Source organism: Dreissena polymorpha, chromosome 7 (assembly GCF_020536995.1).
Source record: "Dreissena polymorpha isolate Duluth1 chromosome 7, UMN_Dpol_1.0, whole genome shotgun sequence".
Lineage (NCBI taxonomy): Eukaryota > Metazoa > Mollusca > Bivalvia > Myida > Dreissenidae > Dreissena > Dreissena polymorpha.
Window position 1 is genome coordinate 43,375,537 of NC_068361.1, and position 72,089 is coordinate 43,447,625.

Sequence of the window (72,089 nt, forward strand, 5' to 3'; positions counted from 1 at the left end):
TTGACTTTGTGATATTCAAATCAATTTAGTTCTAAGCAAACATGTGCATTCATAACGTGAATATTCTTCCCTTCAAATGTGGTCGGCATTATATAGTCACTCTCCTTACACCTCCCATTCTGTTGAATACTTAAAGAGTTGTGTATTTATATTTTGCACACTTGATTCGACATATACATATCATTCCAAAGAGTCGTTTTAGTGAATTGAATGTCCACACAAAGAAAAATTAATTGCTAATTAATTATTAGTGTACATGATTGACACTCTCATTTGTATATCAATAAAGTGTACAGCTTGTTCTCTTATCTTTTTTTAGAACTGATTTAATATTGAGTAACTAATTGTAAAAATGTAGAAATAGTATAATGTAAATTTTGCTATTTGATTTTCAAATTTCACTTTGTTAATTTGATAGCTTAAATAGCAATAACCTATTCTATTTGTATACTTGATTCTTTAAAAGCTATTCCTCAACGAGCTTTATTAGTGTAACTGGAAGCTACTACACACAAACGTTATAATAAAATATTTCTCGTTACAACTTCAATACACATCCCTAAAGCGTTTTGGAAGTTTTACCGAAACTAACCATGACATACGGACACTAAAATCATGGTATACTATATATTTTCTTGTTATTGAACTGCTCTCTTACTAATTGTTCATTAGAAAACGGGTTTTGAACATACAGTCATTATAACAAATAAAGCGTTGTATAAAGGTACTTCTTCTTACTGAGATGCGATGCGACGCGTGTATAATTTGGGAATTTTTGAGGGCTTATATTGAGATGATGCCAGCCTTAAAACCGGTTGAAACCCTAAATGGTTTGCATAGACCATTCCAAGTCCATGCCCGGCTGTAATGTGTTTTTGTTTTAAAACAGGTTTAAACCCTCAATAGTTTGCATAGACCATGCCAAGGCGGTGACCCGACCTGTAATGTGTTTTAGTTTTAAAACAGGTTTAAACCCTAAATAGTTTGCATAGACCATTCCAAGGCGGTGATCCCACCTGTAATGTGTTTTAGTTTTAAGACAGGTTTAAACCCTCAATGGTTTGCATAGACCATTCCAAAGCGGTGAACCCACCTGTACTGTGTTTAAGTTTTAAAGCAGGTTTAAACCCTCAATGGTTTGCATAGACAATTCCAATGAGGTTAACCCACCTGTAATGTGTTTTAGTTTTAAAACAGGTTTAAACCCTCAATGGTTTGCATAGACCATTCCAAGGCGGTGAACCCACCTGTAATGTGTTTTAGTTTTAAAACAGGTTTAAACCCTCAATGGTTTGCATAGACCATTCGAAGGCGGTGAACCCACCTGTAATGTGTTTTAGTTTTAAAGCAGGTTTAAACCCTCAATGGTTTGCGCAGACCATTCCATGGCGATGAACACACCTGTAATGTGTTTAAGTTTTAAAGCAGGTTTAAACCCTCCATGGTTTGCAAAGACCGTTCCAATGCGGTGAACCCACCTGTAATGTGTTTTAGTGTTTGCTTTGTGTCTGACCGTTTTGCAATTGGTTCCTTTAATAAAGGACCGACCTGAGCAATAATGTTTATTTTCTGTTTGCGTAGCTGAAGTGTCAGTTATGCGTATTTGTGATAAATGTAGTTTCGTGTATGTTGTTCTGTACTGCAGAATGCTAGCTGTCGGTATCGCGATTTGCTCTTAAAATGAATGTATCTTAAGTTTCATTAAAACTAAATTTGACTTTATGGGAAAGAAATGAGATATGTGTAGATTTAAATACAATACATTGAAGTTTTAGAATTTGTTATAGTATCCAAAAGAATAATATGTCTGCATGTATATGGACACAGTTGCTTTTAAAGAATATGTATACGGTGCACACACATCAAAACTATGTAATCGGACATTAAGTCGATTAATGAGATGCATTACAAAGACCTTGGGTCGTATTCCAGAAGCATCTTAAGTTTAATTTTATTCTGATCCTTAAATTGGGAAAATTTTCCTAAGTGTTTCATTTCATATTGCAATAGATTGGCACCAAAATATACATTTAAATAACATCATTATGCCAATGTTATTTCAGGAATACCAAAAAACATGTGTTTACTTATTAAGTAAGGAAATACAAACATTATAATTTTGAACTTAAGTGGAATTATTTAAGAAATGACTTATGATGTTTCTGGAATACCACCCCTGAAATACGTACTTTTGAGTCACGTCATGGTAAATCTTGGTTAATTCATTTGCGTATGTAAAGTGTTGTCTCGGATGACTTGCCTTAACTAGATATTCGTTAACTGAAAATTCCATAAAACGGATAGTGTCGCCCAAGATAAGCGTGTGTCTTGTTCTGACAAAACTGGGCATAAAGCATGTGCGTAAAGTGCCGTCCCAGATTAGCCTGTGCAGTTCGCACAGGCTAATCAGGGACGACACTTTCCGCTTAAACTTGATTTTCGGTAAGAAGGGACTTCCTTCAAACTAAAAGTACCATAAAAGCGGAAAGTGTCGTCCCTGATTAGCCTGTGCGGACTGCACAGGCTAATCTGGGACGGCTTTTTACGCACAAGCATTAAGCCCAGTTTTCTCAGAACAAGACACAGGGTGTGCGGACTACACATTCAACGCTGAGAAGACACCTTTACGTACGAGCATTAAGTCCAGTTTTCTCAGAACGATGATCTATTGCTCGTATGATACAGGGTTCTGAAATATTGTCAACAATCAGGGATTACGCTGGCTGAAACACTCTTTTCTCTATTTCATCTAGCGATAGAAATTGCAATGTTGCTGGTCAAGTGAATGTTTTTAAACCGTTGAATAACTGATGTTCACTTAATTTGAATTAACATTATTTTTTAACTGTGTCTTCATTTTACAATAGTGTGTTCTGTGATGTATTTAGGGCAATCGCACAGTTCATATCCGGGTAGCTCCTGATCAGACTGGAACGACTCCGGTCGCCTATGGTTTAAAAACCAATCTCGCATAACGCGGGTCATCGAGGTCGTCCACAAATTACAAGTATGCTGTATTGCATATCTTTTAAGTACATGAAGTGCATGGACGACATTGCACAGGTTATATGAAAATACGGTAGTCACGCTGATAAACGTTTTTGGCTTTCAATAGCCAATAAATAATGCCCTATAATTATAATATACAACAAGGACATTTTCTGATTCTTAGAAAACGTAATCGATGATGCTTTAGCAAGATGTTCCGGTTTCGTTTTCTTGCACATTATTTTATCTAGATTGTTTACATCCCACACTTCTACATTGTTTTCCATTAAGCCCAGCAAGTTAATCGATTCTTCCATCTTCATTTTGAACAATAAACACATGAAACTAGGTAATAGGCTCGATCAACATAAACTGACGTTATTATACTCGTTGTGTTTGCTGGTTAAAGGGAGAAATGTACACATGCTTAAGAGTGGTTTTCGACAATTTGTGTATGATGATGTCATAAACATTCTTTCTGTAGCAGGAAGCATATTTAAAATGAATGAGATGAGCGAAATTAAATGAGACGCGTTCTGAGAAAACGGAGCTTAATGTATGTGCGTAAAGTGTCATCCCAGATTAAATAAGTCCGCACAGGCTAATCAGGGACGACACTTTCCGCCGAAATTGGATTTTTGCTAAAAAGATACTTCGTTTAAACGAAAAATGTCATAAAAGCGGAAACTGTCTTCCCTGATTAGCCTGTGCTAATATGGGACGAAACATTACCCACATGCATTATGCCCAGTTTTCTCAGAACGCGACTCTAATATATACTACCTTCTCTAATTCCTTATGAATTCTTCGTGAACTTGTCTTATTATATACGTTTCACGACAATGCTGAAGACGGAAGGTGGTATATTAAGTCAGGCAAATGTACACAAATCTGTCACGTGGCAAAACTGTTTCCACCCCGGGTTGTTTAAATAGTGCTCCGTATTCAGTACATGTATTGAACGTTGTTACGCACTATACGTGAGTATAATTCTACTTACAAAAAAGATATTTCAACTATGACACGTGTTTTGATCGTTGCAATATTCACGTGAAACACTTCACAATAATCCCGTCAGCGTCTATAATGATATCAGAGTTAGTCTGCGTGGCACTTTCAAACAACGATGATAAGCATCACGAGTACTTTTGATGCTCTTTCTGAAAACTATCCACGAGACAAATATCCCACTTTGTTATTCGGTAATTATATTATAGTTCCACTGTAGTAAGTGACGAGAGTAATGATTTTTATCAGCGTGCACTGAGCGTTAAGGATGTAAATATGCTAGATATTTTCCTGCAATCGCACACTTTTCACTACAATGGTGTAGGATAGCTGCATTCTCAACTTCAACCGCATTCGTTGAATAATACCTAAGCCAGAAAGTTATTTTTATGTTTACGTTGCTTTTAAAGCATTTTTTTCACCGATGCAACTTCCTGTCGATATGCATATATTACAACCACAATGTCCGCATTTAATATCCACCGATGAAATATGCGACATAATTGTAGCTGAATAAGTGTCTATCAGCGGTGTCTGGTATAGAATTACATGTAATTATTTTTCGTTTCAATCCATATAGTATCGTTTATAAATCCATGGGAGTGTTTTCCATTATTTGATGTAGCAGTCCTACACGCATGTACCATTAATGAACACTATAGTCAAACCATAAAATATCTCAATATTTCACCTAAATAATATTTCACATTCAAGCGCAGAGTTTTCAAATTTCATCTCTTCTCTCAACTGCATCTTCACGGCTCACGAATATTAATAACGATAAAGCCTTTTAGTCATTACACACATTTTCTTCACTAGATGTGACATGAGGCAGATAAATGGCCTAATGTAATGAGTCGGTTATATTAGCAAATTAAATCCGCCACGTAAATTAACAACAAAAACCCTAGAGTCGCCCCATGCATTAACTGATAACACTCCGTCTTAATATCCTATATAGCCATCCAGTTTAAAATGTCGATTTTCCAATTTACTCTTCACCATTCTGAAATATCATAATAGCATTTGTTGGGCGTAATTTCCCAAATGAAAACAGTAGTTTTGATATCGTCTGCTCAAACGCAGAAACAGCTGGGACAATTCGTGAGATGTTTAGCCGGTGTCTCCTTTCATGGGTATTTTCCGGTCCATTCACCAATCAGACAACAGCGTTTAGGGATTTCGCGACGGCTCGTTTCTATTTATAGATTTTCACCAGTATAGCGTTATTGGTTTTTGTCTGAACGAAAACTTCCCACAGCTGGAACCCGGGCCAATTTTCGACTATCAGCCGTTCATCTAGATTATAATTTTGTGAATCAGTAAATTAACTCATTCTTCAAACATAGAGAACAATTTAATTACATTCACAGGCTTTCTCGATGATAGTTGCAAACGCAGGAGGTCCGCATATATGGTTTATTTAATTTGAATTTAATTAAAAGTAAACTGTTGGGAAAGAAGAGCATCGATTTTGTTGTAATTTCATTCATTGAATCGAATGAGAAACGTATTAAACGGTACAAAGAACTTTGAATAAACATGTTAAATTGGTAAAGTCGGGGAAATTGGATGTATTTTATTTTTCTTATAGCCAACTTCAAAACAGTTTTTTTCTTTACCCATAACACGCAGTACACGAGACTTCGGAGGGAGATACATTAGTAGTGGTAGTAGTAGTAGCAGTAGTAGTAGTAGTTGTAGTAGTAGTAGTAGTAGTAGAAGTAGTAGTAGTAGTAGTAGTAGTAGTAGTAGTAGTAGTAGTAGTAGTAGTAGTAGTAGTAGTAGTAGTAGTAGTAGTAGTAGTAGTAGTAGTAGTAGTAGTAGTAGTAGTAATAGTAGTAGTCGTCGTCGTCGTATGATGATGATGATGATGATGATGATGATGCTGATGCTGATGCTGATGCTGCTGCTGTTGCTGATGATGCTGCTGCTGCTGCTGCTGCTGCTGATGATGATGATGATGATGATGATGATGATGATGATGATGATGATGATGATGATGATGATGATGATGATGATCGAACCAAAGAAAACAAATATGAGGTGAACAGATTGGTTTGTTATTATAAACAAACTTCGTACATGAATAATGTATATAAACAGAAATTTAGCATTATGCGCTGACTCTCAAGGATTTATGTGCTGAACCCAATAAACCCATTGTTACAAACTCGGGGATCTTATTAGTTTACTTTAAATATTAACGTTTATTATGATTAACAACTGGCATCTAATTTACAACAACATCATCGGAACGAATGGCCGTATATTGCGTCCTTCTATCGCGTACCTAGGCAAATAATTTCAATTAACTGTAATAAATTACGGCACAGTACCGTTCCTCTAATTGAAATGCGTTCAACCCGAATATGAATAATTATACACGATTTTTTATGAGTACAGATATTCAATAGCGGGGGAAATTAATAAAATGAATTATGCAATAAAACTGCCTAGGCCGCTTCTTTTACCACAAACTTTGTTGAAATTGGATATTTCCGTTCAATAACTACTTCTCGTTTTCAATTAAATTTTCTGTCGCCAAATTCCAATGAAACTGGATATTAAAGGAACAGTTTAAACTTAATTGGGGTTGTAGTAAACGGGATGTTTGTGGTGAAATTCGCTCAAGTCAATATACTGATCATTGTACATTCTGCCTAAATCAACATATACATAAATTGAAAACATTCTCAAGTGAATGCCAAAAGTTTAAGTCAAGTGCATATGACTTACATTATGTCTGAGTTTAAAGAGAAAAGTCAAGAAAATGATGTAATGCGAACATAGAAGAAGACGATGAGGTTCCGGTTGCTGTTGATGACGATGATGATGATGATGAAGATTGTGTTGCTAATGTTGTTGGTGATTATAAAGAAGAAGAAGAAAAAGAAGAAGATGGTGCTGAAGATGAAGATTAAGAAGTAAACGAAAAAGAAAACAGAGGAAGGGCAAGAAGAGGATTGTGATGATGCTTATGGTGCTATTGATGATGATAAGTATGCTGATGTTGCTGCTGCTACTACTGCTGCTACTGATGATGATGATGACGACGACGACGACGACTACGACGACGACGATGATGATGATGATGATGATGATAATGGTGTGACGTTGATGATGATGATGATGATGATGATGATGATGATGATGATGATGATGATGATGATGATGATGATGATGATGATGATGATGATGATGATGATGACGACGACGACGACGACGACACGACGACGACGACGACAACGACGACGACGACGACGACGACGACGACGACGATGACGATGACGATGATGATAGCGATATTGAATACGTGTCTCATTTGAAACCAATTTAAAATAGCTTTCGTCGGGGAAATTAATATTGCAATAATGTATGATATCGCGACTTACTGTACCATCTTAATGGATTAATTTGGAATATTAAATAAACTCGCTAAGGTCGCGATTATAAATACAACACGTACACGGTATCAACATTAATCCAGACCTTAACTTCGCGGTGCGTTTTTTGCCGCTTTAAAGAACAAGTGTGCGATTTTATTGAAAAAAACTTATCATTGAATTGACTCGAACTTTGGACTGCTTATTGTTATTACTTAACTGTTTGACACTTTAATATTTTTCAATAACAGTTTTTAATTATGCTTATTCGCCACAAGCTTAAAGAAAGACGACTCGAAAACTACATGATGATCATGCACTGGAACAAGTGTAAGTAAATAAAACTCATTTGATTTGAAACAGTATCTTTACAGTTAAATAGGGATGTTAACAGATTTACCATGTATATTAAAGTCAGCTGTTTCTGTAGAATACGCGAATAGTTTGTACAAAGACAAACAAGGAAAAAAATTAGTCTCAAAGAACAATCATCACTCGGAATTTATACAATTGTTTATTACACGAACACAGTCAATACTTTGATCAACGTAAACATAAGTTTATACCTCATAATATTTAAAACACAAAATTTAATGTGGGAGCGTTTATGTTCAGTAATGAATATTTCCAATGCGTTTCGTACAGCGTATGAAAAGTAAGAGCTACTGCAAGCATGTAAATTGCGTTTATTCGATACTTCGTCACCATGACTGCGAAGATTTTAATTAAAGAGAAAACCATATATAAATGCTGTTTTTGTGTTTGTCATATACTGGTCTGCATCCATTCTATTTCATTTGTTTCAGCAAGGATTGGATCGGTCTTGCAATTCTGCCATTTGTGTTAACATCGCAAATCTTGCAATGAAACGGTTGTGTTTTGTTTTTTCGTAGCGTATACGGCATTTTCAGGTATTGTAGAAAACCTTATCAAAACCAAAGGCCGACGATGAATGATGGTTAACGGTTATGTACTGATACAAATTAAGGTATAGTTAGGAGAATTATATTCGATTGGTGATAAACTGTTCAAAGTTTAACTTCCATAGGCTAGGCCACATTCTATCATAAATTGGCTGCAAATTTCATTACTCCAAACATTACCTTTTACTACAAGAAACGACTCAGCTTATTTTTGCAAAGACAAATTAATTAACGGTGTATGAATATACTTGAAGACGCAACACAATAATGAAGAAATCCAATAATTAGTAATATGCCATGTTATTCTTTTAGGCTGACGAAAGAGCAAAAAGCAAATTAACAACAGACCTTCGTGCTAAATTATAAAAAACAACGACGAAATGTTAGAAAATCCACTTCAAAATCTTCCTGTGCAAACAATTCAAGTTCCGCACACAATATTATTATCTTTAGATTTTCATTTACCACATCTTTAAGGTCTTATAACATCACAGAAGCCTTGATTGGCCTACTTACTGCCACGACCATGCCATTAGAAGTCAAGTCAATAAATTACAGCCATTAGCTAATAAGCAGATACTCGTTTAACACGTAATGAGCGTCAACAAGAACTGCGAATGAGGTCGATAACGATGTTCTCAGTCGTTAATGATATCATCGGAAACAACCGACGAACAGTCGTAAGTATTCGTTTTATTCATAATTGAAATCGGTCACATTCGGATGTCTACGCCTTTCTAACGCTATTTGACCATGATATTTTACGGGATAACATGGCCGACACCATCTCGTCAAAGATTTTCTCGTTTTCAAAGCAATACGTTGAGCGATGCATCAACAATAATGTATAATAACACTAAGTACATGTATATTATACACAAGTATTTACATCCTAGTATTCATAATCTGTATATTGACATCCACATAAGGTACATATCTAAATGGTGTAAAAATAAACACATTTTTATGTCTTAGAGTAAATATTTATTTCATTTTTAAAACATTCAAATTCTCAAAACAAAACATAATGTTTATATACAAATTAGACCAAATTATTTGAGACCGAAGTCAAATGATATATGATTAACTCAAGACACGCTAACTAGCTTATAAAAAAGCGATTTGTCACACCCCTGTGTTCAACGTATACCTGAATGTGATCGTTTCCGGCGTGCGTTTGATGTGTGATAAATTCCGTGAAAAGGGTGAGATTCGGCTAGACCGTTGCATTGGTTGTTCAAAGGCGGTAATCCCAGATTTAATTATCGTATATTTATAGTTGATCTTCTGTTGTAAATATAGTGGATTATAACACGAATAGCTCGCCTGACATAATTTTTGGAGTTTGATTGTTGTATTCAAAGATGGTCGATATTGTCCTGTAGTTGTCAGTGTTCTGCATTCAATAAAAAGCGTATGTTCTATAATGACATAATATACTATTAAATGTGTATATGTTTACTTAGCTTCACCGTCAAAAAAATGAGATCAGTTGTGAGGGATGGCACTTCCTTACATTTTATTCAGAATACGTAAATTAATAATAAAATATGGCTAAGACACAATATGATATTGATAAGTCCGTAAGTAACTATGCGTGGTCATGCAGAATCCTGAATCCTTTACCGATAATCACCAAGGCGAGCGAGTCCACGGCGTAATAACAGAAATATAATTATCAGAAACATAACCCAATCACATGCAATGCATTCTTCTCCATACAGATACAGCAAGTTAATCTTTTTTTCTTAACATTTTTGACTTTTAAGTTGATGATTTGTCTTTGACAGATCAATCACATGACGTAGTTTTTGTAAAATGACGTCTTTAATGTAAAATGACGTTACATCTGTGCACAGCACTTGTTATATCATATTTATCTTATTCTTATAATTTTAATTATCATTGAGATGTTAACGATAAACGATAATACTGCACATGAAATATTTAAACGCTTTAATGTGAATCGTTTAAAACACATTATATTGCTGACACTTTACTGTAGGTGCACTTTTCGCTACTCCTACAATTAGGAAGGGTTAGTGAGTGGCTCAATAATCATTTGAAAAGGAGGAGAGTCTGCGAAAGTCGTGGTGGAATATGAGGTCCACGTTGACAGGAGGGACGTGCCATAGGTCGTGTGTAGTGAGACCGCAGAGAGCGCGCGACATTATCTGAATGCATTCATCACCGAAAAGGAAACGCAATACTGTTGCTGAACAAATTTATTGCTGGGTTTATACCATGTCATCACGCCATCAATGCGACTACGTGTTATTGTTAGTGACGTGTGAGTAGCATAGTCTTGTGTTATGTACAAGCTAGCATGTCTGCCTTGATAATTGTTTCTGAAGCTTCAATATTTGCCTTCGCTTTCGATAGGTTCGAACTGCGTTCCTGCATATGTCTCGTCCTTACCATGCAAGGTGTGAGTATATCTAAAACCTCTTTACTCTTTACGCCCTTCATTTAAACTAAAAGCTCACATAAAAGCATCAAGTTTAAAGGATTGCTTGACGTAAAGAACGCAGCAATGACTTGCTCGGTTGAGATGGAACATTTGCTGAACCGTTAAAAGAGCTATACTTTTCTAAAGTTACTCACGTACTTTATTATAAAAACATCCAAACCATTTGAAGATAATTAACACATACATGCACGGGCTAATCGATGATGCTATGTTCACTAACAGAGCAGTGATATTGCATGCATCGCTTCAATGCACTTTTTGAACTCAATTATCTGTTTTCATAAGAATAATGGCATCATTGATTTATTGAACACGCGGTTGATGAAATTCGAATATTAATCAAGTGCTCGCAGGGCCGGTGTACCGCTGAATTAAATGATTATTAATTAATGAGGTGGAGGTGTCGATACAATCTAGGAACTAATTGGTTTCATCCCAACAGCATATGCGTGTCATGTGAGCATATAATTCATTTAGATTGTGTGAGTGCAAAATAATGTAGTGATTCTCTTTTTATGTTATCTTTGATTTCGCTTAATATCACCAAACCATCACTGTATAATTTAAGCAGAATGCAGATTGGTCAACCAGGAATATATTTTACATGCGTCGAAATTTGGTCAAATTAAGCATGCGTGAGACTGGACCTTTTTATATACACACATACACTCGGTATCTTGTCTTGTTTAAACTACTTTGTATTCGATAATAAAATTCTTTGTTCACTTTTCTATGTGAATATATTTTCTTCTTGCCAGCAAATATACAAGAGAGATATTGTTCTTGTGTACACTCTAGAAACTTTAGTTTGGACGAATCTAAATTAAGAATGAGACGAGCTAACGACGTCCTCAAACAATTCCTCTCATCAACATGGTATTTTTCGGCTTAGGTTATGTAAACAACACAACAGCGCAACTCTAAGTTCGTTCTACTTTGGCATGGCTTTATTTGACCAAATTCATACAAGTATTTAGATTTTGATCCGTGAAGTGGTAAAGATAATTTGTCATATCCTGTGCGAATATTTTAACATGCATAAACATAAACTAAACATGATTATAGAGTTTCTATGTGACATGATTCATAAGTCTCGATGTGACAACATATGTTTGTAAGAGACGCCGACAATTTTTGTCTAAAAGATTATACTCATTTTTGTGCAGGTTTTTGTGTTCGTGAAATATCAGGACAAAATCAATGTGTGTGCTTGTTCATAAACTGGTTTTATTACAATGACATGCGAAATTAAAGCTTAAATGTTTGTTGCCGGCATTGACTCGGAACTACTGTGGATAACAATGTTTGTAACAGTGATCCATTGAATATCAATCGATTTGTTGTGTATCTTAATAATGATTGAACAAATCACTCCAACTATTCCTTGATTAATCCTAGACAAAACAGACTGAGAAGTTGCATTCACCGTGACAAGATGTGTGTAAACTTAATATTAAATATTACAACTTTATACTATATGTGTTTACCATTTGTCTTATTTTGGTTGTGATATATTCAAACAACAAATTATAAACAACAACACATATTTGATATTGGTAAAACACACACGGATAGTATCATGTTAACTGACTGTACAAATACAACTTTGCATTTAATGATGTTTACATATAAATAAGCAGGCTGTCAAACACCCCACCATCTTGACATTGTGGTTATTTGTTGGTAACAGATGTCGCGTGAAAGAAATCACAGTTAGTAATATCGATACTTTAAAAAACTTCTGCGTTAAAAAAACTGACACAAATGTAGGTGTATTTTGATATAATTCATAAAATAGGTCAGTAATTGCTAAAATGCATTTAAACCAATGAAAATCTTCATTTAGAAAAAAGTAAATAAAAATTATAAAATGCATTTAAAATCTATATCTTTCATTTGTACAAAAGAAAATACTGTTGAAAATGGAATAACATGTGCATGGATCTTATTATAAAATATATGCAGCTGCTTTGAAATATGCAATTAGTTTTGATATTTGAGCTGACGAAAATTTCCCATCGTCTCGCCATGACTTTGTTTGTCATGTTTTATTGAAATGGTACGCAGTGGTGTAGTTGATATGGTGTACACCTAGCGATCGGAAGGTCATGGTTTCGATCCCCACCGTGGGAGCGTTCTTAAGGTTTCCCCCCATAGACACCCAGTACTGGTTCGAGTCCCAGAAAACGGACTCGAGAGCGTATTCTTTATATGCAATCGAGCGAAAATAAATTGGTTTCAACAACGAAATGATTAATCAACCCATCTCTAGCATATCATGCATTTCATTGAATGCGTTTGTGATTTGCTTTTCCACTTTATTCAGAATGGCAATGTCACATTGTATCGTTGACACCTACGATTTTGAAGAGCAATTTGAAATTAGCGATTTTTATTTCAATAAGTGCTAAATACCTTTTGCACGTATTCTAACTGCAAGTATTGCTCGCAATACAACTACAATTACGAGTAATCACTGTAAATACCCCCTCGTTTCCGTCGCAGTCAAGTCACATTTAAAATCGCTCATTACTTCCCTAAAGATGACAAGATTGTTAACTTAGCACATAATGAGGATGCTTGTCATTTTGTTAATGCTTTGGTTGATTGCAATCCAGATGCTATCGATAACGATGCAACCCGTAATGAGCATAACTGCAATCGACTTTTGTAAACCCAATCAATGTTCCATTATTTTTTGCCGTTCTAGGAATCTATGTAAAGGTTAAACTCTGCCAACCATGCTTAGTTTATAAAATCTGTTTGAATTACGTACAATATTATTTTTATATCAAGCACTCTGTTTCTAATAATCAATTGTGTTTATTGGTAGATTCACAATATGTTAATATATTTTCAGATATGAGGGCCACATGTCAAAGGTCTCGGCACTGATGGTCCGTCGGATATTTTGTCCGTCATGGTGATCAACGGGATGATATGCTTGAAGATCTGTTTAACCATTTTCTTTTTGAAAAACAAAACAACAATTTAAAGTAAGTTTGGTTCGACTAACTTCCGTAAGCACCTGCGTATCTCCACTTGCGCACGTGTTAGTCACAGTCATGGTCAATATTTTCAAATCAAAGAAATTAGGGTACAGTAGTTGATCGGTATTGCAATAAAGTGGATAAAAACATCCTTTCTAAAATGTAAGTGTTGCTTATAAAACGGCAAGATTAAATAAAACACACAAAAATCAAGAGAGTATAAGAAAAATATCGACACCTTGTGAAAACTAAAATAGTATAATAATTAAATGAAAACACTTACACATTTAACGCTGACACAACTATTGCATTTATCTTACCTAGTATAGATTAAATATCACATCTTATTAATCACATATAAATCACTGCAGTCCTAAGAAAATTTTCTTTAAGAACAAATCATAAATAAAATGATACATTGATTGAATTGTAATGCAAAGGATCGCTCATAAAGGCGCGGTCCTTGTTTCCAATAGTGTCATTGCGCAAAAAGTGATAAAAACGTTATGAACACGATCAGAACGGCATTGATATGCTTCGACGAACTTATGACTTAAACTAAGAACAACTTAAGCGAGTATATACGATTTTTAGGTCAACTTTTGGGTTTCTCAATCTCCAATTTAACCATAAAAATAAGCGAGAAATGTAAAATAAGCAATACTATCTTTTATTGGTACAACAAATCTGCGATGGACTTAAAAGTTTATGACGATACTGACACGTTAAGTCGCATTTGTTACAGAATCAAGTGTCTGACATTCTCCACGCAAAATTGTCGTTCCTTGCACGCACATACAATTTGATTCAGTTTTGCTGGTTCCCGTCAAATCTCTGCGCGGAGGTTGAGTGTCTGAGTGTCGAATGGTCACATTTGAATAGAAACGTGTTGGTTACACACCAATTGACATTTCTTTACATTCATCAATGATTCCTGTTTTAAACCAAATCAATAAGATCGTATGTACTTGCTTTACTTGCAAGATAATGATCTTCACAATAAGATCTAAAAAAAAATGCGTTTTACCATCTGCTTTAAATCGATGATGGTTTTATGAGAACATAATTAAGAGAAGTTCCGCGCAAAAAGTTACCTGATGTTCCTGTGTACAAAGATACAATACATAGCATACTCTTTCTTTTTATACAAGACGTGTTTGTGTGTTTTAAACTTGTTTGACCTTCTTCGAAAAATCGTCCAGAAAATTATGTTCTCATAAAACCATCATCGATTTAAATACCGTGCATTGAGTTATATTTGGAGCAAGATTGGGATTTGATCAAGGTTATTGTGCTAAAACAGATAAAACATTTTCGCTCACTAACGTCAGTAAGGATCTAGATTTCTGTGATAGTGTGTGAAGGCAGTTTATATGCTTATCTAGCAAGGGCATTTCGATCCAGAAGGGTCAAGACCGCTGTTACTAAAATATAAAAATAGAAAACGCGTTTACCCTCTTTTACTTTAGTTTGGGGGATATATTTTGCTGCAAGTTTGTTTGTAAATAGATTACATACAGACCTATGTTTGGTTTGCAATTTGGGCCACTTGGGCCAAGGTTATTTGTACTTAAAACAGAACAATTCTCTACTTAAAATGACTTGAGTTTAGATGAAGGTGTTGTGCTGTGAATATGTGTGTAATTAGCTTGCATGCAGGCATTGTTTAAACGTACCTTAATGAAACTAAATGAATGAGTTTTGAATTTTATATCAACTTTTGTATTGTCATATTCCTCGCTTTTATGTTTTACATCAGCTTTAAGTTTACATATCTTCATAACAACCAAAACCTTTACCGTTTTTTATCTTCATTCTTCGTGGACATTACATTAGGTGACTGACTGGAAATGTTAATTATATCATCAAAGCGGAAGAAAAGTCGACCGCGCTGTCTTAGACCAATTCTGAATTATCTGATACGTATTACTGCCCTTCTGTTTGTTAACATCTACGCTTTCATTATTATATTCTGTCATTTACAACGGCGAAACACGCTTTACATTTAAGCGAAATACTTATATAATAGATAAATGCTAGCTTGCCGTACATAACTATGTAAATTACTAAACATAAACATGACTGAATTTTACATCTACCAATTCGCTTTATTTTCCACATTATTGTGCTTACTCGTATCTAGATATTGCTCTTAACTGGGACGTCTTTCACGCGTATTAACTTGGTTTGCAGATAAAAGAACGCCGTCCTTGTCTTTTGACGACGTGAACATTAAAATGCATGCACGCCTATCAAATGACGTGTCAACCAGCGTCCTCGCGATATCACTTACACGATTGGGCAACAACAAGCATATATACTGTAACGTAACTAATGGATATAGTTTGATTTCTTCAGGACATAGAATTATCATGCATGTTTCGAGTATGTCCTACTTTTTATACTTATGTTATGATAATGAGAAGTTTATCCCATATTCAAATTTTAACAATTGTGTAACAAATGTTTTAAAACACACACTAGAATTTTGAAATATTAATATTGTGTTGTTTTTGTTATATTTCCAACGAAGCGTGATAGCTTGTGCATACTGATGGTTTTATTTGAAATGTTTCCGTGTTGTTATAATGAAAAAAATATGTTTACTTAATACGAGAATCTGTGGATCCCTTTAAGTTTAAGATCGCTCATCCGAACACTAGCCGCACAAAAATCCTCACAATAAATTGTTATGCAAGATGTATACTACATACAACTACAACAGCACACATGCAGGTTGGTTAATACTTATAGAAAGCTGTATATGAAACAGGCTATTTTTAGATATCGTTCAGTTAAAATTTTGGATTTAATTACTGTCATTGTACTAATATCTTGGTGACAAAGTCTTCCCCTCGATACACAAATTTAAGATTCTTCTTGAAATGTCTTTGCGTTGGAAATCGTACATTTTTTAATGAAAGAAATGAATATATTTAATTCTGACAACCTTTACTGCTTTGTTCTTGTTTTTTTTTTGGTCAAACATAAATTGACATAGTATTCAATAGAGGAGTACATAGCATACTAGAACACAACGGTTCGCTTATGCTTAAAAGTATGTTGTCGGAAATACTTCGTAATTACTGTGAAATTACAATGCTACATTCATGTATGTACATAATTATATTAACGTGGTCGTATGGCACGTGTTTCAGTCCATGAGATTGTTCTGGGCTTTTCACTTAATTTAGAATCACAATCGCACAAATTAGTACTGCCATAATGTTTAGACAACCATTTGCAATTAACATTTCAATAAATGCATATTACTTTTTTTCATGATATTTAAGTGCGGCTGTTATCACGCTGGCAATACAACTGTAATTACTAGCAAATAACACATCGTTTCCGTTACAGCGAAGCCACAATTACAATTGCTCATTACTTCCTTAAAGATGACAATAATTTAAACCAAGCTCTTAATGAGTGTGCTTGTCGTTCTGTTAACGCTTGAGATGCATACCATCAAAATGGTGTCTGTAATGAGCAGACTTGCAATCAACTATATACACTATATACATCAAATTATTGTTATTATAAGAGTTTGCATTTTCGAAAAAATAGATTAACATTTGATGTTTTCGTAAATACGATCTTCATTCTGTAAAACAAAGTTGTTGTTTTTTCCCAACACGCTATATTTCAGAAATGGAAACATATACATATACACATACATATGCAAGAACATCTGCAGTCATACGTTATCTATATAGTTATAGACGGTAACATACAAAGAAATACATATGCAACACAACTAAAGTCAAACCTTATCTACATAGTTATAGACAGTGATGTAAAAAAGGCATTTAGCATAGAAGGTGGAAAAATTCCCTTAACCATATCTTAACCATACGAGAAAGAATACATACACATAATACACAGAAATTAAATTTAATGCTTAATGTCTTAGTACAAATGTGTTTTTGTTGAAATATTCTACAAAAACATACTCATACTTTTGTTTATCAACAAGATCACTGACAGTATTATATGTGTGTTGGCGCTTACATTACAAATAATTACAAGGGAAAAACGGACAATAAGAGTCTACAAACTGAAAAGAAAGCTGTAACAAGGGTTGTTTGTAAAACAAAGTTAACCAATTTAATCATCATCGTCATCATCTTCTTCTTCTCTTTCTTTATTGTCATAAATATGTTGATAATTTGAGTCTGTATTGTGTAGTTATGGTAAAATCATCTTATTTCAATTTACAACTTTTATGCGCGCTAAATTCGACAAATATCTTACCAATTTGTCGTGGTTAAACAGTAATTGATATTGTAAAATAATACTTGAAAGTGTCAATCTAACAATATATGTAAAAAGTTATCACAGCAATCGCGTAAAACTGTAATATCATCAACAAAACAACAATATATTTTAACTACTTGCGCGTCTTGTCAACAGTTTTGGTCATTTACTGAACGCTATTTTATGTTCAAGAGGTATTGATTTGTTTGGGCTTACATTCCTTCTCGGAAAAGTAAATTCAAAATAAAAAATAATAAATAAAGGATATGTGTTGGATTAGATGGAATATCAATTTTATTTTAGGAGTGATCATATAAAATAATATTTTCAAGAGTGGCGCAGCCACGAGTGAACATAAGTATTTTTTATGATCACGAGTGAATTTAAATCGATATTCCATCGAATTCAACAAATTTTCTTTTTATTTTATTTTTTTACCGTTAATTTACATTGTAATAGAGTTAAACTGGATAATTTCGCTGGATTTATGACGTCATTTCGTCGAAAAAATGACGTCATTTCACAGTAAAATAGTGAAAAATATCGATATTTTTCACTGTTATTTTTCACTGTTTAAAACAGTGAAATACCAGTTTTATTCCACTGATATTTCTCTATAAACCACCGGAAAGCATAAAATAAATACATTGCGTGTTGGGGACCTGTTACCCATACATAATACTTTTGTTCCGTTGCTCCGTCGTATTTATTTGTATTTATTTAACTTAAAACACTGTTGTGTATGGGAAATCAGTATGTTTTCGTCCGCATCTTACGCAATACCGTTAGGGCCATTGTGGTTACACAATAGATGTCAGAGGGCAACAATGCGATAGCGCTATAGAACGATGGCGACAATGCGATAGTACGATGGCGTCAACGCGATAGTACGATGGCGACAATGTGATAGTACGATGGCGACAATGCGACAACGCGATAGTACGATTTCAACAAAGCGATAGTACGATAGCGACAGCGCGACAATACGATGGCAACTGTGCGATAGTACGATGGCGACAATGGACAATTCGATAGTGCGATTATACGATGACGACAGTGCGACAATACGATGGCGACAGTGCGATAGTACGATGGCGACAATGCGATAGTGCGATAATACGATGACGGCAGTTCGACAATACGATGGCGAAAGTGCGATAGTTCGATGGCGACAATACAATAATAAGATGACGACAGTACGACAACGCAATAGTTTGATGTCGACAATACGATAGCACGATGGCGAAAGTACGACATGACTATGACATTATCGCCATCGTACTCTCGCGTTGTCGACATCGTACTATCGCATTGTTGCCATCTTACTATCGCGTTGTCGTACTGTCGTCATCGTTTTATGGCATTGTCGCCATCGTATTATCGCATTGTCGCCTTCGTACTATCGCATTGTCGCCTTCGTACTATCGCATTATCGGATTGTCGCCCTCTGAATTTTAATGTCTAACGTTATTCCGTAGCATTTAAATGAGCAATAATTAGCATGTACAAAAATATCTTACTGGGTTTGAGTTCCGTATAGCATACCTCAAATTAAGTTGACCCGTGTATTATTGTGGCATAGCTATGTGTACGTTAAGGAATCGTTTATCATCCGGATGTGAAAATGTAATTCTTAAGTATAATAATGGCAATACAATTGTAATAACAATAACAATGACTTTTAATAAATACCAAATCTCTTCCTTTGCAGTAATATCACTTCTTTAAACGTGTACAACTTCCCTACAGATAACAAGATGATCGCTGACAGTAATCAAGTACTTTATAATTTTGCTGTTTGTTAACAAGTCAAATTACGTAAAACAACTGTCGATGGAGACGCAATCACAATCAGAACGACTACCGACTACAATCAAATCAGCAAAGTAATCAGTAATCACCAAAGTAATAAGTAATCAGCAAAGGCACAATCATGATGCTCTATTTTAATCTAAGAATATAAGCATATAAAGAATTACCATGGTAAATTTATATCGCTGGTTTTAAGGCGCTTACATGCACTATTGTTATTTACTCTGAACTAGGAAACAAATCTTGTACATAAATATTTTTGAAATGTGTTAAGTAAATTCATCTACGAGACATTTGAAAAAATATACATGTAATTTTGACAATGAACGTTAAATATTAAACAAACGATGTAATGATTTATCAAAAATGTGTCTTAACTAATCCATATCAATAATGCACAATATTCTAGTCTTAACTGATAATCGGCTAAGATTTCCGACGGATTTCAACTGAATATTCATGAGGGCGTTCATATTTTCTATGTACCGGTAAATATTATCCATCCACTTTTAAAATATTAGTTAAAACACCTTTAATATTGTCAATTATTTTAATTTATTAGCATGTATTCCTCGTTGTCTTTATAAAATCGTTATTCATTTTGGTTGTTTTAAGAAAAATAAATACAGTTTATACAGCATAACGATGACATTATTTCGGTATAGCCAATACACAAATGCTTACTTTATGTTACAGTGTCCTTTTCAATGAATAAATCGATCCTTTCACAGTATACTGTTTATACATAAGGTTATACAGTTGGCATAGTTTTGTTTTTAACTTCTTCTCGAGAAGGTAATATATTTTATATGTGAAATTATTATCATCGAATTTAAGTTTACTTGAATTAATAGAAATTGATTAAGGGTATGCTATTTATATCACTTCCAATCTAACATACACAACCAAGCCATGTTATTTGGCCTTTTCCGACTACTTTTGCGACTTCTTCCTAAAACTGCACCACGACGATCTGAATATATATCTATATGATGCAGTGTCTCGAAAACTTTTAGTTATATACGAAGTGAAGTTGAAACTTGTTTTAATTTCATTTATTCCAGCCTGAACAAGAGCTGTCACCATAGGATGACCTACGCCCCCTATAAACGCTTGATAGAAGTTGTGAGCTTTTTTCGAATCCTAAACGCAGATTTCGAAACCTAAACGCGGACCCTAAATTTAAGGTCAAGGTCACAGGGTCAAAATGTGTGTGCTTATGGAAAGGCAGTGTCCATATACACATGCATACCAACTATGAAATTGCTATCTGAAGCTACATAAAAGTTATTAGCATTTTTCGAAACCTAAACGCAAAGTGTGATGGACAGACGGACGGACAGTCCGATCACTATATGCCCTCCTTCGGGGTCATAAAAAGTTATCTGCTCTGTTATCATCTAACCATTGAGTAGGTAAATTATTAAATTAATTGACATGTTATCACTTTTCTGTTATGAGCTTGAATTGTATTTCAAATTAAATATATCGTAAATAACTCTGGCCAAAGTGTGGAGTTTGGAGCTCCTTAAACTGGTCAAAACTCCGTATGCTTTGTATTGTCAGTTCCAATGAGGTGACTCCAGTTTAAATAATTTTACTAAGCTTGTTTCGTCTGTTCGTGTCTTGTATATTACAAGTGCTGTGTGTCATACTGTTTGGTTCCATTTAATGAATAAAAGACCACATGCAAGATTTCTTTACTGCTGATAAAGCGGCAGTTTAAATTTGTATACACAAGGGGAGTTACAATACAACTGACAAGCACTATTTTAATAATTGCTACATACTACAATGTTTAAAGATATGTATACATTTCCATCAAATATAAGAAAGCGCGATTGAAGTCTATTTCATTAACCGACATAACATTATACAAAACAAAATTATTGTAATTATGTATCAATAAATTCAAACAAGGGTAAGTCGTGTGAGAAACACTTTAATAACAAGAGATTTGTACGTCAGAAACACAATGTCCCCTATTGCGCCGCTTTGATTTCTATTTATCATTTGGCAGGTATAGAAATTATCTCCCTTTAAAGCTTATTACTTCCCTTGGATTTTGTCCAATCCAACCAGGGGGGTCTGTAGACAGTCAAAGTCAGACACCACTGACAACCAAGGCCTGTGTTTTATGAAATAGATCATAGCCAGAGTTGATCATGTACCTATAGACATAAGTCCAGAGGTACGTAATGAACCATACCATTCACAAATTAGTATAGTAAAGAAATGATAAGTATATCATTTAAAAAAAACCTATGACAAATCATTCATTTGAGTTATAAATAATCAAAATAAAAAATCTGTACAGTAACTGTGAAAAGAAGTTAAATTCTTGGTATGGAAATATATAATATGAGATTTATAATTATATAAATTACTTCCCTTGAAAATAATTGTCTATAACAGCTAACTATTATTAGCAGCAAATAATGAAAAGCCACTCTCTATTTTTAGTAGCAAATAATTAAAAGTCACTACAGTGACCACCACTCAATGTGCAGCTCCATGAGATACACATGCATGCCAAATATCAAGTTGCTATGTTCAATATTGAATAGTTATCTCCCTTTAAAGCTTATTACTTCCCTTTGATTTGTATTTTCGACCTTAGACCTTGAAGGATGATCTTTACCTTGACATTTTACCACGATTTGTTTGTCAGAAACACGATGCCGCAAACTGCGCCACTTGATTCCATTTAAAGCTAATTACTTACCTTGGATTAGTTTTTTCGATCCCTAGACCTGGAAGGATGATGTTCACCTTGAAATTTTACCACTCAAAATGTGCAGCTCCATGAGATACACATGCATGCCAAATATCAAGCTGCTATCTTCAATATTTAAAAAGTTATGGCCAATGTTAAAGTTTTTTTCCGGATGGACGGACAGACTGACATACTGACGGACAGTTCAACTGCTATATGCCACCCTACCGGGGAAATAAAAAATGATGTCATATCATTATGCAATATTATGTCTTTTTTTAATTAAAAGTTCAAATCCATAAAATTGCCCCTGTGAAACGTTAGTAGCGACCGTATCAAACCCAGCCTTTAAGTCACTGAACGTCATAGTCACACCTTCCATCGAAATAGTGTTTGCCGTTGAAGCGCAAGAGTACCCACATGAACGCCCCGCCATTCGTATTCGTATGGAATATTCGTTCGAAGGATGAAGAATAAGACTTTTATCTAAATTAACTAGTAAATGCTCAACACCGTGTTTATAATGCAGCGTTACTCTCTGAAAATGAATTGGTTTAGTACCTTCCATGAGCTCTAGTACACCAGTCACAGACCCATCGGCTGGCAAAAACATTTCCACTGCAGTAAGTTCACAATTTTTAGACACTGTAAAACTGAGACCATAACGTAGTTTTTTACTCGAAATTCCCCAAGGTTGCTGAACACTTGTACACCTTACAAACAAACATCTTGCCCCTAAATCCAATCGAGGTTTGTTAATAAATTTTGAGGCATAGTTCTTGTTTGTAATACTCCGATAAATGCTGATTAATTCGTCTTTTTTTAGTACGTTTTCAGTAGATACAACGTGCGTGAAATCTTCCGGGGTCATGGTTGGGAACCTGATCAGGCTGATGACCTCATCTCCCAACTCCTGTCTTATATGTTCATCCGTTTCCTGTTTTCCCGCGTCTCTACATCTCTGAGAAGCCCAACGTTTACAACCAACGTACACTTCACACTCGCTGGCGTTAAGAATGTCTAGGTTAAGCACTTCCTGTAATCCTGACTTTGACATTCGAACAAATGCATTTGATTTCAAAACGCTCTCGGATTTTGTGTCCATAATAAATTCCAAACTTTTAACTTTAAGATCTTTATCGTCAAATACTATAGCCTGGTCGAGAATTGTGCAAACGTTTTCGGTGTCCATGTTTTCACTCAGAAATGACTTGCACTGGATTTCCAGCACAGGGATGTCGTATTTCCTAGCGGCGTACAGCAGACTGAGAGCAATCTCAGCGTTTATTTCGACCTTGCCGCTGTACAAATACCTAGAAAAACACGTATTGACGGTGCATTGCAAGAATATATAGTATCAATATATATTGTTTTCAATTTCTAAATTTGACAAGTCCTTTTAAACGAACAACATATAACACTTGAATACACTATGATTAATTTTAATTACGTTCATTTGGTGTTGTTTCATTGCATAAGCTGCACGTTGTGGGTGCCCTCTTATGCATCAAAACATTATACTTCGTGCATACTTGAATTGAGAAAGAATATACTATGCTTATTTGTATGACGTATGTTTTCAGTGAGTAATTAATTGTATGTTATAATCAACACTTTAAAAGAATCGACCAGCTATAAAAATCTTCGCAGTATAATACAAACCGTAATAAATGCCCAAGTGTAGATGGCTCAATATCTGGAACGCAGATAACATCTTTTGATTCAGCAAGTGTACCGCAGAACATTGCATAGAATACTGGACTACGGCTGGCGAGAATGAATTTGTGACATTTTATATTTTTTTGCTCATTTCCGGCTGACAATGTGACGTCAAAGAGATCCTCATTCTCAAACATCTTAAAGTTCGTGTCGGCGAAAGATTCCGAATATTGCCAGTGGGTCGCCATTGCCTAACAAAATATACAATTGTGTATTTCATGTGCCTATTTTACTGTCAAATTACAAAAAGTGTTTTCAAACATAAATGTGTAGAATCTACGTCAGTATGACACTAAAATCTATTCAAGATAGCATTAGTAAAACATTCAAAATTCAGGGTGCAATATATACTATTAAAAACCCGCTGAAGTTATTACTTTGACTGATAACAATTTTGTCAAAATGTTGCATGTGTTCAAATGAAAATGTATATTAACTCTTCATGAGTTTGACACTCTAACTTGTTCGAGATATTGTTAATAAAAACACAAATAAATCTTTACTCACTTTACTATAATTAACACGACTTTTGTAATTTGTTTTTTGTAATTTATAGGTTTAAGTTTGTAATTAAACTGACACCAATGATGTTAACATGTTGGATGTAAGTAATCAATCTGTGTTTAAGCGTATTAACGCATTGTGGTAACATATATGAGAAACTAAATTACGCGGAATAACTCAGTGTTTGTAATCGATGTGCTATCTTGCTTGACGAGAGTACTTAACTAATAATGTTTTACTATGAAGCAGTCAACCTTATATTTTGAAATAATTTCTTCGGCACATGGAAGTTGATGAAGGAAGCAATTGTAAAAATTGAGGCGATAAACATCACTCGTATTTCCGGGACGCACGTTTCCATTGCAAGTATGTGTATGCTTGCAGGCGAATAGGATTATATGTGCATGCATTTTTTTGTATCTTTGCACACATGGATTTGTTTAATTTTGTTTTATATAAATAAAACACAACTTTTTTCTAGGCAGGTGTGCGTTTTTTTTGTTTTTTTTTAATCAAATTAAGTAAAACAACACTTTGCTGGTATTAATAAATATATCAATGTATTTAATAGATTGCGTCCACGCTTTTTGATAAATATATCATCTTTGTTGGAGGTGTATGTCGAACATAGATGTATTAGCGACCATATGTGTATGTTAGCGGGAGAGTAGGATTATGTATGCATGCGTTTTTTGTGTCCTTGCACAAATGGATTTGTTAAATTCTGTTTTATATTAAGACACAATTCATCTTAGACCCGTAGATCTCTTATTTATTTATTTTTTATAAATAGTCACCATTTAAACTGGCATATGTGCACTGTCATATTTTTGTCAATTGTATTGACTTAAATAATAAACTCAATAACGCATCTTTTATAAACAAATAAATTACGCTGATAAACAAATTGTAATGTTAAGACAACAAATATTCTTTACATAATATATACAATGACATGATCGGTACTTTTTTGCAACAAATAACTATCAGATTTTTTTCCTCCCTACTGTGAAGGACAATCATATGGAGCCTAACTCTTTACAGCTATCATTAATTCTATAATCACACAGGCATATTAAAATCTAGTGAAAATGTTGATACATAGCTTATATATAGATTAGTTTGTGTAGTGAATATTTACATACAGAAAAACAGAAAATTATAGGCATTTTAAAATCAAGTGAAAATGTAGATACATAGCTTATACATAGCTTAGTTTTTTTAAGTGTATATTTACATACAGAAAAACTGAAAATCAGAAGAATTGCATGTATATATGTGTGTATGTACGTGTGTATATGTGTAGGTGTATATATATTTGTTAATATATATGAATATACCTTGAACAATATCTCCTTTTTCGGTTTTCAAAGGAGGCATTCTATAAAGGTACTGACATCTTGTTAGAATCTCTCTCTACGATATCTCTTTCCAGGGTTAAGAGAAATCAAGTAAAGCAGATTTTTTTCCACCATTATTTTGTACTAAAACTTTCATTATCCGAAGTTAATATTAGTTTTTCTTTTGTGGTTGTTTCCGGATAGTTGTATGCACTACCATCATACATATAAGCAACAAAGATTACTTAAAATATATGCATATGTATATATATATATGTGTATATATATATGTATATATATATATATATATATATATATATATATATATATATATATATATATATATATATATATATATATATATATATATATATATATATATATATATATATATATATATATATGTGTGTGTGTGTGTATATATATATATATATATATATATATATATATATATATATATATATATATATATATATATATATATGTATATATAATTGCACATTGGATAATTTAATACATATATAAACACTGATTCATGACATCATATGTAAGCGTTTTGTTGTTGTTTTGTTTTACATATTTCTGTTCTCGTCTTAAATACTTTAGCAGTACATTGGAAAAATATATCATTACTTTGTTTAAAAACCCATACCAATACCGTATGTTTTATCCTTTTTTGTTTTTTGTTTTTTGCATCTCTGTGTATCAATAGTTTTTTGTTGTTTTTTAGTTGATTTTGTCCCTTTATATTGTTTTTCTTTGCATTTATTCCACTATATATGTCATGATGAAATGTTTACTATATTTGGACATACACATCACTTTTGCATCGAATACCAAATCATGGAAAAATTCCATTGACCTATATCTTATAACAGAAATCAACTGGACATGTTTTAAAATAGAAACTAACTGGACAAGAACACACAAATTATCAGTAACATCACCCTCCACCTTTTTAAATGATTAAATAATGCACTTTGAATGTAAAAGGGCTAAACAATAAAGATAAACGTATAAAATTCTTCAAATGGTTAGACGAAAAAAAAATATAGCATATGCCTATTACAAGAAAGTCACTTGACACACACTTTAGCACAAACCTTAAAAAATGAATGGGACGGAGACATCTATCTCAGTGGACAACACACTAATAAACAATGCATTGCCTTTCTGATAAAAAATAATATTGGGATGACAGTCGATAACTTTAATGAAATAATAGTTGGCAGACAAGCAAGTATAGATATCAAAATACACGAAACACAATTAACATTAATCAACGTTTACGGCCCTAACATAGATGATTCCTCTTTTTATGAAACATTACAATCCTTCATAATTAATAACCAAGATAAAAACATTATAGTCGGTGGTGATTTCAATACTGTTCTTAACCCATTATTAGATAAAAAGAAGGGAAACCTTTATACTCAAAAATAGAAACTTTTTGAATAACATAATTGATAATTACAATATGTTAGACATCTGGCGTACAATAAATCCAAACGAAAGCAAATTCACCTGGCACTCAAACACAAAACCAACAATATTTTGTAGATTAGACTACTTTTTAATATCTGAGTCACTTTGCAACATAATTGACACATGTAGCATAAAACCAGGATTTATGACTGATCACTCTCTAGTCGATCTTAAACTACACAAAATACAACCTGAGAGAGGCCCAGGATACTTTAAAATTAATAACAGCATCTTATTAGATACACAATATCAAGCGCAAATAAAACAAGAAATATTCAATACAGTTCAAGATAATAAAGATGCAAACCCAAACACCTTATGGGAAGTAATTAAAGGAAATATACGTAACACAACAATCAGATACACATCATTTAAACAAAAAGAAACACACAAACTTGAAGCTGAAACCATCAAAATCATTGAAACACTTGAAAAACAAATGCATGAAAAAATAAACGATACAACCGACATTGAAAATGAAATAACATCCAAAAAACAAGTATTAGAAGGAATTTATCATACACATCTCAATGGAGTAATACTACGAGCACGTGCTCAGCATGTTGAACACAATGAAAAAAATACAAAATACTTCGCAAACATTGAAAAACGTAGAAGTGAACAAAAAACGGTACACAAATAAGTAGTCAACGGCGAAGATATAACAAACAGAACTCAAATACTAGAAGAACAACGTCTATTTTTCGAAACCCTCTATAAACGAAAACATGTTGGAAATAACACCCTTTTTAAAAATACACATCATGCTTTATATCCAGAGGAAAAACTATTGTGTGACGGATTACTCAATGAATATGAATGTGGATTAGCACTAAAAGAAATGCAAAACAACAAAAGTCCAGGATCTGATGGCATTACAATCGAGTTTTATAAAATATTCTGGAATGATATCAAAATATATTTAATTAATTCACTTAACTATTCATTTAACAACGAAAACTTAACAATGCTTCAAAAACAAGGTATAATATCACTCATTCCAAAACCTGGAAAAAACCTAGAATCCTTATCAAACTGGCGCCCGATTAGTTTACTAAACAATGATTATAAAATTGCAACTAAAAGTATATCAAACAGAATTAAAAAAGTATTACCATCAGTCATTTCAAGATCTCAATCTGGTTTTATTAAAGGACGATACATTGGTGAAAATGTACGTCTGATACAAGAATGCATAAATTACTTCAACCAACCAAACAATGCTGGCCTCATCTTCTTTGCAGACTTTGAAAAGGCTTTCGATTCACTAGACCATACGTTCATGTTCTCTTGCTTAGAAAATATGAATTTCGGTGAAAGTCTAATTAAATGGGTAAAACTATTTAATACCGATATTAACAGTATAATAATTAACAATGGCTTCTTCTCAAACAGTTTTAACATCGAACGAGGGGTACGACAAGTTTATAAATTATTTAAAACTAAAGTTCCAAATTGAAAAAGAAATAGCCCTCAACAACGATAAACTTCATATTTTTGAACAAAAATGGAAACGCATAAACTTTCATAACCCAGTCCAGTTGTCTTCTACCTAACTATAGTAATAACACCATACACCACATGCAACCAAAGCAAAACAAAACAGTATATCCTAGCATATCATGTATAATATGTGTTTGACATTATTACTGTTGTATTATACCACTTTTGTTCTTGCTTATGCACATATTTACATTGTATGTTTTATATTGAATAATAAAAAAAAACGTTTCCATTGCATAGGTATCAGGGCTCTCGCAGTGTTTAACTTTTAATTTCGCCACTCATTTTCGCCATCTTAATATTTTGTTCACCACTTTTTAAAAATATGAGCCATTTTGTAATCATTCTTAAATCTTAGTGTTCAATGCGATACAATGCTTTTATTGTGTATTTTATTATTAAAAAACAATATTACTCTAGTCCGAACTTGAATGTATTGTTCAGATATGTTGTCATGATACTAAAAAATACACTGTTGCTCCAATCGGCAAAAATCCTGCGTTGTAAATAAGTTCAATGCACATTATATATTGTCATGTTATGATGTAATTGCGTCATTTTTCAAAACATTCATATCAACTCTTACGTATCAAAAACATACATACCGCTGTTGTGCAATGAAAACATATATAAATCAATTTCTGATAATCCTATATAACAATAAATTCTATTTAAAAAATTTCTTAAAGGAGAAATGGTTTCTGTTCAGCGTTAGATAGACTCTTCACTTGTTTTTTACACCTCATTACAACAGGCCCATCATATTTAATCAGAACAACTCACATATGGCAGTTTCAGTGAAACATTAAAACATACACTTAAATGTTAATGTTGTGTTATTGATGTATTTAACTGAGTTTCATTAATAAATTAAACCCTTGACCTGCTATGTATGTAATAAATGGAAGGCCTCATTACTGCTTAATTAATTACTAAAAAAGAGGCTGAAATGGGTTGTCAATGTCAACGTGTCACAATATATTCAATGTTAATTTCCCGCGACGATATCCGAACATTTACGAGCAAACGCGAGATTGGCTTCGGAAGCACGACGTAGTTCTCCAGGGACAAAAACACTTCTTCGCAAGGGGCCTCTTTTTATTCCCCTTAACCGAAAAGGCCCTTTGTCCTACAGAAATATATTTAAAATCAAGCATTTTTCTCCATATTTCCAATCTACCTCAGTGTTTTTCATTCCCCAAAGCCAGAAAATGGTGTCGTTTTTTCCCCGAAAACAAGGCTGTGGACCTTTCCCCAAAGTTGGTATTTTGGCCCTGTTTTCATGAACTGTCCGACTCCAATTTTAGCGTTCGCTCGATAATTTCCGAATATCGTCCCGGGAAATTCACATGGAGTATATTGTCACACAAAAAAGAAAAACGAGAAATTTGTATCTCGTTAAATCTAAGTTACCAGACTACATCAAGTGTTGACAGTTAGGCTATTGCGATAAAGAGTCACTGATTTTGTATGCGTTAACTTCATTGTTCGAAATATTTTACGAAATATTCGTTGAGTTTAAGTGTAAATGGCTTTAAAACTAATGTAAAACTCTTTACAACAAGTCCTGTCAGAGGACAGCGCGCTCGAATATTCAAGATTTTGACAGTATAACGTAAGCCATCATGGGAAAATGGTTCATATTCAATAAGGTCAAGGTAATATAGTCATTTTCTAAGTGGAAGAGAACCATATTTGAAACATATTGATCGCTTATGTTTTGTAGAAGTTGTACTTAATAGACGATTCTGAGATCAGATATGTTTTCCATAATTTTTTAAACATTTGTTAAGACATAAAACACACTACTAAGATTTTATTTCAAGTTTGATAGCAAAAGCTTTAGTGGGATGGTTGGACGATCCTTCAAAAATAAAGTAAATAAATATTTGTGGATTTTTTTTAACATGTTTAAAAAAAAAATCTGTTAGAGTGTAGGGTGGGCGGGGGTGAAGAGGGGGTATAATGAGGGGATGTGGTCATTTAAAAGATGATCTTTCAAAAATAAAAAAAAGGAAAAATAAATGTTTAGGAGGGAGGGTGGATTCTGGGGTGGGGCGTGGGGAATGGTTTGGGTTGAGTCCATTGTGGTATGGCATGTAAGTGCTGTTATATCAAAGTATGAATCAAATATGATCATAAGTAAAGAAGTTATGGCAATTTAATTTAAAATTTATTAATTTGACATTGAGAGTCAAAGTCATTCAAAGGTCAAGGTCAAATTCAACTTGCCAGGTAAAGTACTCTGATTTTAGTAAGAAAGTATTTGAAGTTGGAAAGCAATAGCCTTGATACTTAAGAAGTAAAGTGGATCGAAACACAAAATTTAACAAAATATTCAAAGTTACTTAGACAAAAAAGGGCAGCAATTCAGTTAAAAGGCCAACCTGATTTATGCAACTTGCCCTGTACAGTCCCCTTACGATAGTTTTCCAAGTCTGAAAGCAATAGCTATGATATTTTTGAAGTAAAATGGACCAAAACACAAAACTTAACCAAATTTTAAATTATCAAAGTATAACAAGGGCCATAATTATGTCAAAATGTCATTTAGAGTTACATAACTTTGCCTGCACAGTCCCCTTTTGATAGTTAGAAAGCGTTGCAAGTATGAAAGTAATAGCTTTGATACTTAACGAATAAATGGACCTTAACACAAAACTTAACCAAATTTTCAATTTTCTAAGTATAAAAAGGGCACATAATTCTGTCAAATTCATGCCAGAGTTATCTAACTCTGCCTGCCCAGGCCCCTCATGATAGTAAGTAAGTGTACATAGTTTGAATGAAATAGCATTGATACCATGAGAAAAGTGGACCTAAACACACAACATAACCGGACGCCGACGCAGACGCCAAGGTGATGAAAATATCTAAAAAAAATCAAAACATAGATGAGCTTATAAAATGAAATATGTGAAAAAGAAATAATTCTTACGCTCAAGTCTTTTATCGCATCTAGCGCTTTGATTTCGCGTCGACTATTTGTGAGTAATCGTACTACTTTCGATTTGAACAGTCATTACACTCTTAAAGATACAATTTTTACCAGTTTACACATAAAAACATTCATATTTTCCAGATTCTTACTGATTAATACTAAGAAGTTCGAAATCACAACATAGTTATACATTTGAAAAGTAAATTAACATTGTGATGAGTAGAGTACATGTGTATTAAAATTCCATTTCGATTTATAAAACCTCCAATAAACCGAGTTTTTTTACAAACGTACGTAATCTACACACCAAATTCAAACTGTCCAATGAACAAACTGTTTCTGTTGTGTGCTGTAGTTTTGTTTCGTGAGTCAATATGAATGTTTATTTCTTGTATATACTTTAGCCGTTTACTTTTTAAAATACAAACACAAGCCGAGTTATCGCCTACCAAACAATAAGCTTTGCATGTGTAAATAGCGGATACTTTGCTTCACGAAACCGGTCTATTATCTGCACATCATGCCCGAAGCAATCTCATAACGATCAATTTACATTCATCTAAAATCACAAAAATAATAACGTTCGCTGTGTATAAAACATATAAACACAGCTAAATGTAATATCAAAGTGCAATGATTGGATAATATTGAAGAGTCAGGAGAATTAATTTGAGATGATTGACATTTGAAAGTGTCAAAATTTACTCAACGTTTTCATTGTTTAGTCTGTTTATCGATATATTTTCAAACTTATTGTTTTGTAAAATACTAATTTTCACCAATTTACACTGTTTTGATTTCTAAGCTATGCTGTGCGATCGCTTTTATATGTTAGAATTTAATTAAAACCTTAATTGTAATATACTCAGAAGCCTTACTGAATGTGTCACCCAACCTATGTGATTGTACTTTGACAGGCGTGTGCTAATAAAATATAACTCGCATATGTCAAGTGCGAGTATGTTATTGTACCTAACCGGCCAAGAATATGCTGTAATGTTTTTGTTTTATTGTATAAAGGACTGCAGCTCACATTTTCCTTTATCCAATCGTAAGAATGGAGTTATTTAAGTGCAGGGTTTATAAAGAAAGCCGTTGAACATGTGGCAGAACTCAGTCAATATATAGTTGTATTAATTGGTTGCAGTGCAAGCAGTAACGATTCAAATTTGTTATGTAATCCAGTTTTGTTATTGGCTTAAACTTCATATTTATAATCTATTTAGTTTTAAAATAATTGAACCATTCCAAGGCTTTGCTCTTTGCAGTGCTTTTCATTGTAGTTGATTTAAACTTCTAAATTTTTGCTTTGTTTCCTTACTTACGAAGAACTAAAGAAACAAACTTGTGTTTCATGTCAAGTGGTATACATGTTTAAAATTCCGGACGAGGCCATGTGCGTAGGCGGCGAGTGTGAACCCCTGTTGGAAGACTCGGATGGAATTTATGTCATTGCGATTTATTAATCTGCTCGTCATTAATTTTAAAAGCCAATTCCATGAATACAAATTTGACAAAAAAATACTATCTAAGGAAAGAGCAGAAGCAAGAACTTGATAGGAAACCATATAATGAAAGAAAGGAACACATTTAAAAAAGACAAATGAAACAACAGCGCGGTAGTAAGAAAATATCACAAAACTTAAGACTTCGGAGCGACCATTGTAAGAAGTTTAGACAACAAATGCTTTTAAAGACTATGAGAGGTCATCCAAGATTTAAGATTGAAGACTTTTAAATGACGTCTAAGTAAAACTTTAGAAACCAATTTATAAGTTACGTAGAAACGCATTTTAGTTGGAAGGTTTTGAAAAAAAAATGTTTTATTAGGGCATTCCGACATATGAGGGAGATACCGACATAATATTTTAATTAATTTGCTTAATCGCAGCAGCAAATGCGTGTCAAAAAGCATATAATTCAAGGGCGGCTATTACGTGAAAGGAAAACAATGTAGTTGGTCCTTTATCGCATGTTATCTATCTTGCCTCTTAAAATGATCACACTACAATTGTATATTTACGTCGATTGCAGATTTGTATAGTCAGTAATACCTTTAACATGCATCGATCACGTGTGGTGAAAGATATCTGATTGTCAAATGTATTATAATAACAGTATCCTGTAGATAGAATATTATCAAGCCATTTTAGTTACATGTACACGATTTTTCTTATGCAAACTACTTAATTATATGACAAATACAAGTGTTTGCAGTAAAACCTGTATTTTAACCTTTTATCTTTTATTTAAACCTTTAATCTTGAAATGTAAATAAATATTATTTTTCTATTTAAGAACCACGTTATCGTTGTTAATAAAAGGCAACGTTTTATCAAAACTAGCAGATTGGATCAGACACCAGGTGACTTTATGGCAATTTTTGTTTTACGACACCTTCTTAACCAATTGTCCCCTTTACATTTGTGTACAAGATTTGGTCTATATCAAAAGCAAAAGTGTGATTCTTTCCCTACGTATGCACAGCTTTTAGGTATATTCTATTCAGAAAAGAAGACCTCTCTATGAATGCAATCAATGATTATATAAATATACTCGTAAAGGCGATCCAACAACTTCAGTAAAAGCAGTTCCCATGGTTTAAACAGGCTTGTTAACATATTTAAGTATCTTTTGAAAATAGTATAATATACCGTTATGTTTATTGAAAGGGGGATTTTCCCTTCATGAGAGCGATGAACTACAGAAATGGTACAAATTAATATATCATTTCGAGATACAAACGATTAATAATTTGTTCGAATTCAACTGATGATTTATCATGAACACAAAATATTTAAAGAATTTTTCTTTTGTTCTTTTGCTTATTTATAAACACTATTTCTTCTATATAAAAAATCTCCGAAAATTGTCGATTTGAAATACTGATAATGTAAGAAGGTCGCTTTAAAAACATGTATGTACACATGCAAATGTTCTACCTTGATGAATTGTTTATTTTATTAAAAGCTACATATTATTTCTCTTAATAACTATCTAGTATATTGTAAATACTATTACATTTAATGATATCAGACTATACTCATGTTATTTTCGTCTTCCCTACAAAAATAATTTAATTTAGAACATAAACAACTGTTACTTAGGGAATCGTGTGTTTTATATATTAAATTAAATAACATCGATTATGTTTTTCTTTAAGAAATATAACATATTCTAGCAACGTGTTGTCAAAACTAGCAAAGCTGAATTAGGTCAATAGATGAAATGTTAAGGGAAGTGTGAATTGTTTTGTAACTTGACAATTAAATAAAATAATAAATCGAAATAAAAGTAAGTGTTTGTAACACAGTTCACCTGTTACTCAACAAAAACGTAGATGGCCAACATAGCGATTTAACTACGTTACAAATTCCGATTGACGGCGTGATGTAATGGTAGCGAGTTAGCTTTTGCTTTCAAAGGTTTCGGGTTTTATCGCTCGGGCAAACTGATGGCTTTATTTAATATGTTAACTTGTTATCATAATAATATAGACGATGTCCACATATTACGATTTTGTAAATAAAATAATATAATGATATTTTACGAAATACGAAAATCTGCGGACTTACCCCTTTAAGTTTATCACACTCAACAATTACAACAGCACAAATACAGGTTTTTAATACTTATAGAAAGCTTTATATAAAACGACCTATAACTAGATATCAGTAAGTTAAGATGGAAGCGTTATTTTGGATTCAATTACTGATATTGTATAAAAAATCTTTGTGACCAAGTCTACATCTCGATACACAAATTGACATTCTTTTTTAAATATCTATGCCTTTAACACTGTACATTTTAAAAAGAAGGAAATGCATATATGTTATTCTTACAACATTAACTGGTGTGTTTGTCGTCAAACATCAGCTGCCATAGTGTCCAATATAATGTTGCATAACATAATACATACAGAATATTACGCTAGTCAATTGTTGCAAGAGTTTGTATCAGTCGATTTGCTTGTATGATGACGTATCACAGGAGAGGCCTCGAGTGTGATTCGAAAAGCACAAGCCACGAGACTGATACAAACTCTTGGAACAATTGGCTAGTGTAATATTCCTTGTATTATATACAACTAACGAAAAAAGTTTACAACGGTATTTTTTTGCTTTAACAAAGCTGACAAAAAAATACTAAAACGGTACGCCATAGTTTATTTGAGACGCGTATGAATATAGTGTATGTAAATTACAGTGTAGACATTTGAACCGGAAAACACAAAAAGGATATCGTTAATTCAATGTTTATAACAGTTATGTTGACAACTTTAATCCACTGTTTATAACAAAAATGTTGAAACGATATGCACTTCCACTTCTATTCGTCCATGTCTTTATCGAAACTTAGTTTAAAACACACTATTTTATTACATTTCTATCGAAATTTTAATTTATGCATGATAAACACACACTCCGAAATACGTTCTGCATTCGTTCAAAGTTTTAAACAAATAGTTAACTTAAATAAAAACACGTCCGACATGTCCTTAAATTCCAGACAGTTTAAATAAAATTATTGTGTTTCGCCACAGAAATGAAGTCACATGATGTACTACGTACAATATTTCGTAATATAAAATAGGGGTTTCCTATTTTCGGTGCGCGTAATGTGACGTCATTAAATGGGTTGAAGAAAGTAGTCCTGCTAGTATGGTAAAACGAAATCGGAAACAGCGAGTAACATAATACGGGATTTATTTAAACGATTGATACAACCTGTATTTTGTTAAAAGCATTAAACAGGTAAATGATAAATATAAAAACAGTAGTTCGCTTATTCTTAAACGTATGTTGCCGAAAATACTTCGTTATAACTTTGAATTACAATGTTACATTGATGTATTTACAGAATTTCATTTATGTGGTAGTATGTCACGCGAGATTGTTCTGGGTTTGCACAAAGTTTAGAATCACAACCGCACAATTTAATATTGTCAGGATTTTAATATAACTAATTGCAATTAACATTTCAATAAATGCTTATTACTTTTGTCGTGATATTTAAGTGCGGCTGTTATAACGCTGGCAATACAATTGTAATTACTAGTAATGGCAGTAAATAATACATGGTTTCTGTTACAGTTAAGTCACAATTACAATTGCCCATTACTTCCCTAAAGATGACAATAATGTTAACCACGCCCTTAATGAGGGTGCTTGTCGTTTTGTTATATATATCATATATGACAGAAACTATTATTAGATATCTTTCAGTTTAGATGGAAGAGTGATTTTGGACTAAATTACTGTTATTGTATTAATATGACCAAGTCTACCAGTCGATACACAAATTGAAGTTTCGTCTTGAAATGTCTATGGTTTGACATCGTAAATTTTAAAAAGAAGAAAATGATTATACAATCTTACAACATCCACTGTTGTGTTTATTTTTTTCTTACAACATCAGTTGTCCTAGTGTTTTATATAGGAGTGTATAACATAAAACAAAACAATGGTTTGCTTATGCTTTTAAAACGTTTGTTGCCGGATATATTTAGTAATAACTTTGAATTACAATGCTACATTGATGTATTTACATGCTTATATTTATGTGGTCGTATGTCACGCCTCTCATATACAATTATTTTGTTTTGGGTCTTGTACTTAATTTAGCATCACAATCGCACAATTTAATACTGCCAAGAGCTTTAGATTACTATTTGCAATTAGCATTTAAATAAATTCTTATTACTTGTGTCATGAGTTTTAACTGCGTTTGTTATCACGCTGGCAATACAATTACAATTACTAGTAATCGCAGTAAAACAACGACTCGTTTCCGTTACAGTAATGTCACAATTACAATCGCTCATTACTTCCCTAAAGATGACAAGAATGTAAACCAAGCTCTTAATGAGGGTGCTCTTCGTTTTGTTAACGCTTGAGATGCATACAATCAAGATGCTGTCGATAACGAAGAACAGCGTATTGGAAGTATTTTATACCACGTCGGTAATGAGAAGATTCGCATTCAACTATATTAACTATATAAATCAAATTATTGTTATATTAAGTGTTTGTATTTTCGAAAAAAATACAGAGTAACATTTGATGTTTTCGTGAATACTATCATCATTCTGTAAAACAACGTTGTTTTTGTTCCCAACACGCTTTATTTCAAAAATGGAAACATATACATATGCAAATACATATGCAAGAACATCTACAGCCATACGTTATCTATATAGTTATAGACAGCAACATACAAAGAACACATATGCAACACATCTAAAGTCAAACCTTATCTACATAGGCATAGACAGTGGTGTAAATAAAATCATTTAGCATAGAAGGTGGAAAAATTCCCTTAACCATATCTTAACCATACGAGAAAGAATACATACACATAATACACAGAACTTAAAGTTAATGCTAAATGTCTAAGTACATATGTGTTTTTTGTTGAAATATTCTACAAAAACATACTCATATGTGTGTTTATAAACAAGATCACTGACAATATTATATGTGTGTTTGCGCTTACATAACAAATAATTACAAGGGAAAAACACAGCTTCCTGTCAACAGACAATAAAAGTTTACAAACTAAAAAGAAAGCTGTAACAAGGGCTGTTTGTAAAACAAAGTTAACCAATTTAATCATCGTCATCATCTTCTTCTTCTCCTTCTTTATTGTCATAAATATGTTGATAATTTGAGTTTGTATTGTGTAGACATGGTAAAATCATCTTATTTCAACTAACAACTTTTATGCGCGCTTAATTCGACAAATATCTTACCAATTTGTCGTGGTTTAACAGTAATTGATATTGTAAAATAATACTTGAAAGTGTAAATCTAACATTATATGTAAAGAATTTTATCCCATCATCAGACGTGCATTGTAGAAATAAACCACTGTGGAATAAATTTTCCTCTATTTCAGCAGTGCTGAAATATAGCTGTCACGCGCGGCGAAGAATGTTCATATTACTCGGAATCAACTATAAAGTTATCATTTTTAGTAAAATCGAATCAGATTCAACAAAACAAACAATTTGATACCAAGATGTAATAAATTTTTAACACATAATGTAACTCAAAAAGCAAATAAACATTATTTACCAATATTAAGTGCGCGTACTCGTGACGTCATTATCAACACGTCATACGACACAATGCATGTTGTTTCACGCTAAAGATGCAGTTGTTTAGTGTCTTTTATTCATTATTCCTTAAAAATCGGGGACGTAGAGGTATAATAAACTGAACAACAGGTTAGTTACTGATCTTTTTGTAATGTATTAGGCTCGACACGATTAAAATAATGAAACAAACTTTGCTTAAAATATCTTTGGGATTTTCCGTCTAGTTCGATTTTCCTATTCTATTCTATTTTTAAAGAAATAATTTACGACTAAGAAAATTGATGGGATAAATCGAATACTAGGTCGGTGCCGAATAAAGCAAAGTTTATCTTGCTCGGCACGAAAATCTGAACCACTCGCCAAGGCTCATGGTTCAGATTTTCTAAGCCTCGCAAAATAAACTTTGCTTTATTCGGCACCGATCTAGTATTCTCTATATCACAGCTATCGCGTAAAACTATACTATCATCAACAAACGAACAATATATTGTAACTACTTGCGCGTCTTGTCAACAGTTTTGGTCATTTACTGGACGCTGTTTTATGTTCAAGAGGTATTGATTTGTTGACCTGTTACCCATACATAATACTTTTGTTCCGTTGCTCCGTCGTATTTATTTGCATTGATTGAACTTAAAACACTGTTGTGTATGGGAAATCAGTATGTTTTCGTCCGCATCTTACGCAATACCGTAAGGGCCATCGTGGTTACACAATATATCCCAAAGGGCAACAATGCGATAGCGCTATAGTACGATGGCGACAATGCGATAGTACGATGGCGTCAACGCGATAGTACGATGGCGACAATTTGATAGTACGATGGCGACAATGCGACAAGGCGATAGTACGATTTCAACAATGCGATAGTACGATAGCGACAGCGCGACAATACGATGGCAACTGTGCGATAGTACGATGGCGACAATGGACTATTCGATAGTGCGATTATACGATGACGACAGTGCGACAATACGATGGCGACAGTGCGATAGTACGATGGCGACAATGCGATAGTGCGATAATACGATGACGGCAGTTCGACAATACCATGGAAACAGTGCGATAGTTCGATGGCGACAATTCAATAATACGATGACGACAGTACGACAACGCGATAGTTTGATGTCGACAATGCGATAGTACGGTGGCGACAGTATGACATGACTATCACATGATCGCCATCGTACTATCGCGTTGTCGACATCGTACTATCGCATTGTTGCCATCTAAGTATCGCGTTGTCGTACTGTGGTCATCGTATTACGGCATTTTCGCCATCATATTATCGCATTGTCGCCTTCGTACTATCGCATTGTCGCCGTCGTACTATCGCATTGTCGCCCTCTGGATTTTAATGTGTAACCATGATGGCCCTAACGGTATTCCGTAGCATTTAAATGAGCAATAATTAGCATGTACAAAAATATCTTACTGGGTTTGAGTTCCGTATAGCATACCTCAAATTAAGTTGACCCGTGTATTATTGTGGCATAGCTATGTGTACGTTAAGGAATCGTTTATAATCCGGATGTGAAAATGTAATTCTTAAGTATAATAATGGCAATACAATTGTAATAACAATAACAATGACTTTTAATAAATACCAAATCTCTTCCTTTGCAGTAATATCACTTCTTTAAACGTGTATAACTTCCCTACAGATTACAAGATGATAGATGACAGTAATCAAGTACTTTATAATGATGTTGTTTGTTAGCAAGTCAAATTACGTAAAACAACTGTCGATGAAGACGCAATCACAATCAGAACGACTACCGACTACAATCAAATCAGCAAAGTAATCAGTAATCACCAAAGTAATAAGTAATCAGCAAAGGCACAATCATGATGCTCTATTTTAATCTAAGAATATAAGCAAATAAAGAATTACCATGGTAAATTTATATCACTGGTTTTAAGGCGCTTACATGCACTATTGTTATTTACTCTGAACTAGGAAACAAATCTTGTACATAAATATTTTTGAAATGTGTTAAGTAAATTCATCTACGAGACATTTGAAAAAATATACATGCAATTTTGTCAATAAACGATACAACTAAAATAAACGATGTAATGATTTATCAAAAATGTGTCTTTACTAATCCATATCAATAATGCACAATATTCTAGTCTTAACTGATAATCGGCTAAGATTTCCGACAAATTTCAACTTAATATTCAGGAGGGCGTTCATATTTTCTATGTACCGGTAAATATTATCCATCCACTGTTAATATATCAGTTATAACACATTTAATATCATTTAATATTGTCAATTATTTTTATTTATTAGCATGTATTCCTCGTTGTCTTTATAAAATCGTTATTAATTATGGTTGTGTTAAGAAAAATAAATACAGTTTATACAGCTTAACGATGACATTATCTCGGTATAGCCAATACACAGATGCTTACTTTATGTAACAGTGTCCTTTTCAATGAATACATCTATCCTTTCACAGTGTACTGTTTATACATAGGGTAAAATAGTTGGCATAGTTTTGTTTTTAACTTCTTCTCGGAAAGGTAATATATTTTATATGTAAAATGATAATCATCGAATTTAAGTTTATTTGAATTACTTGAAATTGATTAAGGATATGCTATTGATATCACTTCCATTTAATATACACAACCAAGCCATGTTATTTGGCCTTTTCCGACCACTATTGCGACTTTTTCCTAAAACTGCACCACGACAATCTGAATATATATCTATATGATGCGGTGTCTTGAAAACTTTTAGGTATATACGAAGTGAAGTTGAAACTTGTTTTAGTTTCATTTATTCCTGCCTGAACAAGAGCTGTCACCATAGGATGACTTACGCCCCCTATAAACGCTTGATAGAAGTTGTGAGCTTTTTTCGAATCCTAAACACAGATTTCGAAACCTAAACGCGGACCCTAAATTCAAGGTCAATGTCACAGGGGTCAAAATGTGTGTGCTTATGGAAAGGCCGTGTTCATATACACATGCATTTCAACTATGAAATTGCTATCTGAAGCTACATAGAAGTTATTAGAATTTTTCGAAACCTAAACGCAAAGTGTGACGGACAGATAGTCCGATCACTATATGCCCTCCTTCGGGGTCATAAAAATTGACAATTCTGTTGCTCTGTTATCATCTAACCATAAGTAGGTAATTATTAAATTAATTGACATGTTATCACTTATCTGCTATGAGCTTGAATTGTATTCCAAATTAAATATATCGTTAATAACTCTGGCCCAAGTGTGGAGTTTGGAGCTCTTTAAACTGGTCAAAACTCCGTATGCTTTGTATTGTCAGTTCCAATGAGGTGACTCCAGTTTCATTAATTTAACTAAGCTTGTTTCGTCTGTTCGTGTCTTGTATATTACTGGTGCTGTGTGTCATACTGTTTGGTTCCATTTAATAAATAAAATACCACATGCAAGATTTCTCTCCTGCTGATAAAGCGGTAGTTTAAATTTGTTTACATAAGGGAAGGTACATTACAACTTACAAGCACTATTTTAATAGTTGCTAAATATTACTATGTTTAAAGATATGTATACATTTCCATCAAATATAAATAAGAAAGCCCGATTGAAGTATTTTTCATTTACCGACATAACATTATACAAAACTAAATTATTGTAATTATGTATCAATAAATTCAAACAAGGGTAAGTCGTGTGAGAAACATTTTAATAACAAGGGATGTGTTCGTCAGAAACACAATGCCTCCTACTGCGCCGCTTTGAAATAAAATTTATATTTATCATTTGGCAGGTATAGAAATCATCTCTCTTTAAAGCTTATTACTTCCCTTGGATTTTGTCCTATCCAACCAGGGGGGTCTGTAGACAGTCAAAATGACCAAGTCAGACATCACTGACAACCAAGGCCTGTAGTTTATCAAAGAAATCATAGCCAGAGTTCATCATGTACCTATAGACATAAGTTCAGAGGTATGTTATGAACCATACCATTCACAAATTAGTACAGTAAAGAAATAATAATTATATCATTTAAAAACACTATGACAAAACATTCATTTGAGTTATACATAATCAAAATAAAAAATCTAAACAGTAACTGTGAAAAGAAGTCAAATTCTTGGTAAGGAAATATATAATATGTGATTCAAAATTATATCAATTACTTTCCTTGAAAATAATTGTCTCTAACAAATATCTATTTTAGTAGCAAATAATGAAAAGCCACTCTCTATGTTTAGTAGCAAATAATAAAAAAACACTACCGTGACTGTAGATTCACCACTCAATGTGCAGCTCCATGAGATACACATGCATGCCAAATATCAAGTTGCTATGTTCAATATTGAATAATTATCTCCATTTAAAGCTTATTACTTCCCTTTGATTTGTTTTTTTGACCTTAGACCTTGAAGGATGACCTTGACATTGACCTTTTACCACGATTTGTTTGTGAGAAACACAATGCCGCCTACTGCACCACTTTGATTTATTTAAAATATATATATTTGGCAGGTCAGATAATTATGTCCATTTACAGCTTATTACTTCCATTGGATTTGTTTTTCGATCTCTAGACCTGGAAGGATGATGTTCACCTTGAAATTTTACCACTCAAAATGTGCCGCTCCATGAGATACTTATGCATGCCAAATATCAAGCTGCTTTCTTCAATATTTAAAACGTTATGGCCAATGTTAAAGATTTTTTTCGGACGGAGGGACAGACTGACATACTGACGGACAGTTCAACTGCAATATGCCACCCTGCCGGGGGCATAAAAATGATGTCATATCATTATGCAATATTTTTTCTTTTTTTAATTAAAAGTTCAAATCCATAAAATTGCCCGTATGAAACGACAGTACCCATCTGATTCAACCCAACTTTTAAGTCACTGAACGTCATAGTCACACCTTCCATCGAAATATTGTTTGCCGTTGAAACGCAAAAAAACCCACTTGCACCCTCCATTCGTATTCGTATGGAATATTCGTTCGAATGATGAAGAATAAGACTTTTATCTAAATAAACTAGTAAATGCTCAACACCTTGTTTGTAATACAACGTTACATTCTGAGAAAGAATTAGTTTAGTACCCTCAATGAGCTCTAGTACACCAGTCACAGACCCTTCAGAGGCTGGCAAAAACATGTCCACTGCAGTAAGTTCACAATTTTTAGACACTGTAAAACTAAGACCATCTTGTCCTTTAATCCCATATCCCCAAGGTTGACCAACACTTGTACACCTTACAAACAAACATCTTGCCCCTAAATCCAATTGAGGTTCGTTAATAAATTTTGAGGCATAGTTCTTGTTTGTAATACTCCGATAAATGCTGATTAATTCGTCTTTTTTTAGTACGTTTTCAGTAGATACAACATGCGTGAAATCTTCCGGGGTCATGGTTGGGAACCTGATCAGGCTGATGACCTCATCTCCCAACTCCTGTCTTATATGTTCATCAGTTTCCTGTTTTCCCGCGTCTCTACATCTCTGAGAAGCCCAACGTTTACAACCAACGTACACTTCACACTCGCTGGCGTTAAGAATGTCTAGGTTAAGCACTTCCTGTAATCCTGACTTTGACATTCGAACAAATGCATTTGATTTCAAAACGCTCTCGGATTTTGTGAGCATAATAAATTCCAAACTTTTATCTTTAAGATCTTTATCGTCAAATACTATAGCCTGGTCGAGAATTGTGCAAACGTTTTCGGTGTCCATGTTTTCACTCAGAAATGACTTGCACTGGATTTCCAGCACAGGGATGTCGTATTTCCTAGCGGCGTACAGCAGACTGAGAGCAATCTCAGCGTTTATTTCGACCTTGCCGCTGTACAAATACCTAGAAAAACACGTATTGACGGTGCATTGCAAGAATATATACTGTAAAACCATTAAATTTCGTGTGGTACTAATTTTCGTGGATTTCGTTGTTCCGCTGAACCACGAATTCAAGTACCAACGATTATTTTTACATTTTTAATCCGAAATTGGTCCTTTCCGAATGTCATTGCCGACATTCTCTTTTGTTTTCGGTTATCTGAGATATTTGATTGAGATATGCTCTAGGTAATACAATATGTTGTTTTCTTGATAAGTGTTTGGGTAATAATACTTTTTAAATCAAACACGGAATTTAAACTGTTCATTAACGATTGTTCTCTTTTACGTGACGTCAAATAAAAAGTTTGCAGATTTATCACATATGTCAATTAGTGCCAATTAAAGTTAAAAGAGACATTATGGTTTTCACACCTGTATTTTGGGGACCTTATTACTCAATTGTTACTACTAGGGGACCGATTGAGCAGAGAAATGCAAATATTGTCAAAACAACATTGATGGCAATTAGCGAGCGGGGACCCACAAGATCGCCGCTTATTCGCTCTTATCGACAATTATCGGCAACATTTTCATGCTTCGGTGCACATTAATCACAAGCCTTGCTGTCAACACACATTAGCAGATTATTCTTCGTTATCACTCTGGTTGTTTTAAGAAAAGTTCAATTATTATGACTGTCAATCTTCCCCGAAAATTCGAAATCCACGAAATTACGTGTCAACGAATTAGTTGTTTTTTATTAAAGCACGAAATTTCATACCGACGAATTTCTATACGTTTACAGTAGTATCAATTTATATTGTTTTCAATTTCTAAATTTGACAAGTCCTTTAAAACGAACAACATATAACACTTGAATACACTATGATTAATTTTAATTACGTTCATTTGGTGTTGTTTCATTGCATAAGCTGCACGTTGTGGGTGCCCTCTTATGCATCAAAACATTATACTTCGTGCATACTTGAATTGAGAAAGAATATACTATGCTTATTTGTATGACGTATGTTTTCAGTGAGTAATTAATTGTATGTAATAATCAAGACTTTAAAAGAATCGACCAGCTATAAAAATCTTCGCAGTATAATACAAACCGTAATAAATGCTCAAGTGTAGATGGCTCAATATCTGGAACGCAGATAACATCTTTTGATTCAGCAAGTGTACCGCAGAACATTGCATAGAATACTGGACTACGGCTGGCGAGAATGAATTTGTGACATTTGATCTGTTTCTTCTCATTTCCGGCCTCTAATGTGACGTCAAAGAGATCCTCATTCTCAAACATCTTAAAGTTCGTGTCGGCGAAAGATTCCGAATATTGCCAGTGGGTCGCCATTGCCTAACAAAATATACAATTGTGTATTTCATGTGCCTATTTTACTGTCAAATTACAAAAAGTGTTTCCAAACATAAATGTGAAAAATCTACGTCAGTATGACACTACAATCTATTCAAGATAGCATTAGTAAAACATTCAAAATTCAGGGTGCAATATATATTATTAAAAAACCCGCTGAAGTTATTACTTTTACTGATTACAACTTTGTCGAAATGTTGCATGTGTTCAATGAACATGATTATTAACTCTGCATGAGTTTGACACTCTAACTTGTTTGAGATATCGTTTCTAAAAAACACAAATAAATCTTTACTCACTTTACTATAATTAACACGACTTTTGTAATTTGTTTGTTTTGTAATATATACGTTTAAGTTTGTAATTAAACTGATACCAATGATGTAAACATGTTGGATGTAAGTAATCAATCTGTGTTTAAGCGTATTAACGCATTATGGTAACACATATGAGAAACTAAATTACGCGGAATAAAATAATTAATGTGCTATCTTGCTTGACGAGAGTACTTAACTAATAATGTTTTACTATGAAGAAGTCAACCTTATATTTTGAAATTATTTCTTCGGCACATGGAAGTTGATGAAGGAAGCAAATGCCAAAATTGAGGCGACAAACATCACTCGTATTTCCGGGACGCACGTTTCTATTGCATAGGTATAAGTGCTCTCGCAGTGTTAAATTTTTAATTTCGCCACTCTTTTTCGCCATCTCAATAATTTGTTCACCACTTTTTAAAAGTATAAGCCATTTTGTAATCATTCTTAAATCTTAGTGTTCAATGCGATACAATGCTTTTATTGTGTGTTTTATTATTAAAAAACAATATTACTAACATTGAATGTCCTGTTTAGATATGTGATCATGATACTATCAACAATACACTGTTGCTCCAATCGGCAAAAAAACTGCGTTGTACAGAAGTTTAATGTACATTATATATTGTCATGTTATGTTGTAATTGCGTCATTTTTCAAAACATTCATATCAACTCTTACGTATCAAAAACATACATACCGCTTTTGTACAATTTAAACATACATAAATAAATTTTTGATAATCCTATATAACAATAAATTCTATTTTAAAAATTTCTTAAAGGAGAAATGGTTTCTGTTCAGTGTTAGATGGACTCTTCACTTGTTTTATACACCTAATTACACCAGGACCATCATCTTTAATCAGAAACAACTCACATATGGCAGTTTGAGTGAAAAATCAAAACATACACTTAAATTTTAATGTTGTGTTATTGATGTATTTAATTGAGTTTCATTAATATATTAAATCTTGACCCTGCTATGTATGTAATACATGGTAAGCCTCATTACTGCTTAATTAATTACTAAAAAAGAGGCTGAAATGGGTTGTCAATGTCAACGTGTCACAATATATTCAATGTGAAATTCCCCAAAGCCAGACAATGGTGTCTTTTTTCCCAGAAGAAAGGCTCTGGACCTTTTCCCAAAGTTGGTGTTTTGGCCCTGTTTTCATGCCCGACTCCAATTTTAGCGTTCGCTCGAAAATTTTCGAATATCGTCCCGGGAAATTCACATGGAGTATATTATCACACACAAAAGAAAAACGAGCATTGTGTATCTCGTAAAATCTATGTTACCAGACTACATCAAGTGTTGACAGTTCGGCTATTGCGACAAGGAGTCACTGATTTTGTATGCGTTAACTTTATTGTTCGAAATATTTTACGAAATATTCGTTGAGTTTAAGTGTGAATGTCTTTAAAACGGATGTAAAAATCTTTACAACAAGTGCTGTCAGAGGACAACGCGCTCGATTATTCGAGTTTTTGACAGCATAACGTAAGCCATCATGGGAAAATTGTTCATATTCAATAAGGTCAAGGTAATATAGTCATATTCTAAGTGGAAGAGAACCATATTTGAAACATATTGATCGCTTATGTTTTGCAGAATGTGTACTTTAAAGACGAGTTCAGGTATATTTTCCATACTTTTTTGAACATTTGTAAAGACATAAAACACACTACTAAGATTTTATTTCAAGTTTGATAGCAATAGGTTGGGAAGGATGGTTGCACGATCCTTCAAAAATAGTAAATCAATATTTGTGATTTTTTTTATCATGTTTCAAAGAAAAAATCTGTTAGAGTGTAGGGTGGGCTGGGGGTGGAGAGGGGATATAATGAGGGAATGTGGTCATTTCAAAGATCTTTTTAAAATAAAAAAGGAAAAATAAAATTTGAGGAGGGGGGGGAGGGTGGATTCTGGGGTGGAGCGTGGGGAATGGTTTGGGTGGAGTCCATTGTGGTATTTCAGGTAAGTGTTGTTATGTCAAAGTATGAATCAAATCTGATCATAAGTAAAGAAGTAATGGCAATTTAATTTAAATTTACTAATTTGACATTGAGAATCAATGTCATTCAAAGGACAAGGTCAAATTCAACTTGCCAGGTACAGTACTCTCATGGTAATAAGAAAGTATTTGAAGTTTGAAAGCAATAGCATTGATACTTAAGAAGCAAAGTGGATCTAAACACAAAATTTAACAAAATATTCAAAGTTACTAAGACGAAAAAGGGCCATAATTCAGTTAAAATGCCAACGAGATTTTTGCAACTTGCCATGTACAGTCCCCTTACGATAGTCAGCGCGTTTTCCAAGTATGAAAGCAATAGCTATGATATTTTTGGAGTAAAATGGACCAAAACACAAAACTTAACCAAATGTTAAATTATCAGTATAACAAAGGCCATTATTCTTACAAAATGCTTGATACAATTGTCTGCTTTTGTTTATAGATTGGGGTCATGATAGTAAAGAAGTATGCAAACTATGAAAGCAATAGGTCAAGGGAAAATATTTGAGGTGGTGCGAAAACTTTAACATAGATTTATCAATAATATGCATATTTTAAGTACAAAAGGGCCATCATTCTTACACAATGCTTGATTCAGTTTTCTGCTATTGTTTATACATTGGGGTCATGTATAGAAGCATGCAAAATATATTAGCAATTTGTCAAGGGACATAGGAAATATTTGAGGTGGTACGCAAACTTAAACATTCCAACGCTCACGGGAACGGGAACGGGAACGCCGACGCCGGGGTGAGTAGGTTAGCTCCACTATATGTATTTCATATATTATAGTCGAGCTCAAAATGACCCTGAGTCACTTTCAAAACAGCTGAATAATGTTAAATTGGTAATATTAAATTGTATTTGTCATAATTTATTTCCCTTTTCATGCATTCTTCTAAAACAATCATTGAGACGATCATACATCTTTCGCATGACAAGGTATGAAAAAGGAGGGTTTTTAATAAAAACTGGTGGTAAATGAGGAGTGTTATAAAAAGTAGAGGTATATCAAGCAAGTAGATAAAATAGGACCCGTTAAAACCCTATGTCAGTGCTGAAATCGAACCAGTTTCTGAGCTCAAGACAGAGTTGAACAAGAGCACCTTGCGGGTGCAGACCGCTCATCTATTTTTCTTTTTAAAGGTAAAGGGACCTATCTCAATACTTCAATCACAAAGGAGGGAGTGGTGTGGTGGAGAATGGTGTATAGTGTGGGGGTGTGGTCATTTTTACATTATCTTCCAAAAATGCAACAAAAAAGGCAAAAAACAAAAATTTTGAGGGGGGGTTCTTGGGTGGGATGGTTGGACGGTATTTCAAAAATAAAAATAAATATTTGTGTTTTTTAACTATGTTCCAAAAAAATTGGGGGGGGGGGGGGGAAGTCGGGGGTATAGTGTTAGGGTGTGGTCATTTATAAGATGATCTTTCAAAAAAAAATTGGGGGTGGGATTCTGGGGTGGAGCGTGGGGGATGGTTTGGGTGGAGTCTATTGTGGTGTGTCAGGTAAAAGTTGTTTTGTCTAAGTATCAATCAAATCTGATCCTAAATATAGAAGTTATGGCAATTTAAGCAAAATTTAACCATTTTACCTTGAGAGTCAAGGTCAGTCAAATGTCAAGGTAAAATTCAACTTGCCAGGTACAGTACCCTCATGATAGCATGAAAGTATTTGAAGTTTGAAAGAAATAGCCTTGATACTTTTGAAGAAAAGTGTATCATAACACAAAATTTAACCATATAGTCAATGTAACTAAGTCAAAAAAGGGCCATAGTTCCGTCAAAATGACAACCGGAGTTATGCAACTTGTCATGTACTGTCCCCTTATGATAGTTTGCGAGTGTTCCAAATATGAAAGCAATAACCATGATAATTTAGGAGTAAAGTGGACCAAAATACAAAACATTATCAAATTTTCAATGTTCTAAGTATAAAAAGGGCACATAATTCTGTCAAAATGCCAGTCAGAGTTACATAACTTTGCCTGCACGGTCCCCTTATGATAGTTAGTAAGTGTTGCAAGTATGAAAGCAATTGCTTTGATACTTAAGGGATGAAATGGACCTTAACACAAAACTTAACCAAATTTTTAATTTTCTAAGTATAAAAAGGGCACAAAATTCTGTCAAAAATGCATGCCAGAGTTATCTTACTTTGCCTGATCAGTCCCCTCATGATAGTTAGTAAGTGTACCAAGTTTGAATGCAATAGCATTGATACGTCATGAGAAAAGTGAACCTAAACGCACAACCTAACCGGACGCCGGCGCAGACTCCGACGCCAAGGTGATGACAATAGCTAATTTTATTTAAAAAAATAGATGGGCTTATAAAATGAAGCAGGTGAAAAAGAAATAAATCTTACGCTCAAGTCTTTTATCGCATCTAGCGCTTTGATTTCGCGTCGATTATTTGCGAGTAATCGTACTACTTTCGATTTGAACAGTCATTAAAATCTTAAAGATACAATGTTCACTAGTTTACACATAAAAACATTCATATTTTCCAGATTTTTACTGATTAATAATAAGAAGTTCGAAATCACAACATAGTTATACATTTGAAAAGTAAATTAACATTGTGATGAGTAGAGTTCATGTGTATCACATTTCACTTTCGATTTATAAAGCCTCCAATAAACCGAGTTTTTTTGTACAAACGTACGTAATCTACATACCATATTCAATAACTGTCCAATTAACACAATGTTTCTGTTGTGTGCTGTATTTTGGTTTCGTGAGTCAATATGAATGTTTATTACTTTATATACTTTAGCCGTTTACGTTTTAAAATACAAATACAAGCCGAGTTTTCGCCCACCAAACAATAATCTTTGCATGTGTAAATAGCGGATACTTTACTGGACGAAACCGGTCTATTATCTGCTATTTACGCCCGAAGCTATCTCAAAACGATAAATTTACATTCATCTTAAATCACAAACATAATAACGTTCGCTGTGTATAAACCATATAAACACAGCTAAATGTAATATCAAAGTGCGATGATTTGATAATATTGAAGAGTCGCGAGTATTAATTTGAGTGGATTGACATTTGGAAGTGTCAAAATGTATTAAACTGTTTCCTTGTTTAGCCCATTTATCGATATATTTTAAAAACTAATTGTTTTATAAAATAATAATTTTCACAAATTTACACTGTTTTGATTTCTTAGCTATCGTGTGCAATCGCTTTTATATGAATTAAATTTAAACCTTTATTGAAATATACTCAGAAGCCTTACTGAATGTGTTACCCAATCTATGCCTAACCGGCCAAGACTATTTTGTAATGTTTTTATTTTATTTTATAAAGGACTGGAGCTCACATATTTTCCTTTATCCACTCGTAAGAATGGAGTTATTTAAAGGCAGGGTTAACAAAGAAAGCCGTTGAACATGTGGCAGAACTCAGTCAAGTTATAGTTGTGTTATTTGGTGGCAGTGCAAGCAGTAACGATTCGAATTTGGTTTAAACACTATTTATTTAGTTCATTGAAAGTACATATAAGCAATACAATACAAACATACATATTATTTTCGAACAACATAGTATGCAGGTAGAATTGCAGTATTGCTTAACATAAGGCTGTAAAATACAATTGGACAGAATTGAGAAGGAAGCCTGAAGCTTATACTATGTCTCTCTTCTGTCTGTTAGAAGCGCTGCTGTAATGGTGTATAAACGTATAGCGTATAACAACTATTAAAAGACATATCAAAATTACGAACAATATATTACAGTGATAGGTAATTGTATACCGTTTAGAAATAGAGAAATATTATAAGTTATAAAAAATACAAATAGTATTACAGAGTAATATAGATAGCATAATAGCTAATAAGTTGAAAAGGAAAGGGAAAGAAGTGGAAGAGAAGAGTTTCAGAATAAGAGAAGTTGCGGTAAGAAAAGAAACAGTTGCGGGACGGGGCATCGTTAGCAGAATATGGTGTGTTCCTGAGATAGAGTTGGGTTGGAATATATGACTATCTCGGATGAAAGACTGAAAATGTTTGAATAGTAATGAGTTTACTTCGTATGCTCCGTCTTTAACACGAAAAGAAGTAGTTGCAAAGTTATGGGTTGGAAACTGGACAGATTGTCAAAAAGGATAACTCTCTTTTCTGTATAAATAGGGCAATGAAGAAAAAGTGATGTGTTTCTTCAATCGCACCACGTTGACAATATGGACTTTGTACAATGTTTTTCGCGTACAAATGTTCATTTAGACTGCTACAATGCATTCGTAAGCGCGCGTGTAGAACCTTAGACGTCCGCTTCCCATCGTAGTAATGCTGGTGAATTCTTTTTTATCTCTACTAAGATTTGCTTTAAATACAGAGAGAGAGAGAGAGAGAGAGAGAGAGAGAGAAGAGCCGTTCTTACCGATTCCGGTAGATTGTTCCATAACTTGATAGTTGATGGTAGGAAAGGTCGTGTAAAAAGTTGTGATTTGCATTGAATGCTGCAAATATTGTTAGAATTGCGAAGGGGAAAGCCGATCTTTCACCAACGCTTGAGGGGATCAGTGTGCACAAATATGGGGGTGATAGTGAATTATACATTTTATAGAAGACGATAAGTTTATGTTTTGTTCTCCTATTTGTTAATGGTTCGAGAGCAGTTTCATTATATAGGTTTTGCAAAGATGCCAAACGTGTCCCCCCGCTGATTATCCTTGTTGCTTCCTGTTGAATCTTTTCAAGTTTTATTTCTTCTTGTGTATTTATGTTATCCAAGGCTATATCAGCGTATTCAATAATTGGTCTAATAAATGTTGTGTATATCGATAGAAGGGACTTTCTATCGAGCGTAAACTTAAATGTTCGCATAAGATTGATTCTAAGCCATGCTTTTTTCTTGATTAATTCAATATGGTCATGCCAGGAACATGTACCAGAAAAAGTTAATCCTAGATGCTTGTGAGACGAAACCTCAGTGATTTGGCAGTCATTGAGAAAAATAGGGGGATGGATTGGGCGAGTGATTTTTCTAGATATAATTAGGATTTGCTTTTGGATGGATTGAAGGTAACCTACCACTTATCAGCCCAGAAATGAATTTTTGCAAGATCAGAGTTAAGATGGTTAGCCGCATCAACAGGGTTGTCGACGATGATATATAGCATGGTGTCGTCTGCAAATAGGCGAATTGGACAGTGAATATCTCGTACAATGTCATATATATATATATATATATATATATATATATATGTATAAAAGAGGAGGGACCCTATTATAGATTATTGAGGGACACCAGCATTAATGGGTTATGGGTCATATTGGCAGCCAGTGATTTCAACACACTGGGTCCTCTCATGTATGTAGTATTTAAACCAAGATAGAAGATTGCCCGAGATACCAGTCCACGTAGTCGGAACTTGTGAATAAGGCCTTCATGCCATACTCTGTCAAAGGCCTTAGAAATATCGCAAAAACGGCTCGAACTTCTTTACCTTCGTCAAGGGCTTTACAAAAGGTGTGATATACAGAGACTTATTGGTTGACAGTGGAATCTTTTGGAATGAAGCCTGGTTGAAATCGGGTTATAGATTCAATAGACCTTAAATGGTTAACCATATATTTGTGGAGATTTCTCACGAGACATTTACTTAAAACACTTAAAAGGGAGATTGGTCTGTAATTTCCAACATCCTGAGGATCAGACTTTTTGTGAAGTGCACAAACAATTGCTTCTTTCCAGCTACGTGGGACCCTACCATTACTGATAGAAAAATTGAAAAGATTTTGTAGTGGACCTGCAATCGCAGATGCAATTTACTTTAGGACTTGACTATTTATTTGGTCTGGACCTGATGCCTTCCCGTTTTCATGACTTTTATGGAATCCAATACATCTTGACGGGAAATAATGAGATCTTCAAAGACGGGGCAATCGGGCTCTTGGGAATGTAGGTTTTCCAAATGCGTACTGGGTGTAGCTAACGTAGATTCGAATTTGTTATGTAATCCAGTTTTGTTATTGGCTTAAACATCATAGTTATAATCTATTTTGTTTAAATATAATTGACCCATTCCAAGGCTTTGCTTTTTGTAGTGCTTTTCATTGTAGTTGATTTAAACTTCTAAAATTTTGCTTTATTTCCTTACTTGCGAAGAACTAAAGAAACAAGCTTGTGTTTCGTGTCACGTGGTATACATTTTTAAAACTCCAGAAGAAGCCATGTGTGTAGACGGCGAATGTGAACGCCTGTTGGAAGACTTTATTTTCGTCATTGCGATTAATTAATATGATCTTCATTAATTTTAAAGCCAATACCATGAATACAAATTTGACAAATAATACTATCTCAGGAAATAGCAGAAGCAAGAACTTGATAGGAAAACATATAAGGAAACCTAAGGAACGCATTTAAAAAAGAAAATGAAACACCAGAGCGATAGCAAGAAAATATCACAAAACTTAAGACTTCGCAGCGACCATTGTAAAACTTCAGTAAACACATGCTTTTAAAAACTATGAGAGGTCATCCAGGTAGGAAACACATTTAAGAGTGAAGACTTTAAAATGGCGTCTATGTAGAAACATTAGAAACCGATTTAGAATTTTCGTGGTAACGCATTTTAGTTGGAAGGTTTTGAAAAAGAAAGTTGTTTTGGGGTATTCCGACATATGAGGGTGATACCGACATAATCTATAAATTAATTTGCTTAATCCCAGCAGCAAATGCGTGTCAAAAGAGCATATAACTCAATGGCGGTTATTATGTGAAAGGAAAACAATGTAGTGGGTCCTTTATTGCAGGTTATCTATCTTGTGTCTTATAATGATCACACTACAATTGTATATTTACGTCGATTGCAGATTTGGCTTGTCAATAATACCTTTAACATGCATCGATCACGTGTGTTGAAAGATATCTGATTGTCAAATGTATTATAATAACAGTTTCCTGTAGATATAATATTTTCAAACCATCTTAGTTACATGCACACGATTTTTCTTATGCTAACTACTTAAAGGGGTCTTTTACGGTTTGGTAAATTGACAAAATTGAAAAAAGTTGTTTCAGATTCGCAAATTTTCGTTTTAGTTACGATATTTGTGAGACAACACTATTACTGAACATTTACCATAGTCAAATATAGCCATTATATGTATCTTTTGACGTTTTGAAAACCTCAAACTTATAAAGCGTTGAAACGCGAAACGATTTAATAATTTGGTGAGTCCTGTTGTTGTCGTTTAAATTTACGAAACTACGAAGATTGTTTATATAAGGTATAAAATACTTAAGTTGTGTATATCCGGCGGAATAGCCGAGAGGGCTAATGCGTTTTTAATTCAGACTAATTCCAGGACTCCGGGGGTCACTGATTCGAGCCCTGGTACCGGCTACTTTTTTTTCCTTTTTTAATTTTATTCTTGATTTTTTTACTGGAGCTTTTAAGATCCAATTTTTACATTTATCAATATAATACATTTAATGACCAACTTCAAAATATGCCAAAATCTGTGAAAAGGCCCCTTTAATTATAGGACAGATACAAGTGTTTGCAGTAAAACCAGTATTTTAACTTTTTATCTTTTATTTAACCTTTAATCTTGAAATGTAAATGAATTATTATTTTTCTATTAAACAGCCACGTTATTGTTGTCAATAAAAAGCAACGTTTTATCAAAACTAGCATATTGGTTCAGACACCAGATGACTTTATGGTATTTTTCGTTTGAAAATGCCTTTTAAACCAATTGTCCCCTCTACATTTTTGTACAAGATTTAGTCTATATAAAAAGCAAAAGTGTGATTCTTTCCCTACGTATGCATAGCTTTTAGGCATATCCTATTCAGAAAAGCAGACATCTATATCAATGCAATCAATGCTTATATAAATATATACGTAAAGGCGATCCAAAACCTTCAGTAAAACAGTTCTCATGGTTTAAAGGGGCTTGTTAACATATTTTGGAATCGTTCGGAAATAGTTTTCAATATACCGTTATGTTAATTAAATGATATATTTTCCCTTTATGAGAGCGATCAATGTCTTGATCACAATTTAGACATAACTACAGAAACGTTACAAATTAATACATCAGTTTCGCGTTACAAACGCTTTTTAATTTGTTCGAATTCAACTGATGATTATGCATGAACAAAATATGTAAAGTATATTTCTTTTGTTCTTTTGCTAATTTATAAACACTATTTCTTCAATATAAAGAATCTCCGAAAAATGTCGATTTAAAATATTGAGAATGTAAGTAGGTCGCTTTAAAACATTTATGTACAAATGAAATTGTTCTTCCGCGATGCAGTGTTTATTTTATGGAAGGCTATATATTCTTTTATTTCTCTGAATAACTATTACTCTGTAATTTTTTAAATGGAAATGTGTCGAGCAAATAATATATTGTGTATGCATCGACGTATGTGTAGACAACTTTATAGTATATTGAATATAGTATTTTATTTCATATCAGACTCAACTCATGTTATTATATTTATATTATATTATATAAACACGACTACGGAACTAATTTAAATTAGGAAATAAACAACTGTTAGCTAGGGAATCGTGTTTTTAAATCTACGATATTAAAATAGCTATATATTCTAGCAACGTGTTGTCAAAACTAGCAAAGCTTAATTCAGTATATAGATGGAATGTAAGGGAAGTGTAAACTGTTTTGTAAATTGACAATTAAAACAAATCTAATAGATTAAAAAAGAACAAATCGAAAAAAGTAAGCGTTTGTAACGCTATTCACCGGTTATTCAATAAAAACGTGTATGGTCGATTTAACTACGTTACGAATTCCGATTGATGGCGTGATGTAATGGTAGCGAGTTAGCTTTTGCTTTTTAGATACCGTTCAGTTAAAATGTGAGAGTGATTTTGGATTAAATTACTGGCATTGTATAAATATCTTGGTGACAAAGTCTACCTCTCGATCCAAAAATTGAAGATTCTTGAAATGTCCTTGCGTTGGACATCGTACATTTGTAAAAGAAAGAAATGAATATATTTAATTCTTACAACCTTTGCTGCTGTGTTCGTGTGTGTTTTTTTTCGTCAAACATCAGTTGACATAGTGTTAAATATAGGAGTACATAACATAATAGAAAACAATGGTACGCAAAGCTGGGTTCCCACTGCCGATCAGATCAACTCGATCAAGCCCGACCAAGCGGTCGGGTACTGGTCTGGTTCGGTCGGCATTAGTGGTCGGGGCGGTCGGGTAGGTCGGCATTGGTCGGGCTTCCAACCCGATATTTTTTGACATGTCAAAAATATCGAGTAGCGGTCGAGTAGGAAATGGACCGAGAAGCGCTCGGGAAGTGGTCGTGTATTTGTCGAGTAGAAGATCGAGTTGATCGTGAAGCAATCGTGTGGCGATCGGATTGACATCTTTTACACGATCTTTACACGATCCGCTCGACCTCTATCCGAGTTCTTTTAGATCGCTTTGTACGACTGTAGTACGACCATCACGATCTGGTCGTGTGAAGATCTGGTGGCGATCGAGCTGAGGTCCACTTGGTCGTAAAGGGCTCGCATATAGGTCGAGATGATCGAGCGGAAATCGGAAAGATGGTCGAGTGGACATCGTGAATGAGTCGTGTGGGGGTCGTGTGTTATCGACAAGGGGTCGAGAAGAAGTCGTGTATACCCTTTTTAGTCGAGCTTGGTCGGGTTTTGTCGGGTAAATTTGGTGATCGGGATGATCGAGTTGATCGGACCGGCAGTGGGAACCCACCTATGCTTAAATGTATGTTGCCAGAAATACTTCGTAATTACTTTGAAATTACAAAGCTACATTCATGTATGTACACAATTATATTTACGTGGTCGTATGTCACGTGTTTTTTTAAGATATCTATCTATTACAATTACTAGTAATCGCAGTAAATAGCGACTCGTTTCCGTTACATTAAAGTCACAATTTCAATTGCCCATTACTTCCCTAAAGATGACAATAATGTTAACCAAGCTCTTAATGAGGGTGCTTGTCGTTTTGTTAACGCTTGAGATGCATTCAATCAAGATTATGTCGATTACGAAGAACAGCGTATTGGAAGTATAAAATACCACCTCGGTAATCAGCAGACTTGCAATCAACTATATAAACTATATAAAAATGAAATCATTGTTATATTAAGTGTTTGTATTTTCGACAAAAATAGAGTAACATTTAATGTTTTCGTAAATACTATCTTCATTCTGTAAAACAAAGTCAACCAATTTAATCATCATCATCATCTTCTGCGTCTTTTTCTTCTTTTTCTTCGGCGTCGTCGTCGTCATCAATATGCTGATATTTAGAGTCTGTTTCTTAGACATGGAAAAAATCATTTATTTCAATTATAAACTTTTATGTGCGCTAAATCCGACGAACATTATAGCAATATATCGTTTTTTAACGCTTTGATATTGTAAGTTAATGCTTTATAATGTCAATATAGCAATATATGTAAAGACTTATCAAGGAAAATTGTATTTACTGTAATATCATCTACAAAAAATCCAGATATTGAAATCAAATGCACGACTTATAAACCGATTTGGTCACTTACTGAACGCTGAATTATTTTGTACGAGATTGTTTTAGGAGGCTAACGTTCTTGCTCGGAAGAGTCTTATCATAATAAAACAAAAGTAATCGATTTTTTCGTTGGTGACATTTTACACATACGTAATACTTTCGTTCCGTTGCTCCGACGTATTTATCTTAATTTACTATTACACAATTTAAATAAATGTTGTTCCGTTGCTCCGGCGTATTTATTTCTATGAACTATTTCACAATTTAACAAACTGTTATGGAAACTCACAATCGAAATGTTTGCGTCCGCATCTAAATGAGCGATAATTAGATGAACATTAAAATAACTAACCGGGTTTTATTTCCGTATTAGCATACCTCAAATTAAGAAGACCCGTGTATGATTGTGGCATAGCTATTTGTACGTTAACGAATTGTTTTAAATCCGGACATGTGCAAATGTGATTCTAAAGAATATTAATGGAAATATAATTGCAATGACAATAACAATTACTTTTTATTAATACCAAATCACTTCATTTGCAGTAATGTCACTTTTATTAACGCCTATTACTTCCCTACAGATGACAAGATGACAGATGACAGCACTCATTTACTTTATGATGCTGCTGTTTGTTATCGAGTCCAACTACGTAAACAACTGTTGATGAATACGCAATCACAATCCGAACGACTACAGACTAAAATCAAATCAGCAAAGTAATATGTAATCAGCAAAGGCACAATCATGCTGCTCTTTTTTTAAATCTAAGAATACAAGCATATAAGGAATCAACATTATATCCTTTCTTTTAAGCATAAATGGTTTTAAAGCATGTAATGCATAAGCTTTATTTACTCTGAACTAGGAAACTTATCTTGCAAATAATTTTTTTTGAAATGTTTTAAGTAAATACCAAAAATAAAACTTACATTTAAACGTTAACCTTGCCATATAGCGTTATGTATTCATACAGTTCATACTTTAACTTGACCGGTACATATTATTATTTCACAATTACATTTCATAATTTAAATGGACCGGTACATACTATTCTTTCACAGTTAAAGTTCATAATTTAAATGGACCGGTACATATTATTCTTTCATAATCAATACATTACTTATTACACAGTTGATAACATCTATAATTGCAATATATGAGAATGTGTTGGTCGTTGTCTTTATACAATCAATATGATTTTGTTTTCTTAGATAATCATAGCAATTTATATATTATAAAGATATATTATAAAGATAATATAATATTGGTATTACCGACAACAAACATTCTGGCTGAGCCCATTACAGCGAATTTATAGAAATTGATTTCACACTTTTAAGGGTATGATATTTATATCACTTAAAATTATCATACACATTAACCAAGCCATGAAATTATGTATTTTTCAATCATCAGTGCGGCTTCTTCCTGACAATTCACCACAACGATATAAATATTTAACTATATTATTCCATTTCTTTAAAGCTGTTTATTCAAATAGAAGATGAAGTTGATACATGTACGTGTTTTAGTTTCATTGTATCGAGCCTGAATAAGAAACAAGTGTATTGCTCTGTTGTCAGTAAATAGTTAAATGGATATTACATAAATAAATAAATTGAAATGTAATCTCTTTTCTTCCCATTAAATGTGATTGTTGATGCGTTGAGCTAGATTGTATATTTCAAATTCAATATATCGTGAATAACTTTGGGCCAAGTGTGAAGTTTGGAGATCCTTAACTTGTTAAAACTTCAAATGCTTTGTATCGACAGATTCTCAGACGATGACTCGAGTTTTATTTAAGAAATAATTCGTGTACGTTATAGTTTGTTGTCGAATAACCCACGGACGGAAGTTGAGATGCTTATGGATTCGCACTCGTGATTTGAAACCACGTTTCTAAACTTCCGGCCGTGTGTTATTCATCAGCAAACTATAACGTACACGAATTATTTCGATTATAACACGGATTTTACTAAACATTTATACTATTCATCTTATTTTTCTTGTGTACTATTTTATGTGAAGTTCTCTAATAAATACGCCTATGGTTTGTTGTCGAATAGCCCACGGCCGGAAGTTTTTCTTTGTTTATATCAAATTTGGCACGTGCCGTGTTCGAATATTTTAGATATGTTTGTTTCGCATGATAGTGTTTTGTAAATTTAAAGGGTTGTGTGTAGTTCTGTTTGGTTAAATTTTATAGTTAAAAGACCACATGCTATTGTAAGATTTCTCTCCTGCTCATGAATCTGAAATGTATTTTTGTATATATTAACGAAGTAACTTTACAACTGACAAACACTGAACGACTGTTAACAAATCCATGTTTTCATCTATTCTCCATATTAAAATGTTTAAAGACATATCATATATTTCACTCAATTATAAGGTAACGCGATTGCAGTTCGTTCCATTAAGAGAACACTATATAAACAACAAAATTGTTTTACTTATGTATCAATACGTTAATGGAAGGTCCAAGCAAATGAGGAATGCTTTTATAAATATAAGTTGATATCATTCTGAAATATTATTTCTTTGTTTTGATTAAAAGTTCAAATCCATAAAACTGCCTATGTGAAACGTTAGTACCGATCTGATTTAACCCAACCTTTAAATCACTGAAAGTCATAGTCACACCTTCCATCGAAATATTGTTTGCCGTTGAAGCACAATAAAACCCACAATAAAACCCACTTTTACCCGTCATTCGTATGGAATATTCGTTCGAAGGATGAAGATTCAGACTTTTATCTAAATTAACTAGCAAATGCTCAACACCTTTTTTGTAATGCAACGTAACAATCTGAGTATGATTTAATTGAGTACCCTCAAAGACCTCTAGTACACCAGTCACAGACACTTCAGAGGCTGGTAAAAACATGTCCACTGAAGTAAGTTCACAATTTTTTGACACTGTAAAACTAAGGCCATATTGTTGCCCATTCGCATATCCCCAACCGTTGCAAACACTTACACACCTTACAAACAAACATCTTGCCACTATACCCAAGCGAAATTTGTTAGTAAATTTTGAGATGTATTTCTTGTTTGCAATGCTGCGATAAATGTTGAGTAATTCGTCTCTGCTTAGTACATTTTCCATAGATACAACATCCGTGAACTCTTCCAATGTCATGGTTGGGAACCTGATCAGGCTAATGAGCTCATCTCCCAACTCCTGTCTGATATGTTCATCCGAGTCCTGTTTTCCCGCGTCTTTAGATTTCTGAGCAGCCCATCGTTTACATCCAACGTACACTGCACACTCAGTTGAATTAAAAGTGTCTAGTTTAAGCACTTCCAGTAATCCTGACTTTGACATTCGAGCAAATGCATCTGATTTCAAAACGCTCTCGGACTTGTCCATAATAAATTCCAAACTTTTACCTTTAAGATCTTGTTCGTCAAATAATATGGCCTGGTCTAGAATTGTGCATACGTTTTCGGTGTCAATGTTTTCATTAAGGAATGACTTGCATTGGGATTCCAGCCCGGGAATGTCGTATTTCTTAGCAGCGTATAGCAGACTGAGAGCTATCTCCGCGTTTATTTAACCTTGTCGCTGTACAAATACCTGGAAGAAAACGTATTGATGGTACATTTCAAAAATACAAGTAGCACTTTATGTTGTTTTGAAATTTCCAAATTATATAAGTCCGTTTAAAGATAAAATATGATACACTAAAATATACTTTAATTAATTTCAATTGCGTTAATTTGTTGTTGTTTCTTTGTATAAGCTGCACGTTGTGGGTGCCTTCCCATGCATCAAAACATCACAATACAAACCGTAATATATAAGCAAGTGTAGATGGCTCAATATCTGGAACGCAGATAACATCTTTTGATTCAGCAAGTGTACCGCAGAACATGGCATAGAATACTGGACTACGGCTGGCGAGAATGAATTTGTGACATTTGATCTGTTTCTGCTTATTTCCGGCTGACAATGTGACATCATAGAGATCCTCGTTCTCAAAGATCTTAAAGTTCGTGTCGGCGAAAGACTCCGCATATTGCCAGTGGGTCGCCATTGCCTGACAAAATATAATTGTGTATTTCGTGTGCCATTTGTACTGCAAAAATTATAAAAGGCGATAACAAACATAAATGTATAAAATCGACATTAGTATGACAATACAATCACTTCAAGATATCATTTGTAAAACATTAACAATTCAGGGGGAGCTATATATTATTTAAAATACCGCTTAAGTTATTATTTTTACTGCAAACAGTTTTGTCGAAATGTTGCATGCGTTCAAATTAAAATCTACATTAGTAAGACACTCTAACTTGTTCGAGATATCGTTAATTTTAACATAAATACATTTTTCCTCACTTTACCGTAATGAACACGACTTGTGTTATTTGTTGATAGGTTAAAGTTTGTTAAAAAAAAATCAAACCAATGGTGTAAACATGCTGTATGTAAGTAATCAATGTGTGTTTAAGCGTATCAATGCCTTATGGTAACTTATATAAGAAATTCAATTAGGCGGAATCATTACGTTCTCGCAAACGATGTGTTATCTCACTTGACGAGGGTACTTAACTGATAATGTATTGCTATGAAGCGGTCAACCTCAAATTTGGCAATTATTTCTTCGGCAACTGGAAGTTTCTGGATGAATCAAGTACCAAAATTGAGATGACAAACATCACTGCTTTTTCCGGGACGGACGTTTCAATTGCATCGTTATCTTCAACTTTATAGTTTCATAGTAATTATCGAATTAAATACATGTAAGCAAAGTGTAAATAACTTTGAGAGTGATCCGCAAATATACCCTTTTCAAGTGTGAATTGTTGACACTTCACTACAGGTAATGACTAAATATCAATTTGGCGTATCAGATAGGTCTACTTTGAGATAAACAACAATTTTTAGAAGCTATCAGAAGAGTGAAAATCTGTAATGCATCTTGCCTTTGAAGAAACCGGAACTTTGACTGAATCGAGTTCGAGATAACGAAGTAAAGCTGCATTTAGAAAGTTGAAATCACTACGGTTTATTTTAATCTGACGTCATCCAATCCTTCGACGGCACAAGATTTGTTTCTATTAACTAAGGTTTTCAAGGGAATGGTAAAATACAAAACATTAAGGCCTGAATAATGGTTTCTTTCAATAAAATATGTTAGCACGAAAGCCTTAGTCAATATGTATGTGGTATTTTCAGTTTGTTAGTTTTTTACTGAGTTTGATCTCCATTCAGCAAGCATCCTCAAACTATTCCAAAAAACTGAAACATACCCGGAAACAGTTTCAATAGCGCCTCAAAAAATCCTTATAAAAATGAAGTCCACATCAGCAATATAAAGAAGTGAAACTCCAGCTGCTGGAGCAGTATTGAATTTTCATTATAAACAATTAGTTGGTCCTTTATTTAAGGCAAGTGACCGATTGCCAAAACAGTACAAAACAGCACAATACAGCACAATACAAACCAACATAAACACAAAATATGAATAAAGCTGGGGTCACCGCCTTGGAACGGTCAATGCAAAGCATTGGGGGTTTAAACCTGGTTATAGAGCGCTCAACCTCACACTTGGCCCAGCAATATTCATAATACATTCAAGTGTAAATAAAATTTAACGTCATAGCATTGTAACTCAAATTAAACAATAATAAAAGGGAATTAAAACGCATTCAATTTAATTACTATTTAATTACTCAATTGCATTGAAGATACAAGAGTAACAGAATTACAACTTTTTGACGAACGATCAAATAAAACTATTAACAATTGTCAACTACATTCCTTCTTTATAGAAAAGATTTGAGAATGTAGAATCATAGAGTTAATATCTCAGATAATCATCGCGCAAATACAGGAAGAAGCAGCAATAATGGGTGTAAAAATTCCATATTACATAGCTTGGTTGTTTATGTGACTGCTAAACAAATTAAAAATAATTAAATCAAACAAGAAACGCCTATCAGAGAGAAAATATCAATAAAATGGAACGTTATAAACCCAATGACCTATGCATGTAGATTACAACTGGGAAAGTCGGTCGTATGACGTCACAAAAATCCATAATGACATAATGACGTGAACAAATTCCAAGGGCAGTACTAAATAAAAATATTAATCGGGCTGTGCTACTAATAAAACAAGTTTACGTGATTTAATATTAAGAAGCAAATGAATACAAATGGTAATTTCATTAAAGCGACATTATTGGAATCAAACAGTATATAGGTGTTTTGACAACTGAAGACAGAAATGATTTGATGTACGATTTGAGTCCAAATGTAGTTTACATGCAGATTTGTTCATACGACACAATGACACAATTTTATTCAACAGTGACTAATGCCTATAATGTAGTATTCATGCAGATTTGTTCATACGACACAATGACACAATTTTATTCAACAGTGAAAAATGCCTATAATATCACTAATGATTCCAAATTTTAAGGGAAGAAAGATATAGTGAATCGAAAACCATCAAACACGTGTTTTTAAGTACATAAGCATCGTATCCTTTTGATAAAAACAAGTTAATTAAATTGAAAAGTTTAATATGAACATTTGGTTTAACATATTTTAATTTGCGGACACGCTTCAAAACATCTCCGTAAAATGATGGATGGGAGATTCCATTATTTAAATGCCATTTTAAAGAAACATTATATTTTGAAATTAAATCACCATACTTAGAGTAAAATCTAGCAAATTTAATTCTTAAGTTATGATACAAAAAGCCTTGTTTTAGCAATTTTTTAGTTAATATTAGATTACGATCATTAAAATCTTTAATACACGAACATGCTCTGGCATAACGTACCAACTGCGAAATGTAAATACCATCTGGAAACGGAGAATTCACAATTTCAAAGTTAAAATCGTCCCGTTTGTCGTATAAACTAGTTTTGATCAAATTATTATTAATAGTTAAATGTAAGTCTAAATACGCAGCGTCTGTATTGGATATACACGATCTATTTAAGACTAGTTCTTTTGGGTAGATTTTGTGAATATATTGTTCAAATAATGGATTATCTAAATTAAGTATGTCATCAATGTACCTACTAGTAAGGTTAAAACAATTAATCAAATCTACTTGCTTAGTTTTAGATAATTCTAACATAAATTCGCTTTCATAACAATATAAAAAAAGGTCAGCTATAAGTGGCGCACAATTAGTACCCATAGGAACGCCAATAATTTGTTTAAATATTTTACCATTAAATTCAACAAACAAGTTATCAAAAAGAAAAGTAAGTGCTGCACAAAAGTCAAGACCAGTCCAAATGATGTAATTATCTAATATCTGATTAGTAAAAAAAGCTGTTTTAGTGTTTAAAGCTAGATACAAACATTTCTCTCTAGCAAAAGTTTTTTCAATCAAAGAAACAAGTTTGGATTTTATTAAAGCGTGAGGAAGCGTTGTATATAGTGTCGAAAAATCATAAGTACTTACCTGCGACACCTTATATTTTTTATTTTCAATTTTATCAATAACTTCTAAGGTGTTTTTTATTGACCAAAATAGGTTAATATTACTATTTTCATAAACTTTATTACAAAATTTAGCTATATGATATCTAATAGCACTCAATGCAGATGTAAGATACACTGATAATTGTTTGGTGGTACGAGACACTGAATTAGCGATAAAACGACTTTTATATGGCGTCTTATGTAATTTAGGTATCCAGTAAAATTACCCGGTATTCAATATTCTTTTTATTAGCATACCCGTCTGTTTAGTTATTCTTAGACTTTGAATACTATCAAGCTTAACTAAACTTAAGCTTGAATGTTTATCAAAAAAACTAAACTGCAATATTAAGATGGTCGTGAATGGTTATGCCTATTTGTTTTATGATGACAAAATACAGATACAAACACATTGTAGTAGTTTGGGAGAATAACATTATTTAGAACTTTTTTAACAATAAATATATGATTAAAATAAAAAGTGCCAGTGTTATCAGTCACATCCAATTTTATTGATTAGGTTTATTTTCCGTTAATGTTTATTGATGTACCTCAGCTAACATCGAACATGCAATTTGCAATAATGATTTTTAATTGATTGTTTAGTGCGCTTTTTTAAGAAAACATACATTTAGAAAGTTTAATGCAGACATGCATAATATATAATTTCAAAAATAAATCTCATAAAAGCAAACCCTGCGACCCAATATTTTTATTTCAGTTAACATATAACATGTGTATGTGTCCTTTACAGACAAAACATCAAAAATAACTACAATTGCTGACAAAAACACTTAAACTATTGCAACACCCTTAACAAAAGTGACCAGACTCACTTTCGAAACAGTGCTGAATCAAGTAAACATAAAACAATGTTAATAATATTAAATCGTATTTGTGATATTATATTTCCCTGTTCATGCATTCTTCTAAAGAAATCATATAGTCGATCATAAATAATGTATTTACCCAAAAGCTCCAGACTTATTGTTTAATACTACACCTTCTTCAGCTATTGTTTTGCTCGCATCCACAAGAGAAGTGACCACTCACCAAGAGGCAAGCCTGTTTATAGTGGCGAACAGAGCGCCACCTAGCCCTCGCAACGCAAAGGCACGATTCAGAAACGTTTCCGAATGCCTTTTGTAATTGACGGAGTTTACCAATCACATATTTCTTAAGTATTAACGTAAATCGTAAATCTTTATGATTTTGCATCAAAAATATTAAATACAACATGGGTGAAGTATCTTGCAATATTAAATATGTTTTACGAGAGTCTTTTCATGGAAATTAAACGAAAATATAGCTTACTTTGTTAGTGGAAGTCGGTTTATCCAAATTATATGGGTTGACAAATTTGCAACTAAGGGAAGTAACCAATAAAGCCTAATACAATTAAAGGACAGTTACTAACCGTTTCTATTACGGCCGATACGACTCGAAAACGGTCGTTACACAGGTAAGAAAGAAAATATTTATGACGGTGAAGTCTTATATCGCATCTAGCGCGTTGATTCCGCGTTTATTATTTGCGAGTAATCGTACTACTTTCGATTTGAAGAGTCATTTAAATCTTAAACATAAAACCATTCATATTTTCCGGATTATTACGGATTGATACTAAGAAGTTGGCCATCACAACATAGGAATACATTTGAAAAGTTAATTAATATTGGGATGAGTATAGTACATGTGTAATTAACATTTCACTTTCGATTTATAAAACCTCCAATAAACCGAGTTTTTTAACAAACGTACATACTCTACATACCATATTCAATACCTGTCCTATAAACAAAATGGTTCTTTTTTGTGCTGTAATTTAGTTTCGTGAGTCAATATTTATATTTATTACTTTTATAAACTTAAGCCGTGAAGGTTTTAAAAATACAAACACAAATCGAGTTATCAACCATCAAACAATAAGCTTGTGTAAAGAGCAAGTAAAGTCAAGTTAAGTCAATTTTATTGGCAAATACATGTGTACATAGCCAAAAGAAAAACATAAATGTACATGTAATGACGGTGTTGAAAAAAAAAGACATAAATACTACAATTATTGTGATAAAGAGTATGGTATATCATGGTTTTGAATTAATACTAAAACGAAAATACGGGAAACAATCGATAATAACTAATAAATTTATGCGTAAAAAACAACAACATTGAATTAGCGAACCACATCTAACATGTTTGCATTAAAAATACATATGGAGAAAAATATAGCAAAAGACAAAGAGAGAATGTGGGAAAATAGAAGCAAAAAAAAACGTTGACGTCTGTTGTTTTCACATCTATGCAGCCTACCCTGAGCGGTTATGTGAAAATATTACATTGTATTAATCTTTCAAAAAGTTGTAGCTCGTTATACACACGAGCTTTGAATGTTGTAATTTGTGTTCCCCTCTTTCCAATCGCCTATTTTAAACGAAATCATAGACGATATCAGGGGAAATAATTACTAACATGAGCAAACATGTACATACGCATGTTATACACAAGTGAGGAACAGTGAAAGACATGTATGTACAAACTTTTTAGAGCTATAAAAATTTTTGTCTTGAAAATACAAAATATGTATACACATATATGTAATATTTCCAATCAGTTATAGCTCGTTATACACACGAGCTTTGAATGTTGTTATTTGTGTTCCCCTCCTTCCAATCGCCTATTCGAAACGAAATCATAGACGATATCAGGGGAAATAATTACTAACATGAGCATACATGTACATGCTATACACAAGTGAGAAACACTGAAAGACATGCATGTACAAACTTTTTAGAGCTATAAACATTTTTGTCTTGAAAATACAAAATATATATACACATATATGCAACATTTCCAACACATTGCTATTAAAGAATCTAATACTAGCAAGATACGATAACTTAAACAAGGACTGTTAGCAGTAATACACCCCCAAAAAAATGACACCATTATAATTATAAACAACAAATTAGCACTATGCTAACTTATCCAACTGGCAGTTCAGACAATCGTCAAAAAATAAAACCGACAACATTTTAATTGATCTTTGCAATTTGAAAATTGAACATTGAAAGTTGAACATTTCTTTAGATGAAACTAATCCCTACTAGCTCTTAAATCGAAGGCTAATCTGGTGAATTTAGCAAGGTTTATGATCGTCTTTCTATTAGAAGAGGACAGTAATTGTTTGAACTATAACGTGGAAGGCCATCGAAGGAAATATTTTGGAAAATATGCTTTTCTCAGATCTCTATACAATGGACAGATAAGCAGAAAATGCTATTCGTTTTCAATAACTCCATTATTGCACCTAGTACATATTCTTTCATTTCTAGGGATATTTCTAAACCGGCCTTCTTCAATTAAGAGTCGGTGCGCCGAACACCGTAGTCTTATTAAACAAATTCTATCTCTCTCATTTACTACAATGTCTAAATATTTCTCAAATTCAAGATTTGATTTAAAAATGCGATAACTGTCAAGCTTAGGCAGACAATCGATGTCACTTAGCCATTTTTGTAAAGATACGTCCTTGATACGCTGAAATATACAGTTTACATCCATAATTGATAAATAATCCTTATGATGCATATAAGTTAGTCCTAAATCTTGAAGCAATCTTTTAACATTATTACTCCAGTTAGTTATATGCGTGTTAACATTATCAAAATTTAGCAAAAGCTTACTTAGTAGGGAATCAGGATTCTGTTTTATTCTATACCAGAACTTTATTATACGCATTTTTCTTATTGTGTCTAGAGGGAAGCGACCAAGTTCTCTATAAACTGCCGCGGAAGTAGTTTGTGGCCTTACAGATAATAGCTGCTTAAAAAAAATTTAAGATGAACTTGCTCAATGTCGGGGCAGGGATGAAATCCTCACAACGTAAGTCTAAATTGGCAAAATCATTGTATCAAAAAGACGTAATTTATTAACAATGCTGAAAGAAATTTTAGAAAAAAGATTATTAAGCGCGAACATTGCTCCAGATGCGTGTTTGGACAAATCTTCACGAGCTTTAAAAAAATTACAGTTAGAAGACAATGAAACACCAAAGTAAGTAAACTTGTTTACAACTTCAAGTTTATAATCATTGTATTTAATATCGATATTTATAATTCTGTTACTAATATTAAAAAACATGATGACAGTTTTGCTTGTATTCACAGAAATGCCCCATTCAGTGCAATAATCGTGTAATTTATCTAATAGCCGCTAAAGTCCTTCTGCAGAATAAGAGAACAATGCTGTGTCGTCAGCAAATAACAACATGAACAACTTAACGTTATCAAAATACACACAATCTATGGCATCATGATACAAATAATAGTAAATATCGTTTACGAAAAGTATAAATAATAGCGGAGACAAAGGTTCGCACTGTTTAACACCAGTATTACTGTCAAATAAATCTGATAGGTGATATGCCGATATTGTAAATTGTGCTGTTACGTAAGTGATTTGCACCATATGCATTTTGTGATGCATCGGAACTATTTCCTACTCTGTTCGTCTTGACACATGTCTTAATACAGCTATCGATTGATTGGATCATTTTAACAAATTTGGATGATACGTTGTTCAGCAAAAGTTTATACAAAATGCCATTTATGTAAACTAGGTCAGATGCCTTCTTAAAATCTACAAAGGCACAATACAGCTGGCGCTTTTCTTGATGCACTACCCGGTTTATCAAAGAATTCAATACAAAAATGCAGTCTGTTGTACTCTTTTCATTCCGGAAACCGAATTGACACTCAATGAGAACATTATTGTTTTCCAGCCACTATCGTAATCTACTGTCCAGCATGATTGAGAAAATTTTCTAAAATATACTTGTAAGGGTTATCTCCCTGTAGTTGTTTACATCATTCTTATCCCCCTTTTTAGGAACCGGAACTAAGACGCCCAGAGACCATGAATATGGATAAGAGCTTGTAGAATAAATGTAATCAAATAATGAACATAATAAAGGAGACAATATTTCCTTACATTCGATAAAAATTTCAGGAATAAGTTGGTCGAATCCTCCACTTTTTCCCCTCTTTAGGTCCCCTTTTGCTTTCTTGACCTCATCGATTGTAAAGTCATTATCTAAACATTCAACAAAAGTATAATCACTCTCTAATAAATTAGTTAAATTCTGTTCCACTGTATTATTGGAAAAAATATCCCTGTTAGAAAATAAATTCTTAAAATGCTCAAAAAATATATCCGGAGATAAATCATTACTCTTGCGGCGATTATTTATCTTTTTTATTTCATTCCAAAATTTTTGAGGATCGGACTTTGCATAAGTGCGAAAGTTTTGCCGTTGTCGATTGTTAAAGGTACACTTGGCACGCCTTTTAATTCGGTTATATTCAGTTCTGGACGTTAAAAAAGCTGTACGGCTGTCCAGCGAACGATTAGTAAAAAATAATTTCTTAGCCCGTCTATAACTCT

The 72,089-nt window shown here is 33.4% G+C and overlaps 1 protein-coding gene and 1 long non-coding RNA gene across 2 annotated transcripts; both read right to left on the minus strand.

The window, feature by feature from the left end:
* Positions 1–19,953: 19,953 nt before the first annotated feature.
* LOC127837774 (uncharacterized) lies at positions 19,954–42,196 on the minus strand. The gene is made up of 2 exons (XR_008029462.1): positions 42,041–42,196; positions 19,954–20,997 (listed from the first exon to the last, which is right to left on the minus strand). It is a non-coding gene; the product is annotated as an uncharacterized LOC127837774 (long non-coding RNA).
* An 861-nt stretch (positions 42,197–43,057) lies between these two features.
* Positions 43,058–51,532, minus strand: LOC127839670 (BTB/POZ domain-containing protein 6-like). The gene is made up of 4 exons (XM_052368053.1): positions 51,344–51,532; positions 46,061–46,308; positions 43,982–44,964; positions 43,058–43,065 (listed from the first exon to the last, which is right to left on the minus strand). The coding sequence occupies exons 1-4, from the start codon at positions 51,344–51,346 to the stop codon at positions 43,058–43,060; spliced, it is 1,242 nt and encodes a 413-aa protein (XP_052224013.1). The 5' UTR covers positions 51,347–51,532.
* Between the last annotated feature and the right edge of the window lie 20,557 nt (positions 51,533–72,089).

Coding starts and splice junctions, on each gene's coding strand:
- LOC127839670 (XM_052368053.1), bottom strand. Junction 44,965..46,060: donor ACACTTGAGCATTTATTACG/GTTTGTATTATA, acceptor GTGTTTTTCTAG/GTATTTGTACAGCGGCAAGG.